General features: G+C 32.7%; 6 protein-coding genes across 6 annotated transcripts in view; 3 read left to right on the forward strand and 3 right to left on the reverse strand.

Moving 5' to 3' along the window:
• Window positions 1–3,791: 3,791 nt before the first annotated feature.
• On the forward strand, window positions 3,792–7,045 carry LOC133203368 (uncharacterized). Its single transcript, XM_061339160.1, has 6 exons — window positions 3,792–3,863; window positions 4,466–4,517; window positions 4,677–4,976; window positions 5,062–5,430; window positions 5,851–6,252; window positions 6,569–7,045. Exons 1-6 carry the CDS (start codon window positions 3,792–3,794, stop codon window positions 6,958–6,960), a joined length of 1,587 nt encoding a protein of 528 aa, XP_061195144.1. The 3' UTR covers window positions 6,961–7,045.
• A 6,310-nt stretch (window positions 7,046–13,355) lies between these two features.
• LOC133203315 (citramalyl-CoA lyase, mitochondrial-like) lies at window positions 13,356–23,937 on the forward strand. Its single transcript, XM_061339123.1, has 8 exons — window positions 13,356–13,417; window positions 15,665–15,766; window positions 16,407–16,576; window positions 16,944–17,132; window positions 17,867–18,065; window positions 19,726–19,839; window positions 21,034–21,212; window positions 22,054–23,937. The coding sequence occupies exons 2-8, from the start codon at window positions 15,703–15,705 to the stop codon at window positions 22,153–22,155; spliced, it is 1,017 nt and encodes a 338-aa protein (XP_061195107.1). The 5' UTR covers window positions 13,356–13,417; window positions 15,665–15,702; the 3' UTR covers window positions 22,156–23,937.
• On the reverse strand, window positions 23,806–25,453 carry LOC133203317 (uncharacterized). Its single transcript, XM_061339125.1, has one exon. The coding sequence runs from the start codon at window positions 25,451–25,453 to the stop codon at window positions 24,134–24,136; it is 1,320 nt and encodes a 439-aa protein (XP_061195109.1). The 3' UTR covers window positions 23,806–24,133.
• A 16,247-nt stretch (window positions 25,454–41,700) lies between these two features.
• On the reverse strand, window positions 41,701–44,223 carry LOC133203420 (uncharacterized). Its single transcript, XM_061339200.1, has 2 exons — window positions 44,079–44,223; window positions 41,701–43,175 (listed from the first exon to the last, which is right to left on the reverse strand). The coding sequence occupies exon 2, from the start codon at window positions 43,163–43,165 to the stop codon at window positions 41,852–41,854; it is 1,314 nt and encodes a 437-aa protein (XP_061195184.1). The 5' UTR covers window positions 43,166–43,175; window positions 44,079–44,223; the 3' UTR covers window positions 41,701–41,851.
• Window positions 44,224–55,279: 11,056 nt separating this feature from the next.
• On the reverse strand, window positions 55,280–58,021 carry LOC133203333 (uncharacterized). Its single transcript, XM_061339137.1, has 3 exons — window positions 57,841–58,021; window positions 57,661–57,717; window positions 55,280–56,667 (listed from the first exon to the last, which is right to left on the reverse strand). The coding sequence occupies exons 1-3, from the start codon at window positions 57,960–57,962 to the stop codon at window positions 55,338–55,340; spliced, it is 1,509 nt and encodes a 502-aa protein (XP_061195121.1). The 5' UTR covers window positions 57,963–58,021; the 3' UTR covers window positions 55,280–55,337.
• Window positions 58,022–61,406: 3,385 nt separating this feature from the next.
• The window catches only part of LOC133203369 (protein mono-ADP-ribosyltransferase PARP4-like), an 88,697-nt gene continuing 78,014 nt past the window's right edge, over window positions 61,407–72,089 (forward strand). The window contains exons 1-11 of the mRNA XM_061339161.1: window positions 61,407–61,411; window positions 65,095–65,261; window positions 65,541–65,739; window positions 67,320–67,468; window positions 67,697–67,837; window positions 67,954–68,118; window positions 68,382–68,519; window positions 69,579–69,746; window positions 70,607–70,755; window positions 71,644–71,778; window positions 71,990–72,088. Coding sequence (XP_061195145.1) covers window positions 65,124–65,261; window positions 65,541–65,739; window positions 67,320–67,468; window positions 67,697–67,837; window positions 67,954–68,118; window positions 68,382–68,519; window positions 69,579–69,746; window positions 70,607–70,755; window positions 71,644–71,778; window positions 71,990–72,088 — 1,481 coding nt within the window. The 5' untranslated portion in view covers window positions 61,407–61,411; window positions 65,095–65,123. The remainder of the gene's footprint in view (window positions 61,412–65,094; window positions 65,262–65,540; window positions 65,740–67,319; window positions 67,469–67,696; window positions 67,838–67,953; window positions 68,119–68,381; window positions 68,520–69,578; window positions 69,747–70,606; window positions 70,756–71,643; window positions 71,779–71,989; window position 72,089) is intronic.

Consider the following 72,089-nt stretch of genomic DNA (forward strand, 5'->3'; position numbering starts at 1 on the left):
AATATTAATTGATAAAAAAAAAAAAAAAAAAAAACAATTTATTGTTATTCAAAAAGAAAAAAAAATGACATTTCCTGTTTGGGGAATCTAGTATAGGGTTGTAATACTATTTTATACTTTGAAATTGTGTGTTATTTTTACATATATGTCGAACAGTGGAAATGCTGTTAATTATGAGTAAGATTCGTTTTTACCGATGTAAGGCAGCTAAATCAAATTTAATGTAAAAGCGCGAAATGTCGCGTTAATCCTTGTGTACTCTTGCATCCCGGATGCACTTTTTACGATATTTTATGATATTGTTATGATATTCAATGATTTTGACTGATAAATAAATTCAATTTAAAAGAGACATAAATCTCCCTTTATCTTTTTCCCGGCCTGTTGTTTATGTTAAATGACTGTCTCACATCTGTTTTTATTACATTAATCTCAATATAACTCAACAAGTACAAGTTTGTTTAATATTTTTGGACTGATTTAAAATGATTTTTAGCTTATTGATCCTTAACATATCATTACATATGTACTTTTCCATCATTGATCTGATATAGAGCAATGATTAAATTTTAATTTACTTTTAAACGATATTTTTCCGGAATTATTTTCTTTATTGTAGTCCATTTTTAACTTTTACTATACAACTCTGTGAGTCTGATTCTTATTGTCTGATTTGGGGGGGAGGGGGGTTCCTTATATTATATGTGCATCATTTGTTGTCACAGAAAATGCACTATGACCAGAAAAAATATTTTCTGAGCTTGGTATAACGTCAACAAAACATCAATTATTCAATTTGCAGAGCATAATGAAGAAACAAGAAAGAATGTTTTACACAAACTCTTGCAATAAATATACATCTGTAACGGACTTAAACAAAAACAACTTTCGTTAATCTATCGAATTATTTTGTTTTAGAAAAAGACGAATCTCTATAATTCAAAATTATATATGCAATATTATAATACAGATATTTTGTTCCATACGTTTTAGATCGTTGTGTATTAATAATCTAGACCTTTTCCTGATTATATTCTTCAGGGGCGAGGAAGGAGACATAGGGAAAATATTGGTATGATAGTTTTGATTATTCAATTAACTTTGAAGGTATCGTACATAATTTATGTATATTCTTGTGAATAAAGATAACGATTTTTATCTGGTATTTTTTCTTGTATTGTCATGTCATAAAACAAAATAAGTGCATTTAAAAAAAAAAATCTTGTTACCATTCATCAAAAAGTAATTTAAACAACCTTATTGGAATTTCGCAACTTACAGTATACAAACTACATTTATCATTTCAAAATAGACAAAAGTTGTATGAAGAAATAACATTGCTATGCAGTCGTTCGATTTCGATTTATAAAAAAAATATAAATATATTTATATTTAAAACACATTGTTTGTTATATACATGTCATCGTATGCTACATTGTTAACTTTTGAATTTATTGGAAAACTGACTATTAATATGTGCAAGTTATAATCGGTTTCATTTCAAATATTTTGAATTAAAAAAAGGAAACCGATGACAAAAAAGAAAAATATGTTTAGGTACATATATATATGTACCGATATCAATATGCCAATATGTAGGTTAGCTGCAGATCGCGAACTGTTATGGTTTTATATTTAAGTCTTTGACCATAACGCAAATATGGTGCAATTTACGTCGCAAGAATTTCTGCTCACTTTGGGGATGTATTTCGCCACTTTCCAGCATTTGGTCAATCAGCAACATTTCATATATTTTGTATGTATATCTTATCCACCTCCTAACCCTTTCTTGTCTCTACAGACCAATAGACTCTCTTGTTGTGAATTTGTTGTCAAATGGCATAAAAGTCACGACAAACGAGTTTATTAGTCTGTACAGACGACTAGAAAGGATAAGAAGATGGATAAAATATACAGATCGGTTATAGAATGTGTCTAGAATTACGGAATGAAAAGTAGTTGATTGACAAATGATGTAAAGAGGCGAAATACATCCTCAAGGTGCGCAGAAAATCCTGCGCCGTAAATTGCACCATATTTGCATTACGGGATCTGTAGCGTTATGGTCAAAAACTGAAATATAAAACCATAACGTTATAGGTCTGCAGCTATATGTATGTCTGACTCTTATACTATTTGGTTCTATATGTACGAGGGTTAATCAAAAAGTAACTGCTATAAACCTTAATTAAAGGAAGTCATCTGCAAAATTTGATATACTGATACCTTTATATATTTTTACTGTTGAAAAAAAATCCATTCAGTTATAAATAACACTTTTTGAAATTAGATTAAAATTAAATTAAATCAAAAGTAATTAATTAATTAATGATAAACGATACTTTTTTTATGTCTATCACTGCATAATAACAGCTGTATTTGCGTCTTTTGAAGTCACTTTTCGTCACTAATTTTCAATTCATCCAAAAATCTATCACATAACGTCTTGCTTTGAGTTGTTTCATCAAATTTATTTGAACTGTTCTGCTGTTGTTGTTATTTTACTGTTAGCAAGGCGATTCCCTCCAACTTCTTCCTAGCATCTTTTGACTCCCATTTACAAAGGAATTTATATAACTTTATTAATCATTGCAAAGGTTATTTTACCCTTTTTGTAGTGAAATGGTTCGTCTTCAAGTATAAGGGTTTAATAAGGTATTAGCCTTTTCAATATTTCATCGGAAAAAGAAGAGAGTGGGCGATGAGTTATTCCAGATACATGTACATGTATGACACTTACTTTTGAATCGAACTGTACAAGGGGACTACTATACATCAGAATGAATATAGAAATAAACTAACAATTCAAATAGTTTTTATAAAACAATTTGAAGCAAGATGCATTATAAGAAAATGGGTGTAAAGATTATTTAAAAGGCGTCAAAATTAGGATGTGTAAGAGATTGAGTAGATTTGTGGTTGATCTGAAAATGAATGCCGAAAAATAAATTCAAAAGATGTCTGTGACATTAGACATCACCTTAATTGTATTTATATTTTTAAAAAGTATTACATTTACTTACTGAAATTGTAGGCAAAAATTCAAACTGGATAGAGGTGAAATCTATCATTTGTTGATGGCATCCTATCATTTAAAATTTTAAAACAGTTGAGGCATAACTTTAGGACTAACTCTCGTACTTTAGTGATAACAAATGAGAAATGGTTAACGCCAATTTAAGCATAGAATGAGTGATATGCTAACCAAACTAGAATCTATATCTATATTTTACCAACGAGTTCTTCTCTTCAAGCTATGGACAAACCAAAACACAAGTTATTCAACATTTTATAATTAAAATAATGTTATCAGAAATTTAAGAGATTCGGCTCACAAATAAAAGGCATTTTACAGATAATTTAAATTTTGTCTTGTCTAATATAAGGACTGCCTCATGATTCCAAGGCCAGACCCTCTTACAGACATTATGGTGCCTAATTCATGATTTAATCTTCGTATCATATATATTTGGTATGATTTAAAGTTTTAATTTTTCACAGTTTATGAGATGAAATAAAGACCTCTTGGCAATTTGTGCCCTTTTATTTTCTTTGATCTACACAGTTTTTTGTAAGTTCCCTGAGTTTAGTGTTCTCTCCTAGGAAATATAAGTACAGAAAGGAAAGTTCTTCTCCGTTGTAAGAAGTAATTTTGATTTTTTATAAACGATTTATCTAATCAGATCAACCAAACAAAGGCAAATGATTGATCAGTAAGTGTCACGTGGTTAATGTGCTTGTTATATAGATGCGTTTACAGAAGTTTTAACGTATGCTGAGAATTGGTCGTCATGTTAACTGTCGATGTCGTTCTCACTCTGCGATTCTTTTCGCTGTTTCACAATTCTGGCCTCAATAACTTGGTATGTTATTTTCTTTCATGATCCCAAACGGGCGTCTCATTTTTAGTTTTATTTTTTTTTTCTCTACTTTATCTATATGTTAATTTTATTGTATGGTTTTCCTATATCTTTATAACATCCTTGTACTATTTATTTATTTACTATTACTAGTTGTCATTGATTTTTATCTATAACTTTGGGGGGGGGGGGGGGGTCTTTGTTATAATTACAGTAAGAATCCTGGATAATTTGATTTAATGCGGTAAATACTTTCGAATATAAATGTATTATTGATTGTGGCTTTTAGATTTGTTGTATCTAAGGAAAATTATGTCATTGATATCATCAATGAACATAATGTATGGGTATTCAACGAATAATACCTTTAAATAGCCTAAAATCGTATTGATCTAATAAAGTATCTTTACTTTCAGTGTAATTATATTATTTACTTTCATTCACTGATGCAAGAGTTGTTACTATCAACTTTCCGTCATTAATATACTGAAAATATAAGCACTTAGAAAGGCACAATCATGTTGTTTATGTATATAGAAAAATATCCATTATCATTTCATTTTCGACAGGGTGCAATGTATGGATTTTTTTTTCTTATTTTGTAGACGAACTATGTTACACCAAGAGCCTGCTATCTGGCAGATTCTAACGATTATCGTAAGTTCTTCCTTAATGTCAGTTTAGACAGAACTTCACAGAAGCAAGGTTTTCTATGAACAAACAACTTAAAACAACAAAAACCAAAGACATTTAGCCACGAAAACAATAACATGCAGGATTAATTCTTTATTTCTAAAGTCATACTTTCTCTTTCAGGTGTTCCTCAGCTTGAGTTACTCAACAAACAAGAAAGATGTGTCGTTAAATGCCAAAGATACCGAAACGCTATTATTCGCTACAATATACGACCCCGCTACTTTCCTATCGGAGGTATCAACTACAATGTTGTTTGTGATGGATGTGATGCGAATTTGCAAAGCCTCGTTGGTATTAAGGATCACTTTGAATATGTACGCGTCCAATGCCTAGGAAACGATGCAGACACTGGAATCTACGAAATGGAAGTATCCACAGAGTATGGAAAGGGATACTCTTCTGTATACATACAAGCAGAGCGTAAGGTTTTCTATGTTATCCTTGATTAATAACATTGTCTTGTCATTATTACTTCGTTTGATGATATGAAATTTATATCTTTCAGTAATGGAGGCATTCACGGGTAGGCTCAAGCAACCCTCCGGACCAGGTCAAATCTTGTTTGACAACATTGAGTTGAACGAGGGATACTCATATAATAAAAGCACTGGGATTTTCAAAGCCAAAAGGACTGGGTATTATTCCTTCTACATGATGGCTAGAACAGAGTCTGATCGTTATGTCACGATGGAACTTCGAAAGAATGGCGTCAGAGTGGGCTCCATAACCAATGACGTACTGCCTGACCACAGCTGGGAAGTTGAAGATGGAGCTAATGCTCTGGTTTTAGCCTTGAAGGAGGGAGATGAAATGACGGTTTATTCAAATGGAACTTTGCAGGAAGGCTCTACATTATCCTTGTTTTCACTGAGAAGTAAGTTTTAAAGACGCATTTTAGGGCTATTGGATAGTTGGTGGCATAGAAAATGATATTCAATATAATTCTACGTATCAATCCAAAGTTTAATACGACTGGTCTTCTTATTGAGATTTCTAGCTTTATTATTTGGTAAAAATAGTTACTTTTGTAATTAAATCCGCACGCAGTTTTTGTGGTCAACGGTTTATCAGGCACATACAGTATATTGTAATTCAATAAAAGAACTATGAAATACTGAGTACCTGTAAAGTAGGGAAATATGTACTAGTATACCTCACTGTTAGCATAAAAGTAACCATTTGGAATGTTTTTGTATCTGCTTCAGTTGTTTTATGTTATGTGGGTAAGACTTGAGAGTCCCCTACTACTGATACAGTGTAAGATCACTCTGTAACCAGTCTAACTTTCCTTCAGGTCTCATGGAGTCCCCTCAAGAAGTTCTTTATGCAACTGTCCCAGACGGTACAGTGATACAAGGTGGTCCGTGGGAACACATCGCTTATGATGACGTGCACATCAACACTGCCCAAACTTTCACAGCGAACACAAATTACACCGTGGCTAGCTCCGGGTATTACGTGGTCAGTATGACGACTTTTCTACTGGACTCAGCTATACACGCCTCTTATCTGGATGTCCGATTCAAGATGATTCACTACTCCACCTTATCTGTGTCCTCTCGAACCTCCAATTCATATACGTATATGGCCAGATATAATCAGGGTGACGTCATACAGAACCAATTCTTTACTTTCAACACGACACGGATGTCAAATGAAAGTTCTCTTGCACTGTTCAAGTATTTTGAACTGAATGGTAAGAAGTTTTTCCTTCTTTTAAGCTTGAATTGCTATTTTCTATTTTGAAATATTTGAGCAAGACATATTGTACATGTAAAAGGCTAAATAAGATGGGTTAATTCAATATGATGGATATGTTTATGCTATTTAAGCAAAATCCTTTTATCAATTGTAATGACTGGTTTTCATGTGATAAAAACAAATTAAAACTCTATAATTGATTTTTTTCTTTCCTTGATATAATCAAAATGAAATAAAATTATTGGTTTAAACATAATTCAAGTTTAATATTAACAGACTTCTTTATAACTTTTAATGTTTGTAATTTGCAGAAACCGATGTGACTGTAATTACAGTTAGACAAAAGCCATTTTATTTGGCCTGTGAACAAGAATTTTGTAATCCATTTGCCAATGGAGCCGTATATGAAAACTTGGGTTCCGATTTTGACCCCATTTCTGGAATCTTTACGGTGCCCCGTTTTGATGCGTACCTCATTTCAGTCAATTTGTTCGCGACCCAAGTGGACACAATATTTCAGATACTTGTCGACGGTGAAGTAACGGATACCATACACTGTGATGGACCAACAAATGATAACTTCACTAATGACAGCAAGCTAGTTCTTATTAAGCGTCTTAAAGAAGGTCGCACAATAGAGGTGAAAATGAAAGGCCGAGCTCTTTTCTACTCCATGCTGTCTATTTGGACTCTGACTGCCTGATCTGAAAACGTGGCCTGAAAGAATTCCAAACAGGGTTTTGAGTCGGATGAAGCTGATTTTTGTCAGGTTTTGTTCTTCTTGTATTATAATGCGCATTTTTTTCCTTTAAAATGCTATGGAAAGAAGAATACTGCGAGTTTTTAATCGAAAATTTTAATACAAAAGTTATCAATGGTAAATGGAAAATATATTATGAAATATGTTTATGTGCTTATCGTACGATTTTATTAAAAAATGTAAAAAAAAAATGTCTAAATAAAACACTTTATTATATTAATTTGTCGTTGAGTCAATAACCTCTCTCTCTCTCTCTCTCTCTCTTTCTCTCTCTCTCTGGAATAAGACGTACACTCGGCCCCAAAACCCACTCTATCAAAACTGTTCTGTTAAACTTATTCTAAATCATTGAACTCTCCTCAAAGAACAAAATAAGAAATATATGTATTAAAATAACAAGTTCAGTTTGTTTAATTCATGCTTTAGGGGGTTGGAAGCCATAATTTGGGAACAAATATATAGATAAAAATTGTTAAAAATCTTTTTAAGGCTATGATTAAAAATATGCATGCGAGCATTCTCAGAAATTTCTGAAACAAGTTTGTTCAAATCATGGTCCAAGGGGGTAGGATGGATTCGTCAAAGGAAAACGAAGTTTTACTTGGAAGTATGTGTAAGCCTGAAATTTCTTCTTTCAAGAACAGCGGGGTCAATATAAGTCGAAACTGGGAACCAAAGTTTTGCATTGGTATATGTAGGAAAGCAGTTCTAAAAAATTCAAGAACAGCTAGGCCAAAAACAAATTATTGTGGGGTATCCCCAGATGATGCGGATTCAAATTTACTGGGAACTTCAAACCATGATTTACCTGAGGCCACATTCAGAGAAATAACTGTAGACTATAAATGTACTGCTGGGTACAAGTCGCCCTGCCATTTGCTGCGACAGTACCTTTGAAGTTTTCTGATTAAATTAAACTTCATAAATGGAGAAAAATCTTCAGTGTGAATTCACATCTTTTTAATTCATGGTCCCTGCGGAAAAGGCTAAGATTGGAGATTTAAAAAAAATGTTTTCAAAATTCAAACTGGGGATACATAAAACATGTGGAACAGAATTTATTCAAAAATTTTTACATGAAAAAAAGAGGTCTCTTGCTGAAACCCTCAATTCAACATTTAGTTATATCTACGACGTTTTATGAATTAACAATATTCATTTTTCTTCCTTCGTTGATTATCGTCTTCCTTGTTTGTTTGGGTTTTTTTGGTTCGTTTGTTGTTTGACGTCCCTTTCGAGAATTTTTCTCTCATAAGGTGACGCCACCACTTGCCGATGGAGAGTTGCAAATTTTTGACCTATACTCGGCACTTCGGGCCATTGAGCAGTGGGGGATCTTTTTCGTGCCAGCACCTACTGCGACACGGAGCCTCGGTTTATACGGTCTCATCCGAAGGACCGGTCTCCACTTCCCACAGTGGGATTCGAACCGGCGACGTAAGGATCAACTCCTTACTCCTATACTCTAGAGCTAATGTCTGTTAAAAACTGATGAAATGATGGAGAGCCAAGAAATGCACAAGAATTATACAGTCTGAAGATGTAGATCAGTTTACTGTTTAAGGTTATTCCTAAAGACAGCAAAGCTTTTTGAAAAAGCTATACTTGATCGATGTTAAATATTCCACTGAGTCTGGCACATCATTTTCACATTTGGAAATTTTACTAGAAAAAGCCGTTAGTGATAACCTAAAAACAAAATTACAGGATAAACGTGATGATTTCAACTTTTCTATCGTCAACTCCCCCTATTCATGTAGCAGTATACCATTATTGCATACGAAATATAAAACGATCGTGGCAAGCTTTAGACAATTTGGTGAAACAAGAATATCTTCGGAAATACGATGCCCTTGTCAGGAAATACAGTCTATCGGTAAGTCAAATGCTGAGTGACGTTTTTCATACAAAATGTTAGACCATTATTTTTCCCATTGAATTGTCTACGGATTTTTCCGTTTTCCCGACCATGACAATGAGCACACGGCGGGTGTGACCGGTCTGCACGGGATGCTTACTCCTCCACTGCATTTGATCCCACCTAGCTATGATGTTTTTAGAGGTCCGTGTTTGCTCTGATACAAATTTGTATTCTTTTAATGGATTTTTGAGCTTGATTACTGTTCGTTATCGTCATATTTCATAAGGCATCAAGAGTATCTAAGCAACACAAAATCACATACTAGTATATTGATTTGGAAATAGTCCAAAGATTTTCAAGCGCGTATCCAGAGGGGGAAATCCCACTGGAATTTTCAGTTTATTGATTTCTTATAGTAAAGTAACCAAAATATGACACTGTGTGGCAACTCGGACTAATGGTAAAATGGTAAGGAGAGTCATATGACGTATATGAAGGAAATTTAAGCGAGTTACCACCCCCCACCCCCCACCCTTCCCACTTTTAATGAAATAGTTTATAGTCCTAGTAAAAAATTCCTATACCAGCGCATGATTTTAGTCTATACAAATTATGGACAATGGGACTCTTGTTGGGTTAAATTTTCCACATAATACATGAGAAGGGGAAAAAATCTTTGAAAATTTTCCAGAGCAGGAAGGGCAATAAAGTCATATTGATATTCAGCATCGCAATGTTGTGTGACTTTGACTTTGAGTTCGGAACCATGAAAAAAGTCATAATCCCTTGGGGCAAGTGTAACAGGTTTTGATATGAAATAAAATATGAGCCTATTAGAGAGTTCTGGACAAGACCTTTATGTGCATGGATGTCAATCAAAACCTTGGAATATTAAAAATATGACAAATGTAAAGGAGGGATTCTTCTCATACTTCTTATTTATGAAAATTAATGAAATTTTCATAGATTCAAGAAGACAATATCACGAAGTGATGGTATCAATTAATTAGATTAAATTTGATCTTTTTTATTTTAGAAGCAAGGTCAAGGTCATTATCTTTATCCTTGACATTAAGAATTTAAAAAAAAATACTGTTGCCAGTCATGTGATGCCTACTTCTATTTCAAAACATTAAAATATTTTCTTTTGCATAAAAAGATATTAACATATAGGGTCTATCAGTTCATACTACCAGACTGACATACATGATGATATAATTAAAGTAGATATATTGGCTAATCCGAAATTCCTCTATTTTTCTTTAATTTTTCGGGAATGTTAGTTATTATTATATGCTTCGTATATTGAAATTTTACTTATTTTCAAATATGGTAGAGTAGTGATATAAAGATACGAAATGATAAAAAAACAAAAAGTTTTGAGAGAGAAAAATAATTTTTACAGATTTTTGCTCCCATCTGTTCTAGATTAAAAGCTTTTAAAAGCTAACAAGATTGTAGTTTGTTTGGAGATTCAAATTGATTTGATATACATGTATTTTAAAACTTTAGTACATTGTTATTAATTTTAGATACTATTACACTAGAAAATTCTTTAAGTCTTTGATTAATGGTTAAAAAAAACTATTTTCATTGTACTGTGGTAATTTTGATAAACAGAAAAGGAGATATTTTCATGCGCCGCCGTTCTGCCAAAAATATAGTCCCTATCAAATTTCAAACTCAGTTTACTATTTCTATTTAAAGTTGTAAAGTTATGAGTAGAAAAGAAAATAATTATGATCTTTTAAATTCCTTATATCTAAATATATAAGACATATAAGCCATTATACTTTGAATGTTTCATTTAGTCAGAAGCCAGACACTAATCCTTCCATAAACATTGAAATAATATACGATGGTGATTGTCAAGGGAGAAAATTCCTTATACATTGTACATATAATTCAATTATATATTTCTCAGCAATTAAAGAATAATAAATATCCTGTCACAAAAGCTTTACAATAATTATTATTATAAAATTTATGAACATATTGATTAGTGTTGGGGAAATACATTGTATATTACATATGCAAAATTGCAGATTTGACATTCAACAGATACATGCATATACAGGATATAAGAGTAAATATTAATATTAGTAATATATATTTTTACTTACCAGAAGTTGAAGAAATACCAGTCTCAACAAAAGACTTTTGTTCAAAATTTCAAATATACAATACTGACCAATACTATACAATAGCTGACCAATTCCAACTCTGGACAAAGAATGTCCAGAAATCAAGAAACTTCTGGTTAACTTTTTTATTCCATGCAATTCCTAATACCACTTCAAGGATCAAGGATCGTGGTGAAGGGCTTGTGTGTTTCAATGACCCAGAGAGCTAAATGTATGCTAGCGGGAGCAAAAGCTTTTGGTAGGGATTCCCGGTGTGTTCCCATTTCGCCTTAACTGTGAAATATAGGTAAGAAAATGGTTCCCTTGTAAGACAGGAAATGGGTAGAGACAAAATGTGATTCACTGGTCCTCCAAGTTTGGGTTGGGCATAGGGCTGCATGACAACCCTATCCCGTAAATGATGTTACGGAAAGAAAAGCAACAGATAAAATTAATGTTTCAGCGTGCGACGGACCTTCTGAGTCAAGTGAAACTTTTATGAATGCTGGTGGCCAAAGACATGAGGATATTGGATAGTAGAGGACCTAAACACCACCAAGTCTAGGACACTGGGATGTAAGAACGGTGTACAAGACAGGCAAGCTGGCAACAGGTAACATCAGAGATGAGGAGATTCAGAGTGAGTGGGAGTAGATGCACTGCTTTGGGAGGATGACAACGACCTGAAAACGTTTTCTACTGGCATAGATGACAACCAGCACCACGAGGGATCTTAGAGACTTAGATATCGATATGCATCCACCAAAGAAGAGATGTTGGCTGTCATTAAGACTCTTAGGAACAAGTCACCAGGACAGGACAACCTTGATGCAGAACTGTTCAACGCGGACCCTGGGCCACCAGCCACCCATTCTACAACCGCAATGTTCACAGCTAAATGGTAGGGAGAGAAAATACGTGATGACTGTTCCAAAGGAATAATAGTAAAGGGGGGGGGCACAATGATTCCGCTCCTGGTGTTAAGAGAATACATTCGCTACTTTTCCTTGGGATGTTTTATTAAATGGATGTGATAGATTCAATGAAATTTAGATTAAAATGTGATTGAGAATGTATATTTATTACTTTTTCGTGATTTTATATACAAAATATCGTATATATATGCGCAGGTAACACTAAAGCAATGAATTTCCTAGTTATTTTATTTTCCTGTGTACATATAACCACAAAGTGGACTAGCTAGTCCGATTGGTAAGTTTTCCAGTATAATAAATTTCATTCATTTGTTTTACTTACTTGATTACTTTATTTTTTAATTTAATTTTAATTTTTAAACCATGAAACAATCTTTAATATTGTCATTATTATTTCTTTCACAAGTCATGCACTTGTATGTACTTGTACATTCCACTTCATAAACTGATAAGCATGATAAGTACAGAAAAATTTATGTACTGTGAAGCTAATAGTTCGCTTTCCATTCCTCTGATTAGTCAAAGACCAGTTGTATCATGATGAAAAAAATCGTGATGTTTTGTCAAAATTCTTCAAGATGTGCTATACGAATTCAAATAGTTGGCACCCAAACACTGAAATTCTCGAAACGTTTCGCGCCAAATTCATCCTACGACGGTTACGGAATCTGATGAAATTTATTTTCAGTATAGCTTGCATCTTTAAAAAAATACCTCTATTCAACTTTAATGTTCATTGCGTAATAATCTTTTTTTTAAATGCCGGCTTTTCTTATCGGCCAGTTTTTTATCTTTCTTAATTCATTTATCACTGTTTTTTTTTTTTTTTGTTTGTATTCTATAATTTTCCATTTGTATTCTATAATTTTTCATTTGTATTGTATATTTTTTTTTCATTTGTATTGTAAAACTTTTATTTGCATTCTATAATTTTCCATTTCTATTCTATAATTTTTTCATTTGTATTGTTTAATTTTTCATTTGTTTTGTATAATTTTTATTTGTATTCTATAAATTTCCATTTGTATTGTACAATTTTACAATACAAATGGAAAAGTATACAATACAAATGAGAAATTATACAATATAAATGGAAAATTATACAATACAAATAGAATATTATACAATACAAATTTAAAATTATAGAATAGAAATAAAAATATACAAATGGAGAATTATTGAATATAAATAAATATTTACAATGCAAATGAAAAAAATATAGAATACAAATGGAAAATTTTACAATACAAATGAATTCAAAATACAAATGGAAAAAAAAATCGAATATTGCGACGTTTGACATGCCATAGTTCTTGACAGGCAAGCTTACACATGTACTTCGTTCTACTTGGTATGGGGGCAAACAAACTCGACACCGTCTCTTATATATCGGAAACGAAAGAACAACACTAATCTTCATACCGAAAACGTTTGGATATACGAGTTGTCAACTAACCTCAAAAGTAAAGTTTATCTAATCGGTAAGTTGAATAAATATATCGTGATGTCTACATAATTGGATTAACGATATTAAAAGAATTGTTTGAATGTGGATCATTCCTCTAGATGACAATCCTACTAAGACGAACGCCATGCAAATGTTCTCATTTAACCCGAATTTACTTTAATCAGGTCATAATCTCTCAACTAGCTTTTTTGAATAGCTGAAGCTAATTTGCTTGTATTTCGAGCTTTAAAGCTAAATAAAGAGATTGTACCAGTCTTGTTTACCCAGAGGATATATTGATATCTTTTGACAAATTTTGATTGCAATAATATTTTATTTATTTTTCCGGTACCCAAATTTTCATCCTCACAATGTAAGGGTCCTGAGTCCGCTCATAGCTCACAGTACAGGTGGTCTTCAGCCATAAGTGAACTCTTGACGATCTTCTCACTCTATCCCCCCACTTTTATTCTTTTTTTTTTTGGGGGGGGGGGGGGTGGAATGGAGATTATCGGGACCCCTGACATTGTCATGATTGTGAGGATACTAAATTTTATGGTCAATAAAATTGAGCTAAAGTGTTGTAAAGAAGGGATACCTTTATTTATCGTAATGCCTACAGCGGATAACGTTATACATTTGATCAGAGATGTATACAATGGGAGTAAAAAGTTAAAACAATGCCTGTCATGTTATGTACATGATTGTATGTCTCTGATTTGATGTTTATCAATAATCAGTATTCAGCAGTCTAGACGAACTCTAAAAACGGCGTGAACTCCGAAAACGAAGTCTTTGGCTCCATCATGCATTGCGGCAAAATGGCGTCCGATGTAAACAAACGATGGATTGTCGTTCGCTTTCTCCAAATATACGGCTGCATAATGGCTGTATTTAGTGCATTGTGACTTTATTTTAATTTTTGTTGAATGGATAATTATATTTATTAAATTATTTTGTGGATATTGACTTATTTATTGCTTTAAATTCTTGCATAGTAGTAAATTGGATATACGACATCGAATTCAATACTGCCGGTAAGAATTATTTTCTTATTTGATTTATTGTCTCCTTGATTTAATTTTATGTTGTTCCTAAATATAGGTGCTTTTATTTGTTTTTGAAGACACCCAGCTTGTATTTATTTTAATTAGAAAATGCGTATTTCTCACCACGGAGGAGAGATATTCACAGGTTCATTTTTAGAAGACATGCTGTGACCTTAATTTCTAGAAGAGTGGTTTTTAAAGATTTCATATTGATAGCTAATAGTTTTAAAAATGTTTTTTAGAATAATATCTGTTCGTATGTGATAAAAAATCGGTAAATAACGATGGTAAGAACTTACGCGTTCAATTCAGATGTCGTACATAAATAAAAATACCGGAATGCTAATTTATGTGTAAAATTCAGTCAAGTTTTTAACAGTTACAATATATATTGTCCCATTTTGCATATATATCCCTTTTATTATGCATATTTACTTCTCAAACGAATCATTTTCTCTGTAATTGACCTGACTTCAAACGTCAACTTTGAAAGTAAATATCTCCTTTTTTGCAAATAAAATAAAAATTCTGACAAATACGATCTCTTCCGAAGTCTTTTATTTAGCATTTCTGAGTACTGGCATAATTGCCATGCTTTCCAAAACTTTGCACAGACAGTTTTTGTAGACCCATCATTTTTGCCGAAAAATCGCCATTTTTTTGTGCGTGTGCGCATGCGCGGACTCTATTTTCGGAGTCTTTTTCAGTCTCAATTTCTTACTTCCGGAAACGCTGTTTTTGGAGTTCGTCTAGACTGTTCAGAGACCTGATTTAAAAAAAAACAAAACAAAAAAAACAGTTTTTAATTGATGGCCTTGCTGTATCTTACCTCAGCTAAACTATTAAATGTAGAAAATTTAAAATGATACCAGGACCTACATGTATAATAGGTTACACACCACTTAGTGTAGGCATACTTTTTCTGTGTGGGATTTAGACTGTGTACAAAATCACAATTTTTCTGCAGAAATTTGTCACAGAGTGCTTTAAGTATGTTGAAGACATACATTGGCAATGAGAGAAATCCACATCATTTTCTACATGCGGATTAAACAGAAATTGATTCAGTGAAATTATGATCTTGTGGAAAAATGTACATATTTTACATTTTGTGAATTTTGCTACAGTGTCATATTATAAACAAAATTAGGAAACTTTATGTAAACATAACTTACTATAAAGCGAACTGCTAGAAAATTTTCTTACATAAAATCAGATATTTTTTTTATCAGGCTATATTAAGCCATTGAGCCTCTGTTCAAGCTGTATCATGAAGTCACTCCGTAGAATTCAGAATTGTCTACTACACATCAGAGGAACAAGGCAGACTCAAGGTGAGAGTTTGGAACATTTTCCTGTATGAGATTTGTATTAGATTTATAACCAGTATATAAAAGTCAGCATTATTCATATAGGCCAGGACATTTTAATCAAATGTGAAATGTATTTTAAGGGCCATTTATTCACTGGATTATCTCCATATAAAGAAGTTGACACTGGTTAGCTAGTGGATATAAGCTCACTTTCATTTTAATCTTCAAGCTAATCTTGACAAGCCAAGGGTTTTCAGTCAACTCTGCAGTTGCTCCCCCTAAAAAAACCCTTTGCTTATGAAAATGTGCTAACTCTGAAGCCAAATTCAATGTAAAAAAAGTAAATATTCATGACAAGCTTTAATACCTACATTATATAATGAGGGGGTTTTAACATGTGAAGTGACCAAGGCTTTTTTTTTTTGAGATTCACTTTAAATTTACCCAAATGTCTTAGCTGTATTCCAAAAATGATCCACCATCGTGCTGATCATGCCCCACAGGCATGTAAGGAATTGTTACTTTCAGGGCAATAAGTCTTAATGATTATTTAAATTCCAAAGTTTTGTTTTGAGGAGAGAATACTTATAAAATTTATTTACCTTTATAATGATATATATTAATTGATTATAAACCTTAATTTTGTTTATCATTTCCAAAGTTGCCAGAGTGTATGGAGGCCAAACAAATTCACAATCAAAGCCCTACACTCCCCGAAGGGCAGTGATGTATGTCCCGGGCAATGATCAGAAAAAAATTCAGAAAGTTACCTCCCTTGATTTGGACTGTGCAGTTCTGGATTGTGAAGATGGTGTGGCAGCTAATAAAAAGGTAAAATAATAAAAGAGTAAAGTATGACACAATGACATTGATATCTGTGAACCAGAGTTGTTATTTTTTATTTCTCACTGACAGTTTGTTGTGAATGACAATGGTATGCCATGGAGATTATCCAAATTTTATTTTAGAAAATTGCAATAGATCATTTATCTTAAAATGTATTTAAAGAAATTGTCATATAATATAACAATATGTAATTAATAAATATTTCAGTTTTTTATTCATAGGAAATAATAAACCAGTCTTCATGCATCATTATGACTAATCAACTAATAATAGTATAAAACATGGAACAGTGAAATTTTTTTATTGTTAAGAATTGTGAATATATACACTTTTTGCTTTATTGTACAATTAGGAGGAAGCCCGTTCCACAATAAGAGAAGCCCTTGACCAGTACGACTTTGGCCGCACTGAGTGTATTGTGCGTGTGAACTCAGTCACCAGTGGACTAATGGAGGGGGACTTGGTTGAAGTACTGAAGGCAAAGAGAATGCCCCATGCCCTAATGCTGCCCAAAGTGGAGCGACCCCAGGACATTGACATGGTACAAAGGTTCTGAATGTTTTCTGTTGATATTGAGTGAATTGACAATTTTGGGACAAATTAATACATTGTAGGTTATCCTACATACATGTAGATCATTCTTACATTAACAGTTCCTACTGGTATTCAGTATGTGATTTATATTTAGATATTAAATGTTTTGTACAAATTTATCAATACTTTAAATTTCCAGTAGTCAGTGGCATGTGTGTACATGTACTAGAGTTACACAGAAGCAATCTTAAAGGATGCTGTTCATTTCACATCAGATGATAGATCAAAGTGTTAGCATCAGAAAAGTCAGAGCATTTACAAAGTAGAGCAGTACATTTGATGAAGCATTTTCTGTCATAATTTGGTGAGGGTCATGTATGCCAGTAACACCCAAAAGTCCAGTCTTCATTGACACTGTCCTGAATTATAAGATTTAATTGATTATATTAAATAAAATGGTGTGAGATGCTCAATTTTGAGATGACATGTGTTGTGATGAGTTATGTCCTCTTTGATCTCTGTGTTGCAGTATAAAATGTAACTTGTGAGACCAATTTTTTTTCTTACAAGATTTAGCTAGTGTGATAAATTCTCAGAGGAATAGCTATTTCATAGACAGAATTTTTTTTTTTTACTGACTGGAAAGTATTCTTCCTATTCAATTTCTAATTTAGGACAATAACTTTGGCAGGGATATAAACATACATGTAGCATTGCTGATAAATCCATTCATTTTTTCAGTTCACCAAGCGACTGAAAGAAGCATTACAAGGGAGGTCACTCCAGACACGCCCCTTCCTGATAACGTATGTAGAGAGCGCCATGGGGTTGATGAATCTGAGGGACGTATTTAAGAAGACCGTTGATCTCCAGCTGAAGGAACAACTGTACGTACTGGATGGTGTTGTGTTCGGATCCGATGATTACTGTGCAGATATTGGTGAGTTTTGGACGGTGTTGTTTGGATTTGTTGATTACTGTGCAGATATTGGTGAGTTTTGGACGGTGTTGTGTTTGGATCTGATGATTACTGTGTAGATATTGGTGAGTCTTGGACGGTGTTGTGTTCGGATCTGATGATTTCTGTGCAGATATTGGTGAGTTTTGGATTGTATTGTGTTCGGATCTGATGATTTCTGTGCAGATATTGGTGAGTTTTGGATGGTGTTGTGTTTGGATCTGATGATTACTATGGAGATATTGGTGAGTTTTGGACTGTGTTGGGTTCGGATCTGATGATTACTGTGTAGATATTGGTGAGTTTTGGACGGTGTTGTGTTCGGATCTGATGATTACTGTGCAGATATTGGTGAGTTTTGGACGGTGTTGTGTTTGGATCTGATGAATACTGTGTAGATATTGGTGAGTTTTGGACGGTGTTGTGTTCGGATCTGATGATTACTGTGTAGATATTGGTGAGTTTTGGACGGTGTTGTGTTCGGATCTGATGATTACTGTGGAGATATTGGTGAGTTTTGGACGGTGTTGTGTTAGGATCTGATGATTACTATGGAGATATTGGTGAGTTTTGGACTGTGTTGGGTTCGGATCTGATGATTACTGTGTAGATATTGGTGAGTTTTGGACGGTGTTGTTTTAGGATCTGATGATTACTGTGGAGATATTGGAAAGTTTTGGACGGTGTTGTGTTCGGATCTGATGATTATTGCGTAGATATTGGTGAGTTTTGGACGGTATTGTGTTCGGATGTGATGATTATTGCGTAGATATTGGTGAGTTTTGGACGGTGTTGTGTTTGGACCTGATGATTACTGTGGAGATATTGGAAAGTTTTGGACGGTATTGTGTTTGGATCTGATGATTACTGTGTAGATATTGGTGAGTTTTGGACGGTGTTGTGTTCAGATCTGATGATTATTGCGTAGATATTGGTGAGTTTTGGACGGTGTTGTGTTCGGATCTGATGATTATTGCGTAGATATTGGTGAGTTTTGGACGATGTTGTGTTCGGATCTGATGATTATTGCGTAGAGTATTGGTGAGTTTTGGACGGTGTTGTGTTTGGATCTGATGATTATTGCGTAGATATTGGTGAGTTTTGGACGGTGTTGTGTTCGGATCTGATGATTACTGTGTATATATCGGTGAGTTTTATTCTATCAGGAGACAAAATCTGAGAAGAATTTTTTCGAACTTATTCCAAGTAAAAATTACTCAAAGAAGAATGGGAGCTTAATTAAATTTCCACTCCTCTACAAAATTAAGGAAGACTACCCTACATCCACTTAGTTAAATGTGAACAAACATTTGTGGGAGGGAAGGGTTCAATGTAAAGGATATATACTGGAAAGACCAAGCAACATAACAGGCATCATTGGAAAGGGTTCTGTTTTTTTTAATCATGGCACTCTCTGTATCAGGGACACAGTGGGAGCATTAGTTATTAATATTCAAGAATGATTTCATTACAATTACAATTGATTTACTTTAATTACACTAAAAATTCAAACAGATTATATTTTTGTGACTGTAAATTAAGAAAAGGTACATGCATAAACACATATCAATTTTAAGTATAATTTGATATTTATATATTAATGAATTGGTCTTTAAAATTTTGTATTTATTTCATATTTCAGGAGCCACAAGAACAACTGATGCTAAGGAATTACTGTATGCAAGGCAGAAAATAGTCACATGTGCTAAGGCCTTCAAACTACAAGCCATTGACATGGTACATATTGATTTAAAAGGTCTGTTTTTATATAATGCATTACACAACAATTCCATTTATAAGCTGTTATACATCAAGAATTAAGGTTGCAGGATTTTACACACTGTGCATTCATGAGAATTTCATTTGACCGATTTTCACATGAAATGCATTTGGAAAGTAAAATTCACCTGACAGAGTCTACTCACCTTTTGAGCTCTTGAATAAATTTTTTTAGAATTTAATGAGAAATTTATTGTCCCCCACTTTTGCAAATGCAAGGGGCTTTTAAAATTCATTCTTCCATCTGTCCATCTGACAGTCTGTCACATTAGCCTTGGTCATAATTATTAAAGGAGAAAAGATATGGCTTTTGTATATCATATGATCATTAACTGTGACAAGACCTTTACGAATAAAATGCAGTGTTTGACCTTATCACCTTTACCTAGATGTTTGACCAACTTTTTTCAAAAACTGCATATGTACCTATGTTAATAACTTTTGAATGAGAAAAGATAGGCTTTTCATATTTCAGATGTACAATATGTACATGTATATTGCCTGTATCAGGTCTTTTCTTAATTTATTCTAAATTTTGCCACTTGACCTTAAAGTCTGATCTACTTTTCTAAACTTTTAACATATGCATTGATAATAGCTTCTAAACTAAATGATAGAAGATTGGGATTTCATGTTCCAAAATGTACATTACCTTAAAATTTGAAACCCCCTTTTAAGTGGTAATTTTTATTCCTATGACCTTGACCTTCAAATTTTTCTTACTTTCTGTAAAAGAGACAGGGTTTTCACATTTTTACAATTGATTTACCTGAAAGACATATCCCCATATTAGTCCATGGTAATTTTTGGCCCCAAGGCCTTTAAGTTTCACTTTGACATATTTAAAAAAAATTCAAATTGGCTCTAACTTTAGCAACTAAAGGGATAGGGCTTTCATATTAATATGCAATATGTCAAATCATTGCACCCTGATTAATATGACCCAGAAAGGGGGGAGGGGGACCACAATTCTCTGAATTTGTTTGTTTCCATTTTAAATGATTGTTTTAGTATGAAATTTACATAAGACAAATTTGGCAGTCGATCTTTAAGATTTGGTGATTGAAATAGGATGGAAGGATTAAATATAATAAAATATGATAAACAGTCTGATTCTCTTACTTAAAAAAAACGGGTATGATAATAATATTTAGTTTCTTTAAATTAACAGACTTAGAAGGAATTGAGAAGCAATCCCTGGAAGGAGCAAGGATGGGTTTCACAGGAAAGCAGGTCATTCACCCCTCCCATGTCCCCATTGTCCAGAGAGCCTTCTCCCCTACAGAAGATCAAGTGGCATGGGCCACAGAGCTTGTGGAGGCATTCAGTAAACATACAGAATCGGGAAAGGTAAGGGTAGATACTACTGTACATTCCTAAATATCTGCGAAGAATTAATCATCATATAATTTTGGGAGAAGCAGCACTCGTGAAATAAAATTACTTTTATATTTCTGGTGCTTGAATTCACAAAACGCTTTTGACCAACCATCCACTGGCAAATCATTGTTTTCGCAAGTAGATGTGCAAGAGCCATTTTGTTATATTAAGTACTCACATAAAAAAGGAATCTATACCGTAAATACTCACCTATAAGTCGGTCGGCATATAAGTTGGTTGAATTTTTTAAGCTTAAATTAGAAGGATTGACCCACTAAAATAACAGTCTTTTTATAACTCGCGTATAAGTCGGATAAAGAGTTTCAGACCAAAGTTCAACTCCCAAAAAACCGACTTATAGGCGAGTATATACGGTACTTTTGTGAAAAATACAAGATCTATCACATGTAGTCTAGCTAATGGTGGAGGATTTATTATTGAGATGCAAAACTTGGAAATTTGTTGAAAAAATATTTAATGCAGAGAATGAAATAGCTGATGTTGAAGAAAAAAGGGTTTTAATTATCATTGTTCATCAATAAACAGTAAACTGAACACACATTGGCATTGTTTTAATGAAAAGAATTTGATCACACACATGTAACTTTTGGGGGTTTTTTTTAAAGAAAAACAAGTATAAATTAAAATATGTGGATTCTTACATAATAAAAAGGCTCTTTAAACAACATACAGTAAATTCTGAGGAAAAATGTAAATATAATCATTTTTATGTTATAATGAAAGATTACACACTCTGTATGTATGTTTTTGTGATCTTTAACAATGCCTTCAAAATGGGTTTTTTTTTCAGGGTGCTTTTACATTCAGAGGAAAGATGATAGACATGCCATCTGTCTTGCAAGCTAAAAATATTTTACAACTATCAGCTAATATTGGATCTAAGTCACCCTGACATGTGATTAGTTTAAAACAGCTGTGGCTTTTGATTAACCCTGAAGTACCATATCAGCAATTAACTGCTTTCAGATAGATCGTCATCTGCTGTGATGCCCAGTTTACCACGAATGAAAAAATTGACAATTTTCTTTAATTATCATTTGATTGGTCATCTTGCACATACACATTATTTGTATGAACACATACATATAATTTGTGTATGTTAATTAACATGTAGCAGATTATTTTTGAACATTTTTAAAATAACATGTACAGTCAAACTTTATTACCCCAAACTTGATGGGGCCAAGGGAAAAAAAACTTTAACATATCCATGGACTCAAGATTTTGAGATAACAATACATTTTTGAAAAAGTGTTTGGGAATTCAGAGTCACTACAACATGAGTAATATCCATGGTATTCAATAGAATGTCAGCTGGAACAAGTGGCGAGATTATTAAATGTCAGACTGAAGTAGACTATAGTGATATTAATCAACCTTTTCTGTCAATCAGCAAGATTTCTTAAACACCCATGTAGATGTTAAGGTGAACCATGTTTAAAAAAAAAACAATGCTCTATTTTTGCATAATAATAGTCCACATTTCAACATGGACAAAGAGAAGTTTTAGACAGAGACTTTGGTCATTGGGGTTGGTAGAGGTGTATACATGTAATATACTCAGCTGGTTCTGTATTGGATTCTCTTATTTTACATGTACATAATTATATCCATATATAATACTCTGATGTTTGAAAGAACATTTTTAGTCTTTTTCAAATTGATCAATTCTAAGGACAAGGAACATGATAAAGAGAAGTACTTATTTTAAAAATAATTCTCTGAGTCTATTGACATACATTTTACATGTGCTTACAGTCATTTAATAATGTTAGAGTAAAATCTTCCCTCCCTTTTTTGATTGAAAAATGCATATTCATATATTTCTTCAGTTCTGGGTGGTATAGCAAACAATTGTTGACAGATACATATATATAGCATATGTACTTTATGGTTATGAATTGTGAAGAATTCTTTTTACTCTAGTGCTAGAAATTATAAATCACTATTGTTAAGATATCCTAAATATGGCAACAATGTCTGTTAAAGTGTATTATGGACATGTTTATAATGTATACATGTATTAAACATTCTGTTTTGTAATGGACATGCATGTTCTCGATGTACAGTGTATGCCTTCATTGATCCACTGATATGTACATAGTTTACATGTATTACTATAATGAAGGTTCAAAAACCGTATTAAGGGCTTTTTGGACTCTTTCTTGTGGATAAGTCTCTTTAGAACACAGATAAAACCATGTACTTGTTTAAATGAGTGATAGCATAGGAAAAGGTCAAACAAAGCCCAAGAATGTATTCATTTTTATTTTTGTTGATTTTTTAACTGATATTATTTACATCAATTTTAATGAACATCATACATATTTTATACGAAAATCATAGATTCTTCATGTACTTTCTATGTTTTCTAAAACAAACAATCATTGAAATTCTTGAGAAATGAAGACAGTTGTAATATTAACCTTCTTGTGACCTCTGTGTATTCTGAAGAACAAATGATCTAGACATCATTCATTGTTTTACGATTATTAACTAAAAACAAAATCATGCTTTACTATTTATGTCAGATAAGGACCTAAAATTGGTTCTTTTACCCTTTTCTCCTCTTCCTTTTATACAGTGCTACATGTAACATTAATCATTTCTATGATTTTGATGTATGATGAAAAATGGTTCTGAAATACTTGCAAATATAAGAGGGAAAGGTAAATATGCATTGACTTAGTTGTCTATTTACATACTGTTTAGTTGTCTGAGAAAAACTATGTTGCAACAAATGAAATGTTTAAAAAAAAGAGAATACGATTAAAGAAAAAATAAACACCATTGAACATTCAAAACCCTACATTTCCCAGTTTTTGAAGATTTTTTTTTTTTTAATTTCTGTACAATACACTATATATTCACTATATATCAAGAATTTCCCACAATCCCTTTTCCTTAATGTCTCTTAGATCATATGTGCCCTTCACGGTTCCATCGGGTGTGGAACTCATAAATATGAAATAGCATGGCCACTGAAGGGGAGACATAAGGTATTGAGGTATACCACTCGTTCCCTCTAACTTGATGACCTTCCATTGACCTTCAGGACCAGGTTGTCCCGATACAGACCAGCACCACCCGAACTTACGATCTACGTACACATAATATGAGGGCCACTTTTTCGATCTTATGTAAAATATGTTGTCCAGATTTCGATTTTCTACCACCTCCAAATTAAATTCACAGGCGTCGGATTTTTTATTGGTTCCACGAATAGACCCGCCAAATGTTGATGACATCTCCATTTTCCAATCAGGCCAATTGGACGACCGAATCAAGTGAGTATGTGCACAGAACAATTTGTCCTGACCTATGCATGGAATCCGGATTTGTTTTATTCGAAGGAGGTGTAGAAAATGTTCATTTTCTGATGGGTTGAATATGGTTAAAAACACAGCTTTTTCGAATTTGGATTCTGTAACAAACTTCACTATCTCTAGGTCAGACTTCTCGCTTTCAGTAATCATGGCCTGAACGCCTTTAGCACTAGACTGATCATAACCTCTGCGATTTTTGATGGAGAACAACTGCCATAACACCAGTGATCGCAGTATCGCAAGCCTAGAATACAAATTTATGTACGCTGCTGCTCTGTAAGCAGATTTAATATCCGAGTACAAGAGCTCTTCTGTTTTCGCCCTTAATTTACCAAGAAACCTCACAGCATCATTTGTAGGAAACTTATCCTCCAAATGGTTAATTATACTCTTGGGGGCATCTTCCTCAATACTATTCAGATAGGCATTGGTATTGTAAAACAAATCTTCTAAACCCACAGCCTCCGCTTTTAATTCTGAATCCTGAAAGCGCTCAATGGCAGCATAGGCACTGTCCTTATCTGCTGACGGAACAGTCGTTTTCATAGCGTTTCCAACTTGTAAAAACAAATTTGACAATACTGAAAACGTAGTTCCAAGCGTTGCAGGTATGGGATGAATCGCAGCTATCTTGGAAGCAAAGTTAATTGCGAAGGAAAGTTTGTTAAACACGTCCCCACTGTCTGAATTAACACATTTCTTTAACTCTTTGATGGCCTGCTTCACCTCTCTTGATTTCTTAGGACCGGCGAAAACTGTGCATAATTCCAGGAAGACGTTTTCTGCTGCTCTAGCGTCCAGTCCCAGTTTTTTGAAACATTCTGTTAACTTTCGTTCGGAACGAGAATCCTCCCTAGAAGCCATTGTTGCCTGGAAAGCAAAGATGGAAAACATATTGAATTGTCATTGTATATTTCACTTTATTTCAAGCATGTCTTCATGTGTATACGTGCATGTATGTTATACTTTTTTATATAACGCATATAATTAATATATTTGATAGAGTTAGTGTAACCAAGAAGCACAAGAAAACTTATTTTAAAAAATCAGTTAGTGCATACTATTGCCGCCCTGTATATAATTTTGCTGTGGACAATACAGTGTACATGTCGGTTTCCTGACATTATCGGTAATTGGCGGGATTTTCCTTATGTACATCAAATTAAGTCAAACAGATACCTTATTTTTTATAAAACCGATTGAATCGTCTACAGTTTAATTATGTATCACGAGCATCTCAGAAATCTTTCATGTATTTTTTTTTTAACTTAAGACGGTCTATGAAAATACAGCATGAAGGCAAGTGTCGACTTCATAAAATTACATGTATATGTAGTAGTGAACTTCATCATCACTATCTTCATTTTTAATGAAAGTTTTTAGAATTCGTAATGTTTGTTTGACCCAAAATGTTTCCAAATGTATTCTTGGCAGCGAAAATACACTGTATATGCAGGGCTATGCAATACTGTAGCAACAGTACATCATCTTTCCTGAAACCGATACATCATTTTTAAAATAAAGCTTGTATTATTCCTTATTTATTTATTTATTGGGGAAATTTACCCATGTATGTAATAAAAGTAGATAAAAAACATTAAAGTTGCAAGATAAATAACTTACATGAAGGGACTTCCTGATTTGGAAACACTGTATATTTCATCACTTATTTAAAAAAATATATTTCCTGTTTGTTAAATAATATTTATATATTCTAACAAGAGGCCCAAGGGCCTTAACGGTCACCTGAGTATAATACAACAATTTAGATGATCCATAGAATATAAAATAAACTGATAGATGAAGCTTTGTTGCCCAAAAGCAAGAGAAATAGGATGGTCAGAATCAATGAAATAATTAGTCTAGTATTCAGTACCAACTCATACATTAAATTCTAATTTATCCCCCATTTAGCACTATCACCATGCAGACTATTAACAAACTACATGTATTAGTTCTTCTGTACTACTTTTAACCCCATATTGTGACCTCTCACATTGGCCTCTCTTGGTCTTTGAAGAACATTTAATAAGTTAATTTTGTCTCATTTTTATTTATTTATCATTTACAAGTCTACCTGATCATTAAAACTATGAAAGTACTTTTTGTATTGTTCAATAATTTTTTTTTTTTTTTTTTTTTTTTTTTTTTTTTTTTTGCATTATTCTCTTATTCTATTAACTTTCAAATACATTATTTACCGTGATTAATTATCAAAGGTGAATGGCAAAGGGGAATAACTTCTCTCAGTTGAATACAAATTAATAGAGCCCTGACTAGGACCAGAATGCCTAGACAAATGGTCCTGATGTTCAAAAATCTGGTAAAAATATCCTTGCTTATTAGAATTTTAATTCTGTTTGCCTTCGATATGCCAAGGAGCAGAGAAGATTTTTAAAGAAATAATGCATTTTCACTACAGATTCAGCACATCCCTACCTTAACACTAAAACCCATGTCCCAGGGTCATGAAATTCATAAATTTGGTAGAGGTTCCCTCATCATCATAACTATGCACTTAGTTGAAGATTTTCAAAGCATTAACACATTTTTATTTTTATCACTTTATTAATAAATATAGCCCCCCGAGAAACACCAAAACCTGAAGACCACAAGTTTTAAAATTTTGTAAGAAGCACAATTGTTCATTATAACTATGCACTTTAATTATCAGCTCATCGCTAAGGAGCAGACAGGATTATTTAACAGAAGTAATGCATTTTCAGTATATTATCAATAGAGTCCCACCCTTACACCAGAACATCTGACTTAGAGGCCATGATTCATGAAGAAGCACTCTTTTTCATCATAACTACAGACTTAGTTTACTCTATAACCAGGAGCAAAAAAGAAGATTTTCAAAGAATTGATGCTTTTTCAATATATAATCAATAAAGCCCCCTCCCCAACCCTGGGGCCATGAATTTCACAATTTTGGAAAAAGCATCCTTGTGCATCATAAGCATGCATTTAGTTTGTTTAAATAATACCCAGGAGCAGAGAAGAAGATTTTCAAAGAATTAATGCATTTTTACTATATAATCAATAGAGCCCGCCCTAACACCAGAACCCCTGAACCTGGGGCCATGAATTTCACAATTTTGGAAAGGGCATCATTGCTTATAATAACCATGCACTTAGTTTGTTTAAATAATACCCAGAAGAGAAGAAGATTTTCAAAGGAATAATGCACTTTCACTATATGATCTATATAGCCCCGCCCTAGCACCAGAACCCCTGACCCTGGGGCCATGAATTTCACAATTTAGGTAGAGGGCTTAATGCTTACTACAATCATGCCAACAGTTTGACTGCTTGATGTCCAGGAGTAAAGAAGATTTTTAAAGATTGCATCAATTTTGGTGGTTTTAGCCCCACCCCTAGGGCCCCAGGGGGACAGGGACCACGAAATTCACAATTTTTGTTCCCCTTCACCCAAAGATGCTATATGCAAAAATTGGTTGAAATTGGTTGAGCGGTTCTAGAGAAGAAGTTGAAAATGTTCAAAAGTTAATGCACGACGGACGACGCACGACAACAGACAAAAACGGATAGCAATAGGTCACTGAGTGACTAAGGTGACCTAAAAATTGTAATATTTAACGATTTCCTCAAATTCTGACAGTGCAGCAAATTTATCTATTATGCCTGCCACATAAGTAATATATAAGTTTAGAGCCTTGACCCGTTATCAGAAATGTGTTTGATGTTGAAGTTACAATTATATACTGAAAGGGGGGAAAGGGCAGGGTAAACGTTTGAAGTGATAAAATGTTATTTTTTTAGCATTGTTGGTAACATTTATACCCGTCTTTAATCAACTAGAAAAAATACAGAAAGAAAACCAAAGGAATAAGGAGGAATTTCATCACAAAACTTTCAGATATACATGTAGATTTTAAAGATTGCTCTACTTTCCTCAATATTTCAGGACATCCAACAATTATTGCAAAGTGTAGAGACTCACCTCTGCTATATGAGGGCCAGTAAAGATCGATGGACAAGAATTTGAGGATGCAAAAACATTTACATACCTTGGAGGAAAAGCCAAATACCAATTTACTAGGCTTAGGAAAATCTGGAGCACATCAAATTTTTTTTTCTATTTAAACAAAAGTTACCGGTAATTAAGTTATTTAAATGCTTGGTCATGTCAGTTCTCATGTATGGAAGTGAGACATAAAACACGACGGAGCTAGACAAAAAGAAGATTGACGCCTTCCGGAATAGATGTCCGAGAAAATCCTGAGAGCGAGATGCCCAAAGAAAAAAAACAATTGAAAAACTCCATCATGAAACAAAAACAACAAAAGCAAATGAAGATATAGCTCTCAGGAAATGGAATTGGATTCGATATATACTAAGAATAGAAAACGCCATTATTAATTCGTACCACTGCACTGACATGGTACATGTACTCAGAAGGAAGGAGGAAAGTAGGCCGGCCGAAAACAACAGATCAAGAACAATTGTAGCTGAGGTGGAATAGTGGTCATCAGCGAGGTCAGCAGCCAAAGACGGAGGCAGGTGGAGGAAGTGTACTGGGGCCTTTTATGTCAATAGATTATAGGCAGAATAGGATAGGTGATGTGAAGTTAATCAACATGTAACTTTAATCTCGTTTAATTCTGACTGCTAACTTATAAGGCACTGAAACTCATCTGTCACAACCTTCTTTCTCCTCGGCAAGGAGTTCATCGGAGCATTTAATATATTTCTCATAGGGATACTATTTAATCCTTCCGACAAGTCCGCCCTTCGTTGGTCCGACGCCTTCAAGCCCAGTAGTTAGTCCCATTTAGGTTCGATTGGAGAAAAAAGAAGGACTTTACGGCGCGGACAGTCGAGTAGGTTCATGTGGTTGATTGCTAGAAAGACTAGACAAACTCTAGCTACAATGGGCCAGGGATTATTAAGTTAAAAAATTAAGAAAACGTTGCACGCGTGCACTAGTGAGAGGAACGCCGACGCAAAGTTACGAGTTCACAAACCAATATAGAGAAATTTACAGATTTCTTTCAGTTTTGGGGTGAATGTAGAGATTATGATTAACAGCTGTTTTAAAAACAGTTTCAATGAGAACGAGGAGGCGATTCCACACGTAACACGATGAATAGTCCAATTTTTACCTTGCGTTGTTATGCTAACCGTCGTTGTAAGGGTTTGTGAAAAAATCCCTATAGTCCCTCTCTTACGCCAAAAAATACGTTCTATGGTGAAAAAATTGACAACAAACTGCACAGCAAATTTGTTGTTGCCTTTTTTATTACTTGGGAAATGCAATTCGATGGTTTTGCCTACATTCCTTATGTCATATGAGGGCATGAAAATCACTATATCCGTTTTTATTAACCCAAAAATGCTATATAATAAAATTGCTTGTTACTGATGTAACAGGAATAAAATACTAGTATGGAGATAATGAACAGTTATCAACTCGTTTAGCAGCTTAGAGCTGGGTTTGATAGCTAGGTATGAAAAAGCAAGTACTATATATGAACTTCTTCTTTCGCTTTTTAATAAGTGGAACAGGGAACTTTTTCTTTTGCTTTTAAATAAGTGGAACAGTGAACTTTCTTTTTGGCTTTGAATATCATCATGCATGTGGATTAAAAGACATTTAATGAAAAAAAAAACTATTGACTTTTTACAAAATAATCTTCACAGTCAATTAAGGTATGTAACTTTGGAACTCCACAATGTCAAAATCACAATTTAAAACCTGACATTGTAAAAATGGCACAAACCTGATTTGAATACTCATGCTTCACAAAACACAGTCAATTTAAATATCCTTGTTTATATCTCAGTATCATTTTCAAGGAGGTATCTAATAATAAAACTGTGCCTTATGCACTTAAGGAGGCTGGGGGTCAACAAATTAATCACAAATTAACCACCAGATTTAACTTAATTTTTTAGATATGATATCTTAAGCTGTCAACTATCATTTGGCAAAGAAAAATTTCAAAAATTTTAGTTTTAAAATTTGATCATTTTCTATATCTTCATATGGAGCTCTTCTTCTAAAGGAGATCAATATAGTCTAAAAATGGCCACAACCCCCCAGCCTCTTTAATAATTCAGAGTTGAAATCCGTAAAGGCTTCCATAACTGCACGTCAATCTATTTATATCCGTTATGGCAACGATTTTTTTTATCAATGCTATAACAAAACATACGCCTTGTTCACAATCTAGTATCATAATTTACCTTCAAAGTACGTGTAACGATCAGAATTTCAGGATTTTTTTTTATGCTGAAACTTCTCTGTTGATTAAAATTTCCTGTCCAGAGTTAAGTTATCTGATCTGGTCACATTACTAGCCATGTTTGTTTACTGGATACGATAGCCTGACGTGTATATAATCGACAGGATCACACAGTTAATAACGAAAATATATTTAAATTATTCTTTTGTATCGGTATTTTTCTGTTTAATTGAACTATTGTTTAATGAAGTGAAATTAAGGCAGCAGCAGTGCCCTTTATTAATTTTTCATAAAAAATTTTCAATTTGTCACAGCAAATTAATTATTCCAATTAATAATTTTTGTTTTTACATTTTTTATTCGATACTGTATACTTATTCGATACTTTAGAGCATTTTCTGAGAGCAATCTTTTTTTTAAAAGCGAGACAGACTACTGCAAATAAATTGATATTACGGTACATAATAATAATAGAAATGCTTTAGAATATCTAATAAGTCTAGAGTATCGAATAAGTTTGGAAACTCAATACATTTTTTGTTATAACAAATTATCAATTTCTTCTAACAAATACTGTGGAATCATTGAATTTCTTGGTGGCTCAATATTTGTGGATTTTGTGGGTATCCTGTATCCACGAATTAACATCGTCAACGAATTAATAACTTGGGTTTCAAGATTCATTTTCCTTTTTTTAGATATGAATGTATGCACAAAATTAAGTTCCCTCAAACCTGTAAAATTCAGGCAATCCACGAATATTGGCCCCCACACTGCTTTGATGATTCAATAACTAGTAATTAATGAAAAAAAAAAACTATTGTGAAAAACCTCATTGTCATTTATTTCAGGTTCGCTGGGATATATCAAGTCGACATATCACTGCTCATTGATAAAAGTTCGGGGTTTGTTATGTTTATATGTACTTTATAGTAATGAAATGTGAACAGATTCTTGTGCTAGACATAAAATAACATTCTAAACACTCAAAATGAATTTGAATAACTATATTTATACTGAATACCAAAACTGCATAAAAATCCTTACAAAGATGCATGGCGAGTTCAAGTTAATGTTTGATCAAGCCTTTCATTCCTCACTTAAATATTAACAGCAGTGAAGGAAAAACTGGAGTACTGTACATGTACTACAACATTCTAGTAGATCTGGTATTAATCAGATTAACTTGGAAACTCTAAGGAACTTTTAGAAAATTTTAAATCACAAAAAATTACCTAAATCTATAAAGCATCAAAATATAATACTTTATAAAACCATTCCCCATGATAAGTTAGAGTCCAGGCTTTCTGACATCAAAGACGGCTGCTTTTTCAATAAGAATGGAACTCGTAAATTTACATACCTTGCCAGTGGTCATTTGCAAAATTGTTTTGTTGAACAAATTCTCTGATTGCTCACAAATGTATTCTGAAGTTGATATTAAAAAGATGCTTCAATTTCTATATGACCATGTTGTTTAGAGATCAAGTCCTCCGACAATCTGCTTAAATTCCCATAGGTATAAATTGCGTTTAGTTTCATGCATTAGATCTATTTTTGTATTCATATAAAGCAGAATTGTCAAATAACTTCTGAATAAAAAGGACGTCGTTTGCCATGATTTTGAACATTTTCGACATTTAGTTATATCGACTAGTTTTATCACACAACAATATTTATTTCGATTCCTACATTGATTCAACTGAACTCAAAACAAAAGACACTACGAAGTCTGACACATATGTTACATGTTTAAACATTTTAATAGTGAAAGACTAACATCAATACTCATGATAAACCTTATGACGTCAACATTTCTATTGTCAATTGCAACTTCCCTCATTTATGTAACAATATACCGTTATCACCTGCATCTAGAGTATGTCGATCTCCCAGTTGATTTGATTCACAAGAACAGGTTACATTTACGAACAATTTCTAAAAAGAAGCAAGTTTATGATAAAAGGATACCAACACTTTCGTTTAAAGTCAACATTTCGCTAATGCAATAGTCGATACAATGACTTTCTTATCCAATACATTATATATTTTACAAACGTTTTGAAAGATCATTATTTTGAGGCTGAATCGTTTACAGGTTTTCCCGTTTCTACGATCACGACAAGGAGATAGCACGGTAAATGTGACCCGTCAATATTCAACAGGGGATGGTTACTTCTCCCAAGCACCTAGACCCAACATCTGAAGATATTAGAGATACGTGTTTATTCTGCTCCCAATTTTTATTGTTCCAGTTGACTTTTAAGCTTAATTCACTGTTTGCTATATATGTTCAATTTTCTTGATGTCCTAAAAATTAATACAATGTCTGTTTAAGAGACTTACCGTCTAAGTTCGTCTAAGTAAATCATATACGCAAGTTTTAAACAATTTATTTTGCAATGGACAAACATGTTTTTGGTTATCATCAATTAATTCACAACACTGAAATATGTATTAGGCCTAAAAAAAAAATATGTGTTTCGGGTAACCCGACCTAACCTATAAAAATGCGCCGATCCTAACTTTTTTTTCGATGTCCGTATTTATCCAATTAAAATTCCTATTATTTCTATGTAAAATCCGTTTTTATCAGAATATTTTTTCTCATTCCTAAGAAACGTTTTTAAAAAGCTTAGGTTTACAGTGAACATTAACGATATTTAAATCAACATGCAAGCGTTTTTATGACGGTTCCGACACATGGAATGGGAAATCTTTTGGATAATATAATTTGACACTGATATTTCTGTAATTTAAAAGTTTTGTGATATAGCTCGTTCCGATTACGTGTCCGACCCTCATGGGGCACCGTGTAATTCATGGACTGGAGGCTTGGAGTGGAGTTATGGAGTGGAGTTTGGAGTGGAGTTTGGAGTCAAATTTTGGAGTCTGATTTTTTTAATATGATTTTTGCTAATTAGAACAAAATTCTTTAGGTGACAACTCTCTAGTCTTATTATATTCCCATGTTGCTATAAAGCACCAGCTATTGCAACGTTTAACATAACTCCTGTTACTAAAATTAGGTTACGAGTATCTTGTTGAATCACCTTAAAATCTGCTCAAAAACAGACAAATTTAATGTTTCTTGCTACTTTTTTAGATGGTGTCATTCATGCCTGTTTGATACTCCGTAATCCTTTTAAGGTATTTTTCAGCTCCTTTGGCCTGAAATTTTCCGATTGTTTAAGCAAATATATTCTTTCTTGCAATACCCCCAAAATAAGAGTTACTGAATGTGAGCTTTACATTGATCAATCTTGGTATAAATATCTGATCAGATTTAATTTGTCTTACTGATGTATAGAATAAAGATACAAAATTCTTTAGGTGACAACTCTTTAAAATTAGTTTTATTATATTCCCATGTTGCTATCAAAAGTGATGCGTGTGTTCTTTGGAAAAGTGTAGATGAACATTTTAGTTTATATTTCTGTATTTAAAACTAGAAATATTTTCATAGGACATGAATGCCCCGTCCAGTGTATATTAGTAATGCAACATGAAAATTTGTTTTAGTGTATGAAGTTTGAAGCGAATATCTGGAATAGTTTCTTTAAAATTGAAATCTAAAAATTGGATATATATGATAAATTTTCACCAAATTATGTATAAGTGCATAAGCTTACATAAAAATACCTTAAATGTTTTTTATAAAACTAAGCAAAATGCAAATTAAAGAAAAATGAGGTCAAGATTACAGGAAAGCCTAAGGTTAAAAGATTTCATGAAGTTGAATATCCCTCACTAATAAGTATCAGCATATTAATTTTGATAAACATATCTTGAATGGATTATTTAAAACTGAGGTAAACACTGATTTAAGAAAAGTGAGGTCAAGGTCAAGGTGAAAAAAATGTTGATGCAGTTGATAGCTCTCATCAGTATGTATTAGCGTATAAAGTTTGATGAAAATATCTTGAATTCTTTATTTAAAATTGAGCTGAACATTATTTATTAGAAAAGTGAGGTCAAGGTCAAAAGAAAGGTCAAAGTAAAAAAAAAATGTTAACATCAGTATGTATCAGCGTATGAAGTTTGATTACACTATCCTGAATGGTTTCCTTAAAACTGAGCTAAACACTAATTTAAGAAAAGTAGGTCAAGGTCAAAGGAAAGGTCAAAGTCAAAAAATGCTTACAGAATTGAAAAGCTCTCATCAATACCTATCAACATATGAAGCTTTATAAAAATTATCTTGAAAAATATCTTTGAAACTGAACTTTGAACTGAGCTAAATGCAAAGCTTGACGGAAGGAAAGAAGGACGGAAGACAGACATGACAAACTCAATATGCCCCAGCCATATTCATGGCGGGGCATAAAAATATTATGAAGTAGACTAGTGGTATGCTTTTTAAAATGTTTATTTGAATTATTAAAAAATATCAATTTTGACGATTTTTCATAATAATCATTAATCAAATTTCTTAGTAATATTAATTAGAGCTTTTTTCACAACCAAATTTATAGGGATGCGCGATTTTATCGATATACCGGTATATCGCAATTTTTTATTGCGTGATACGTATCGTGATACGGAGACTAAAATACCGGTATTTTGTACATAACTATAAATTCCGGAAATTATTCATTTATTTGTTCAAACTATTGAATGACAATTACAGGAATGTAAAAAATGTTGAAAACAGTTAAACAAAGGCATCAAAAACATGCTTTATATTAAATAAATGAAAATTTAAAAAGTAAAGTTATGTTTTTACGAGATATTTTTAAGAAATGTTATGGAAATTCATTTGAAATTGTTGTAAAAATTGCGTGTAAAAATATCACGATTTATCGTGATATTTTTGGGAAAAAATCGTGATATATCACGATACGAAAATTTTGCCGATACCCATCCCTACAAATTTATACTTATGAAAGACATTGTATCAGTCATATTTGAAAGCTTATGTTCTAGGATTTGAGATAATAACAAATATTCATTTAAGATATTGATTGTTAGAACAAGTCAGTCGAAGATGACATTATCTATTACCTAAATCTCAGGATTGATATTATTATATTAATGTTAAATTTTATTTAGACAGATTAATCTTCTGCTCCAACTCTTGAAGTTAAATCTTTTTCCTCGAAAAATGAATTACCGGGTACCCATAATTATTGTACTTAAGTTTAATGAATAGCATACTGATGTGAATAAATGGGTCTGTTATAATTGCCTAACACTGCCTACATGCTCTTGTACAAACAACTCTTGACAGATTATGTGGGACATACAGTGGCTGCATCAAATTCCCGCAAATTCTTTCAGATAAGGTCGTGGGTATTAATTTCACTCTCATTGTCAAAAAGTGTGTTATCTAAAACAGTGACAGTTTATTCTATGTTTTAATCAAATTTAACTGTTACATAAATAATGATCACAATAGCTTTCAACACATAATTGGAAGGTGATAAAACCCTTTGAACTAAATTGTAGCTTTCTGTCACATCTTTGTTATGTCTGCTAAAACTTTTATAGGTTTTTGACCACACAGCTGAACATAATGTAGGTTAATATATTGTTACAAGGTTGTTTGTAGAATAAGATTGATGATATTTCTCTCTATATAATCTACTGTAGATTTGAAACCATCAATTTTGTATCTTAAAATGTGAATTTAAAAAAAGATTATCAATAATTGACATACATTTACTTAAATAATTAAATAATATTATGATACTGTTATATGAATACAATACAATAATGGTGACTCACAATTTTTATCAATTAAGAAGTTAATGGGAAGGAATGCACTGTTATGCTAGTTAAGGGATGATAATATTTATATAAACTCCTAAAGAATGCAATAATTTTAATGCATGCATGCTGTTCAAGTTAATTCAACACTAGATCACATACTCCAAAATTAAATGGTCATCGTTCAAAGTTTAATCAGCATCTCTGAAACTGGGTGTGAGGATTCTGTCTTTTCTCTATGAGCCAGTGTAAGTCTGGGTATGTGTAAAACACGAAATGAGAAACAAGAAACGAGAAACAACAGAATTAAAAAAAAACAATGACCTAAAAATGTCAACTAAGGGGCAGCTTTTGCCTTGATTTCATTTTGTTAGAAAACAAGTGCTGAGTGAAATCAAAACATATAACTTAGGACAGATTTATCACTGATCCGGCACTGCTAACCCATAAAGTCATGACAGATTTAATTAAATATCAACAGCTGAAAGGTACACAATTAACTGGTAAGACAGATTCCTTCAAATTATTTTCTGATTTTTACATTATCAAAGTATAAACAAAAAGTTATATATATACATGTATTTATAAATAATTATTTATAAATGAGATATTTATATTTTTGTTAAATATGTAGTAAGGAAAGCTATTATAACATTGACAATAAATTTCACCAATAATATTACCAATAATATTACCAGAACTACTAAATCACAAAGAACAAAACATTAATAATGTCTTTTTTAATCTTTTTTTTTTTTTAAAGTATTAGAAGATTACCGGTAAATGATTAGTCCCAGTTTGTATAAAATTGTATCATTTGATCACAACATTATTATTTTAAGCAAAAACTGAGTAAGCATTTCTTTCAGGTAATAGTATTGTAGTAATTAAATCTGTCAACATTTTAAATTTTGTGTGTGTGAGATAGTTGTGCGGGTCGATGATAAATCTGACTTAAGTTAGATATTTCATTTCACTCTGCATCTGTTATCTTTCAAAATGAAATCAAAAGCACAATTTAGCTGCCCCCAACCCCCTTTGTTGACATTTTAAGGTCATTAGGTGTTTTATGCTGAATCTGACATTCCATTGTTTCTCGTTTTCACTATCAATCAGAAAACTGAAAATTTATTCAACGTTTAAAAAAGATAAACTGGAGTAAAAACAACACATTGCTTTCACTTGAAGTGTGATACGACCCATATTTGATTTGTTGTTTTTGAGGGTGAGGGAGTCATCCGAGTGAGGAATAGGGAGAGATATTAGTATGATAATTGCTATATCGCTGAAGTAAGGGAGTGAGTGAACCCTTTAGTACACCATATAAAAGTGGTATAAAGTGTGAAACTTATTTTAAAACTGATTATAATTTTTTTTAATTTAGCATGGAAGGTAATGAATAGGTGAGTGTATATACTGATACTTATAAATTGCTTTAAACACTGAACCTAGTAGCTCTTGACAGGTTTTAACACGTCAAATTAAACTGTATTAAAATAATCAGTAAGACCGACTATATCTGTTGATTAATAATATTCAACAGTTTCCAAATATTTTTGAAGAACAGGGGTTATCTTGTCAGTATCATGTCTGTCTATTCAATACTGATGTAATTTTCTAAAGTTACAAATACTTACTTAAGTACTTACTTACTTAAGTTTCAGAAACTTAGAAATTTTGATTAAGTCATAGTACCTATGAATTGTCAATCTGTTTAGTACAAGACAAGAAACAGCAAACAAATGTACAAAAAAAATTAATTTAAAAGACTTTCATAATAATGCAATTTCCTGAACATCTTTTTCCATTCATGTTTTAAAAAAAAAATATTAGACTCCAAAATTTGACTCCAAAATTTGACTCCAAACTCCACTCCATAACTCCACTCCATGCCTCCAGTCCATGAATTACACGGTGCCCCCTCATGGACAGTCATGGTTTCGTAATCGTACTACGCATGTCTAAGCCAACGTGTATACAAACACAAAGGTGAAAGTGAACTAAACTTGTTTACGCACAGGTGTGTGGTAAACAATGATAGCTGTCAAAAGAGAGCAAAAGGCTTAATAGATATTTGTGCCAATTAGATTTTTTCGGACATACAAATAGGACGAATAATGAATAAGTACATTAGTAAAAGCCATTTTCTATCTTTCTAAAAGATTTTTTTCTTAAAAATCACAGATTTTGATAACTGTGTAAAATATTTTAGATCGCTTTTTTCTTCGAAGAAAAACTTATTGTTTTGGAAAGAACCCACAAACGCAGGGACAAGCTGCAGTGTAAACAATAACTAGTCGCAAAATGTTGAAATCAATAAAATTATTTTTTTTTCAAATCTGTACAAAAATTTATAAGAGATTCTGGTAGATTCGGTTAATTATTACAACCTAACACTAAAACTCTGGTTAGTTAGATATCATGTAAAGAATGTATGTTTAAAACAAACATGTTTGTATATTAAAGTTTTTTTTTCTATAGACATTGACAGTTGTAGCCATTTACATGTATGGTGAGAACATCGTAAGTTGCTAGAACTTGTGTTCAAACCATTTGTACATTATTTATGCAATAAAATATGTTCAAACAAACAAACAAAAAACTAGATAATTAACATTCACACAATTACAGCCTTCTTTGAAGATCAAAAAACCTTCACTGGTAAAAATACAATTGCTTCAAATTTACAATTATGAATTGTATAATTAAATAAAGATGATATTGTTCTGAATTCAAACTGCATCCGAAATGTAAATATATAACTAAAACCATCTTAATCAGTTAATGATTAAGAACATGTGATTTGTGTTAAAAGGAAAATTTTCCCTTGTAGAAGAGACATTTAATAAAAGAATTTTAAATTATCCATTAACTGTTATCTTTTTGATTCAGAACGAAACCACTCAGGTCATAAACACAAGGGTCGAACACATATTTGAAACTTAACCACTCATATTTGCTGAAATGAAGAGAAAATTAAAAGGATATGAAACTATAAAATTTAGTTGTCTGATGTTTTTCAAACATGTTGGAGTGAAATACAATAGAGAATAATATTCTCATGATTTTCTATCTATATTTCAGTGGTCATACATTAAAAAAAATCCAAAAAAAAAATTTCCCTACCTACCTACCCTAATTTTTTCATCAGTGTTACCCGAAACACACAATTTTTTTTAGGGCTTATACTGTCAGGAAACAGCAAGATATATTTAGTTAAGGAAGCCCTAAATCCAATGAAAAACATAGGTAATCAGACATTACAGAGCTCACCTCAACGAATGTTGTCTTTTTATGTAAGGCAAAGTCCCACACTAAACTAATAATCTAGGAGTGTGCATTCCTAGATGCAACATTTATGCAATTTTGGTCTGATAGGGCTTGCAGTTACTTGGGAATAGACTTATCTGAAAACTTAAAACTAGTCACTCATCCAGAAAATGTTAGTCAAATCCAGCATCCGAAGCAAGTTTTGAGATTGTTCGTCCCTTGATGCATCATCCATGCAAGTTTGGTTCAGATAAGCCTTATACATGTAGTTACTTGGGTATGAGATCTGCTCCAAAAACCTTAACCTGGTTACTCATCCGGAAAATGTAGGTCAGATCCAGCATCCGAAGCAAGTCCAGTAGTGTGAATCCTTATAGATGTATCATCCATGCAAGTTTGGTCAATATAGGGTTTATAGTTACTTGGAAATGAGATCTGCTCCAAAAACTTTAACCTGGTCACTCATCCGGAAAATATAGGTCAGATCCAGCATCCGAAGCAAGTCCAGTAGTGTGCATCCTTAGATGTATCATCCATGCAAGTTTAGTCAATATAGGGCTTATAGTTACTTGGAAATGAGATTTGCTCCAAAAACTTTAACCTGGTTACTCATCCAGAAAATATAGGTCAGATCAAGCATCCGAAGCAAGTCCAGTAGTGTGAATCCTTAGATGTATCATCCATGCAAGTTTGGTCAATATGGGGTTTATACATGTAGTTACTTGGAAATGACATCTGCTCTAAAAGCTTTAACCTGGTCACTCATTCGGAAAATATAGGTCAGATCCACCATCCGAAGCAGGTCCAGTAGTGTGCATCTTTAGATGTATCATCCATGCAAGTTTAGTCAATATAGGGCTTATAGTTACTTGGATATGAGATCTGCTCCAAAAACTTTAACCTGGTCACTCATCTGAAAAATATAGGTCAGATCCAGCATTCGAGGCAAGTCCAGTAGTGTGGATCCTTAGATGTATCATCCATGCAAGTTTGATCAATATAGTGCTTATAGTTACATGTACTTGGAAATGCATGAGATCTACTCCAAAAACCTTAACCTAGTCACTCATCTGGAAAATGTAGGTCAGATCCAGCATCCGAAGCAAGTTCAGTGGTGTGCATCCTTAGATGTATCATCCATGCAAGTTTGGTCAATATATGGCTTTTAGTAACTCGGAAATGAGACCTGCTCCAAAAACTTTAACCTGCTCCAAAAACTTTAACCTGCTCCAAAAACATTAACCTGGTCATTCTTTAGCATATATTGCAGCATCTGAAACCTTGACTGGTACAATGAAACACACTAGAAGCATCCTCCATGCATCTCTGACTAATATAGGCCATAGAAGTACTTGAAAAGAAAACTCCTCCAAAAACCTTAACCTGGGACGCCGACACCGACGCTGAGGGTATTACATAAGCTCCCCCAACTTCGTTGAGGTGAGCTAAAAATGTACCGTATAAATATATGCATATGGAGTATATCTAGTTCATTTTCACCATAGTGCACCAAACATTTTTCTCTAAGACAAGAAAGTATTTGTTTATAGAAATCATTCTTGTTTAGATACTTTGGAAAAATAATTGCAAATAACGTATTTGAATACCTTATTTTGGTCTTATATAATATTTTTTATAATCTACTTCAAATTGTGTTTTAACTGTAGATTGCTGTTTATCTATTTCACATCAAAAGACAGATCATTCTAAACACATAAAATTACAAAGGAATAAGATTTCTTCAGTGCACACTGTTTAGAGCTTCCTCAATAAAATGAGGTTTGATTGCAAGTCATCGCATATTAAAAGTTCAAAATTACGCTGAGAATTTCATTATATTTTATTTTCTTATTTTATTAATATTAACCATGTTAACATAAACTTTATATTATACTTATAATGTTACATTAAAATGGATATTTTAATATTTAAGTTGCTCAAGAAAAAAGTGTAATGGTTACAAAAAGTGTGGAGTGTACTTCTCTAAAAAGCCAAAAAAAATTGATTGAACAAGCAAAACTCTACGCTGTTCAGGTTTTTGTGTTGTCTATTTTAACGTCTCGGTCGTAAGCTATATATCAAGAATTTCCCACAATCCCTGTTCCTTTATGACCTTTAGATCAGTCGAGCCCCTCACGTATCCTCTTGGTGTTGAAGTCATGTATATAAAATAGCATGGGCACTGAAGAGGGGAAATAAGGTATTGAGGCATGCCGCTATCTGCTTCTAGCTTGATGACCTTCCATTGTCCTTCAGGACCAGGTCGCTTTGAGACAGACCAACAAAACCCAAATTTAGGACCAAAGTAGATGTAACTCGAGGGCTTCCTTTTCGATCTAATGTAAAATATGTTGTCAAGATTTCGGGATTTTACTGGCTCCAAATTTAATTCACAGGCGTCAGATCTTTTATTGCTTCCACCAATAGGCCCGCCATGTTTTGATATTTCCATTTTCCATGTTGGCCAATTGGACGAACGAATCAAATGAGTTTGTGTAAAGAACTGTTTATCCTGACCTAAACATGGAATCCGAATTTGGTTTACTCGAAGAAGATGAAGGAAATGTTCATTTTCTGATGGGTTGAAAATAGTCAAAAATACAGCTTTTTCAAATTTTGATTCAGTAACAAATTTCACCACTTCGAGGTCTGACTTATAACTTTCGTTGATCATGGCGTGAACGCCTTGGGTACTGGACTGATCAGAACCACTGCAATATTTAATGACGAACAATTGCCATAAAACCAATGATCGGAGTACTGCAAGTCTAGAATACAAATTTATATACGCTGATGCTCTTCGGGCGGATTTTATACCCGAATGCAGAACTTCTTCTATTTTCGCCATTAATTTACCAAGAAACCTCACAGCATCATTTGTTGGGTATTTATCCTCTAATCTGTTTACCAGACTCTTAGGGGCATTTGATTTTATGCAACTTAGATAGGCATTTGTATTGAAAAACAGTTTTTCTAAACCTTTGGCATCCGCTCTTAATTCTGAATCCTGATAGCGTTCAATAGCAGCATAGGCATCGTCCTTAGCTGCTTTTGGAACAGTCGTTTTCATTGTGTTTCCAAGTTGTAAAAATAAATTTGACAAAACAGAGAATGTAGTGGTAAGTCCTGCAGTTGAAGGAGAAACCCTAGCTACCTTAGAAGCAATACTAATTGCAATGGCAAGTTTGTGAAATACATCTCCATAGTCGAAAGTCATATTTTGCAGCTCTTTGATGGTGTCTGTGACCTCTATCGATTTCTTTGAATCGGAGAAAACCATGCATAATTCTACTTGGAAAATCTCTGCTTCTGTAGCATTCAGTCCCAGTTTTTGGAAGCATTCTATTAACTTCTGGTGGGAACGAGAGTCCTTCACAGAAGCCATTTTGTAATACCTGGTAAGAAAAGATAACACTAGTTGTACAATGATTTTATTATAAATCAAGTAATTTGAAAAATTATCAAAAATGTGATTGATACATGTCCTTTGCGTGTGACCTTAAGTGTGCTTCATAAAGAAAGATTATATAGCCTTGATTGGTCATCAGAAAACTTAAATATTCCTCATTCAATTAATTTCCCTAAAAGTTAATTTGTATGTGATACATCTATTTCCCTAATTCATGAAAATTTGTGCCATTGAACAAGCACAAAGATTTAAAACAGATGTACAGTAAAACTCGTTCAGTACGAACATTGATCTAGCAAATCTACAGAATGATATTATGATACATCTTATTTGTAATTTTTTTTTAATTTTTTAATCGCCGGAAAATATCAATTATAATTTCATTTTAAATCCAAAGTATAATTCTTCTTTCGCTTTCACATTTCGTTACTGGAAATTGAAGGCGGTCGATCGTAACATTGATTCATAAAAAATCTGTAAACCAAACCCTGGTGTATTGAATTTGACATCTAAATCATAATAAAGTTAATCATCACGGTTTACATGTATACCTATCATTTTGAAGAAGTTGTGTTCATGTCACATGAATTGTGGCATATATACATTAAGAGTTCAAAAGATTGCAACATTTTCAATGGATATATATATATATATATATATATATATATATATATATATATATATATATATATATATATATATATATATATATATATATATATATATATATATATGTATATATATAAGCTTCTAGCTTCTATAAATCATTATATAAGCTATCGAAATTTTTCATTTACATAAATATATATAATATTATTTGTTTAGATACAGATTCAACGTCATATAAATCAGAAAATATCACATACACAAGTCAAGTGTCATACTTCACCTTCAAGATGGTGTGCCTGGATTTCTGAAGTGTATTGATAACCGTATCAATCCCTGCCAGCCATGTTTGTTTACTGGTAAACACAACGATACGGCTGTGTGTGCGAAATTGACAGTAGAACACTGTGATATGATACGGATTTACTTTGTTTTAATATTGTTAGGGTTTCCACTGTTCACTTGGTTATCCCATGTGCTATTTATAACAATGTTTAGCTCAGGTATCATTGTGTATGGTGGCATATTTCTGCCACCACTTGTCAAATGTTTGTCAGTAAGAATACTCGAGATTTTCAGTGAATGTAAACACACCATCTTTGTAATCATTCAGACCTTCGTACACCAGTATTAGATTAATAATTATTGTAACATACAATATTAATTGGATCCTCACATTATAAGTCACGGGGCGAGTTTAAATTCTTTGTCTAATACTTGTAGTTTCTTAAACTTTCAAATTTTAATATAATTATCTAAGACATATCTATCCAGACTATTTTTTGTTGAAAATAAAGTGAAAATTTGATAGAATGTGACCTTGGGTTAAGCATAAGGGAATAGGACACTAAAAATGAATTTAATTAACAAATAAGTGCGTACAGGTTAATTTTTCCGACAACAGATACTAGTATTACGTGTATTATTGTATGATTAAAAAATTCCTTGCTGTCTGATTTGCTGAGATTTAAAAATTGTAGTAAATATACTACGTTATGTTCACCAACACGTGACCATCCAAGAATTTTTCTCCTACATGGGACTAAAAATAGATCAGGAAATTCCAAATTGATATAAATAGTTTGGCACCGTGTAATTCATGGACTGGAGGCATGGAATGGAGTTATGTAGAGGAGTTTGGAGTCAAATTTTGGAGTCTAAGATTTTTTTTAAAACATGAATGGAAAAAGATGTTCAAGAAATTGCATTAGTATGAAAGTATTCTTTTTTGTACATTTGTTTGCTGTTTCTTGTCTTGTAACTAAACAGATTGACAATTCATAGGTACAATGACTTAATTAAAATTTGTAAGTTTCTGAAACTTAAGTAAGTATTTGTAACTTTAAAAATTACACCAGTATTGAATAAACAGACATGATACTGACAAGATAACCCCTGTTCTTTAAAAATATCTGGAAACTGTTGAATATAATTAGTCAACAGATATAGTCGGTCTTACTGATTGTTTTAATATAGTTTAATTCGACGTGTTAACAAACCTGTCAAGAGCTATTAGGTTCAGTGTTTAAAGCAATTTATAAGAACTCTTTTTTTTTAAGTATATACACTCACCTATTCATTACCTCCCATGTTAAATCAAAAAAAAAAAAAAAGAAAAAGAAATTATAATCAGTTTTAAAATAAGTTTCACACTTTATACCACTATTATATGGTGTACTAAAAGGTTCACTCACTCCCTTACTTCAGCGACATAGCAATTACCATACTAATCTCTCCCTTTTCCTTGGGTTGTCACTCCCTCACCCTCAAAAACAACAAATCAACTATGGGTCATATCACACTTCAAGTGAAAACAATGTGTTAATTGTTTTTACTCCAGTTTATCTTTATTAAACATTGAATAAATTGTCAGTTTTCTAATTGATAGTGAAAGCTGTGTAAGACGGCACCGTGTAATTCATGGACTGGAGGCATGGAATGGAGTTATGGAGTGGAGTTTGGAGTGGAGTTTGGAGTCAAATTTTGGAGTCTAATATTTTTTTTTAAACATGGATGGAAAAAGATGTTCAGGAAATTGCATTAGTATGAAAGTCTTTAATTCTTTTTTGAACATTTGTTTGCTGTTTCATGTCTTGTAACTAAACAGATTGACAATTCATAGGTACAGTGTACTATGACTTAATTAAAATTTGTAAGTTTCTGAAACTTAAGTAAGTAAGTTACGTACTTAAATAAGTATTTGTAACTTTAGAAAATTACATCAGTATTGAATAGACAGACATGATACTGACCAGATAACCTCTGTTCTTTAAAAATATTTGGAAACTGTTGAATATAATTAATCAACAGATATAGTCGGTCTTACTGATTGTTTAAATACAGTTTAATTCGACGTGTTAACAAACCTATCAAGAGCTATTAGGTTCAGTGTTTAAAGCAATTTATAAGTATCAGTATATACACTCACCTATTCATTACTTTCCATGTTAAATCCAAAAAAAAAAGAAAAAAAGAAATCAGTTTTAAAATAAGTTTCACACTTTATACCACTATTATATGGTGTACTAAAAGGTTCACTCACTCCCTTACTTCAGCGACATAGCAATTACCATACTAATCTCTCTCCCTTTTCCTTGGGTTGTCACTCCCTCACCCTCAAAATCAACAAATCAACTATATGGGTCATATCACACTTCAAGTGAAAGCAATTTGTTAATTGTTTTTAGTCCAGTTTATCTTTATTAAACATTGAATAAATTGTCAGTTTTCTATTTGTTAGAGAAAGCTATGTAAGACTACACTGGCTTATAGAGAAAAGCCAGAATCCTCACACCCAGTTTCAGAGATGCTGATTAAACTGTGAACGATGACCATTAATTTTGGAGTATGTGATCGAGTGTTGAATTAACTTGAACAGCATACATGCATTAAAATCATTGCATTCTTTAGGAGTTTATATAAATATTATCATCCCTTAACTAGCATCACAGTGCATTCCTTCCCATTAACTTCTAAATTGATAAAAATTGTGAGTCACCAATGTATTGTATTCATAATACAGTATCATAATATTATTTAATTAATTAAGTAAATGTATGTGAATTATTGATAATCTTTTTTTTAAATTCACATTTTAAGATACAAAATTGATGGTTTCAAATCTACAGTATTTTATATAGAGAGAAAAATCATCAATCTTATTCTACAAACAACCTGCCTTGTAACAATATATTAACCTACATTGTTCAGCTGTGTGGTCAAAAACCTATAAAAGTTTTAACAGACATAACAAAGATATGACAGAAAGCTAAAATTTAGTTCAAAGGGTTTTATCACCTTCCAATTATGTGTTGAAAGCTATGGTGATCATTATTTATGTAACAGTTAAATTTGATTAAAACATAGAATAAACTGTCACTGTTTTAGATAACAGACTTTTTGACAATGAGAGTGAAATTAATACCCACGACCTTATCTGAAAGAATTTGCGGGAATTTGGTGCAGCCACTGTATGTCCCACGTAATCTGTCAAGAGGTATTTATACAAGAGGATGCAGGCAGTGTTAGGCAATTGTAACAGACCAATTTATTCACATCAGTATGCAGTACAATAATTATGGGTAATTCATTTTCGAGGAAAAAGATTTAACTTCAAGAGGTGGACCAGAAGATTAATCTGTCTAAATAAAAATTAACATTAATATAATATCAATCCTGAGATTTAGGTAATAGATAATGTGATCTTGACTGACTTGTTCTAACAATCAATATCTTAAATGAATATTTGTTATTATCTCAAATCCTAGAACATAAGCTTTCAAATATGACTGATACAATGTCTTTCATAAGTATAAATTTGGTTGTGAAAAAAGCTCTAACTGATATTACTAAGAAATTTGATTAATGATTATTATGAAAAATCGTCAAAATTGATATTTTTTAATAATTCAAAAATTTAAAAAGGCATACCACTAGTTTACTTCATAATATTTTTTATGCCCCGCCATGAATATGGCCGGGGCATATAGAGTTTGTCATGTCTGTCTTCCGTCCTTCTTTCCTTCCTTCAGGCTTTGCATTTAGCTCAGTTCAAAGCTCAGTTTCAAAGATATTTTTCAAGATTTTTTTTTTTATAAAACTTCATATGTTGATAGGTATTGGTGAGAGCTTTTCAACTGTGTAAACATTTTTTGACTTTGACCTTTTCTTTGACCTTGACCTACTTTTCTTAAATTAGTGTTTAGCTCAGTTTTAAAGAAACCATTCAAGATAGTGTAATCAAACTTCATACGCTGATACATACTGATTTTTTTTTTACCTTGACCTTTCTTTTGACCTTGACCTCACTTTTCTTATAAATAATGTTCAACTCAATTTTAAATAAAGAATTCAAGACATTTTCATCAAACTTCATATGCTAATACATACTGATGAGAGCTATGAACTGCATCAACATTTTTTCACCTTGATCACTTTTCTTAAATCAGTGTTTACCTCAGTTTTAAATAAACCATTCAAGATATGTTTATCAAACTTAATATGCTGATACTTATTAGTGAGGGTTATTCAACTGTATGAAATCTTTTAACCTTAAGCTTTCCTGTGACCTTGACCTCACTTTTCTTTAATTTGCATTTTGCTTAGTTTAAAAAAATTAAGATATTTTTATGTAAGCTTACGCACTTATGCATAATTTGGTGAGAAGTTATCATCTATATCCAATTTTTTTTAGATTTCAATTTCAATTTTAAAGAAACTATTCAAGATATTCGCTTCAAACTTCATACACTAATACAAATTTTCATGTTGCATTACTAATATACACTGGGCGGGGCATTCATCTCCTATGGAAATATTTCTAGTTTTAAATTACAAAAATATAAACTAAAATGTTCATCTACACTTTTCCAAGGAACACACGCATCACTTCTAATAGCAATATGGGAATATAATAAAACTAAAGAGTTGTCACCTGAAGAATGTTGTATCTGTATTCTATACATCAGTAAGACAAATTAAATCTGATATTTATACCAAGATTGATCAATGTAAAGCTCACATTCAGTAACTCTTATTTTGGGGGTATTGCAAGAAAGAATATATTTGCTTAAACAATCGGAAAATCTCAGGCCAAAGGAGCAGAAAAATACCTTAAAATGGATTACGGAGTATCAAACAGGCATGAATGACACCATCTAAAAAAGTAGCAAGAAACATTTATTTGTCTGTTTTTGAGCAGATTTTAAGGTGATTCAACAAGATACTCGTAACCTAATTTTAGTAACAGGAGTTACGTTAAATGTTGCAATAGCTGGTGCTTTAAAGCAACATGGGAATATAATAAGACTACAGAGTTGTCACCTGAAGAATTTTGTTCTAAATAGCAAAAATCAATTTTAAAAAAATCAGACTCCAAAATTTGACTCCAAACTCCACTCCAAACTCCACTCCATAACTCCACTCCATGCTTCCAGTCCATGAATTACACGGTGCCGTGTAAGACTACACTGGCTCGTAGAGAAAAGCCAGAATCCTCACACCCAGTTTCATAGATGCTGACTAAACTTTGAACGATGATCATTTAATTTTGGAGTATGTGATCTAGTGTGAATTAACTTGAACAGCATGCATACATTAAAATTATTGCATTCTTTAGGAGTTTATATAAATATTATCATACCTTAAGTAGCATCACAGTGCATTCCTTCCCATTAACTTCTAAAAAAAATTGTGAGTCACCAATGTATTGTAATTTATCTTACAGTATCATAATATTATTTAATTATTTAAGTAAATGTACATGCATTATTGATAATCTTTTTTTTAATTCACATTTTAAGATACAAAATTGATGGTTTCAAATCTACAGTAAATTATATAGAGAGCAAAATCATCAATCTTATTCTACAAACAACCTTGTAACAATTATTATATTAACCTACATTGTTCAGCTGTGTGGTCAAAAACCTATAAAAGTTTTAGCAGACATAACAAAGATGTGACAGAGAGCTAAAATTTAGTTCAAATGGTTTTATCACCTTCCAATTATGTGTTGAAAGCTATGGTGATCATTATCTATGCAACAGTTAAATTTGATTAAAACATAGAATAAACGGTCACTGTTATAGAGAACACACTTTCTGACAATGAGAGTGAAATTAATACCCACGACCTTATCTGAAAGAATTTGCGGGAATTTGGTGCAGCCACTGTATGTCCCACTTAATTTGTCAAGAGTTATTTATACAAGAGCATGCAGGTAGTGTTAAGCAATTATAATAGACCCATTTATTCACATCAGTATGCTATTCATTAAAGTACAAATTCATTTTCGAGGAAAAAGATTTAAGTTCAAGAGTTGGACCAGAAGATTTATCTGTTTAAATAAAAATTAACATTAATATAATATCAATCCTGAGATTAAGGTAATAGATAATGTGATCTTTGACTGACTTGTTCTAACATTCAATATCTTAAATGAATATTTGTTATTATCTCAAATCCTAGAACATAAGCTTTCAAATATGATTGATACAATTTCTTTCATAAGTATAAATTTGGTTGTGAAAAAAAAGATCTAATTGATATTACTAAGAAATTTGATTAATGATTATTATGAAAAATCGTCAAAATTGATATTTTTTAATAATTCAAATAAATATTTTTAAAAAAGGATACCACTAGTCTACTTCATAATATTTTTATGCCCCGCCATGAATATGGCTCGGGCATATAGAGTTTGTCATGTCTGTCTTCCGTCCTTCTTTCCTTCCGTCAAGCTTGTATTTAGCTCAGTTCAGAGCTCAGTTTCAGAGATATTTTTTCAAGATATTTTTTATAAAACTTCATATTTTGATAGGTATTGGTGAAAGCTTTTAAATTGTGTAAACAATTCGTGACTTTGATCTTTCCTTTGAACTTGACCTTTTCTTAAATTAGTGTTTAGCTCAGTTTTAAAAAAACCATTCACTTCATACGCTGATACATACTGAGGTTAACATTTTCTGAACTTGACTTTTCTTTTGACCTTGACCTCACTATTCTAATAAATAATGTTCAGCTCAATTTTAAATAAAGAATTTAAGATATTTTCATCAAACTTCATCTGCTAATACATACTGATGAGCGCTATCAACTGCATCAACATTTTTCACCTTGACTGACCTTGACCTCACTTTTCTTAAATCAGTGTTTACCTCAGTTTTAAATAAACCATTCAAGATATGTTTATCAAACTTTATATGCTGATACTTACTAGTGAGGGCTATTCAACTGCATGAAATCTTTTAACCTTGCACTTTCCTGTGAACTTGACCTCACCTTTCTTTAATTTGCATTTTGCTTAGTCTTAAAAACATTTAAGATATTTTTATGAAAGTTTATGCACTTATACATAATTTGGTGAAAATTTATCATCTATATCCAATTTTTTCAGATTTCAATTTTAAAGAAACTATAGAAGTTTCTTTAAGAAAGAAGATATTCTCTTCAAACTTCATACACTAATACAAATTTTCATGTTGCATTACTAGTATACACTAGACGGGGCATTCATGTCCTATGGAAATACTTCTAGTTTTAAATTACTGAAATATAAACTAAAATGTTCATCTACACTTTTCCAAGGAACACACGCATCACTTCTAACAGCAACACGGGAATATAATGAAACTAAAGAGTTGTCACCTGAAGAATTTTATATCTTTATTCTATACATCAGTAGGGCAGATTAAATCTCATATTTATACCAAGATTGATCAATGTAAAGCTCACATTCAGTAACTCTTATTTTGGGGGTATTGCAAGAAATAATATATTTGCTTAAACAATCGGAAAATTTCAGGCCAAAGGAGCAGAAAAATACCTTAAAATGGATTACGGAGTATCAAACGGGCATGATTGACACCATCTAAAAAAGTAGAAAGAAACATCATTTGTCTGTTTTTGAGCAGATTTTAAGGTGATTCAACAATATACTCGTAATCTAATTTTAGTAACAGGAGTTATGTTAAACGTTGCAATAGCTGATGCTTTATAGCAACATGGGAATATAATAAGACTACAGAGTTGTCACCTGAAGAATTTTGTTCTAAATAGCAAAAATCAAATTTAAAAAAAAACAGACTCCAAAATTTGACTCCAAACTCCACTCCAGACTCCACTCCATTACTCCACTCCATGCCTCCAGTCCATAAATTACACGATGCCAAATAGTTTTTGAAAATCTTACGTCCACAGACTGTAGGGGGCATGGGATTGCCCCCTACTCACACATTTTTTGCTAAATGTAAATTTTTAAATTGATTTTAATTCAGTAAGAAATTATTCACTAAAGTCGTATTGTCCTTCCCTTTAAATAGACCCAAACATCCCCCCTCACCCAGAAATTCTCCTCTGTTTGGGTTGGGGGGGGGGGAGGGGGGCAAAGATTTTTTTTTTTTTTTTTTTTGAGGTAAGTTGTCATTTTATTTTTTTTTATAATGACCTCATTCAAAATCAATCCTTTGTGTCCAACTTTTATTTTTCTTCATCGCAACTATATAAAATAATTTAAAAATCAAAATTAATACAACTGGCTAGTAATCCAGCTTCTCTCTTTGCGTTTGGCTAGGACTTCAGCAAATGTGACTAATAAAATAGCATGTATTGCATGCTGAACAAGTTTGTATCTTTTAATCTTTAAATCATATAATAGAACAATTGTAAAAACAACAATAATTATGTAATATCAATCTTATTTTTGCATTCTCCCAAAATCTATCCCATGCTGAAATTCAAAATAAAAACCTGAAAATTGAAATCCCAGCTAAAATAATTAGTATTTGCTCTTATTTTACCTTGTGACAAATTATTTTGAATCTTTAAAAGATAAAAATACGAGAGGATATGATTAAAGTCAACTGAATTAATGAGAGAATAAACATGCACGGTAATTATCTCTCCGGAGTGAATCAGTGAAACAGAGAATTCACAACTTCCATATATAGCCAAGACGACAATTCATTGACACTATAAACATGATAAAGATTAAAAAAAATTGTCGTCCTTATTTTTTCCAGAAAGCAAAATTCGGAAGTCATAAAGTGATAACATTTTATTCAATTTTTCAGAGCAATCCATTGCATGTAATTTAGTACTGAACAATAATATATGTCAACGTAAACTGATATGCGTATGAGCCTGTTAAAAATAATAATTTCAAAAAATATACATAGAGAATAATACATACCCTTTTCCATATCTCATTCTGTACCAGCCCGCTACACAATATCATGATATTGGTCAAGAGCTGATGTAGAATATGATGTGGAAAATGGTACATGTATGTTTTATTGTGTTTATTACATACTACATGTATTAAAATAAGCAAGCATCAACTTGAGAAAATACTAATAACCCCCCACCCCACCCCCTGGAATTCGCGAATCTTGACTGCATAGGTCAAATATGAGCAAACGTCAAAGATCTCTGTCATCAAAAATCTTATTCGTGATAAGAAAAGAACACTTTCTGTGGCCTTCAACTCGACATTTAGATATATCGACTCGGTGGTATTTTTTATCTCAAGCTCACCGGGATATATCGTATCGACATAAGAATGGAAATATCCATTGTTAATTGACAATACGTCGTCGATATATCTAAATGTCGAGTTGAAGGCCATAGCAAGTGTTTTTCTTCTTTTCACGTATAAGATTTTGGACAAATTCTGCTTCATATGAATACAAAAAAAGGTCTGCTAATAACAGGGCGCAATTGGTACCCATGGGAATTCCAATAGATTGTTGGAAGACATGGTCTCTAAAAACCACATATGTATTGTCAATCAGAAACTCAAGCATCTTTTTAATGTCAACTTCAGACATATGTTGAAAACACTAAAGTGAAATATATCTATTCGTGATCTTAATTGCCTTCTGAAATGTTAGACATGTTTTGTTTTTTTTAATTTAGTTTTAAAGGTCATTGAAAGTTGCATCTCCTTTCAGTACACAGACTTTATTTATCTTGTTTCAAACTGATTTTGTCAAGAACAAAAACAAGCAACTTGTCTCTTTTTAAAAAGTTGTAGAACCTTTTCATAAGTAAAACTAAACAAAAAACGTAGAGGTGAGATTAAGAATACTAAGTTTTATGACATTCATGTAAAAATATGGATTTCTTGGTCAGAGGACAGAGATCTTTGACGTTTGCTCATATTTGACCTATGCAATAAAAAATTCGCCGATCCTTGTAAATATGAGAAGCCCGTTAAGACTGTTTGAAATCATATTTTCAAATCTCCGTGATTTTGCAAGATTGAACAGGAGTTTTGATTGCAATTTACGGGAGTGATTTGAAGGTTTGAAATAATCATTATGTAATCTATGCTGTAATACGAAGAAGCGAAAATAGTTATTTTTTCAAATTTACTGTAAAATCACAATTTTCTAGGGCTCAGATTTTCTTGATGTAAGGAAAAATTACTGATTCAAGGGGATTTGATTTCGTGTTTAAAGGGGAACCACTATACTGTTTTACAAAATTTTAACATTCCGTGGTGGATATGAATTCGTGCGTCTAAACCCCTGTGAAAATTAATGATTCTGGAGTCATTTTTGTATTTTTAAAATTGTTATTACACGTAACTCGACAGCATTCTTCATACGTTAACGAAATATAAAACCTGTTTTCAAAAAATGCATAACTTCTATCCTTCTTGTTCTTTACTTATGATGGTTTCTGACTAACAAAATCAAGATACATGTACCATTTGTTTATCAAAGAGAGGGGTTCGTGATTTTTTAATATTATTTTCCTTGATTTTGTACATTTTTTTCAAAAATGCTGCAGTGTACTTGATTTATCCACAATGCAATCACGCACCTAGAAGACTATAGTAGGTATGACACAGTATATAGTTATAAAATGTTTTATTATTGCTCAAAGTAACGTCATATCGCACATACTACTACTACTAAAACTTCATTTAAGGAGGGTGATTCATTCACTTTTCTCACTTGGGGTCCTCTAAATGAATCACAATTTTACATAATAATAAATAACGAACTTTCTAAAGTTGTATTTTAAGCTATATTAGCAATTCCTTTACTATACTACATGTGTGTATTTACATGTAGATTGTATACAGTCAGAATACAGGTTTAAAAGTTCCAAAAATTTTAAGTTGATCGTTGGTCTATTATGAATTTTCTTGTTTTTAATTAAACATTTTGCAGTGTTGTACACACTAATAATGTAAATGTAAACTGTTTCACAATACCTAATTCAAAAGATATCAACAGATTGATACAACACATGTTGCAAAAAAGCTGGTAGACCAGGCATGACATCAGTAGCACAACTTGAATCGTCAGAGGGCTCTAATTTGTGATCAATTATAATAAATCTGTACGCTCATTGTGTTACAATTCAAACATCCTTAATATATCTTTAAAATTAAATTTAACCAATAAACCAGACGAAATCATATAATTGATAATTTAAAAAAATTAGATACATTTAATAATGAAAGCGATAATGTCATCAAACCTTTTTTAAATAAAGTTTTTTCATAATAAACGCACTTTCAGATATTTTTTTATCTTTCGCTATCCACATCAATTACTTGCCATACTCCCTTCGAACGTATTTCCTGTAAATCATATGCTCCTCTCACATGCCCCGTTGGGCTAGAAGTCATGTAAATAAAAAAGCAAGGCCGGCTCATGGGTGACATTACATAATAAGGCAATTTATCTTCAATGAACCTGATAATTTTCCATTTTCCTTCTGGACCAGGTAGGCCTTCTACGGATCCACAATATCCTAATTTTCCACTCTCCATAATCATGTAATAGGTAGGATACTTGACGGACCTGATATGAAAAATGTTATCAATTTCTCGTTCTTTAACTGGTTCAAATAGAAACTTACAAGCTCTTTTTCGTAAATTTTTCTCTCCCCAAATTGATCCTTGTCTATCCCATCCAAACTTTATGTGCCATTCAGGCCATTTTGCTGGGCGAATAAGATGCATTTTAGAGCAAAAGGTATCATTTTCATCTAACCGAATAGGGTTTATGGATTTCACACTCAAGAAATGCTGAAAGTGTCTAAGTTCTGTCGGATTGAAGATGGTCAAGAACACAGCTTTCTCGAAACTGGATTTCGTAATGTATTCCACCATTTCGCAATCTGTCTTGTCGGCTTCCTTAATAACGGCGTAAACACCATTGGTGCTAGCGTGGTCAATGTTACTACGTTTCTTTATTGCATACAGTTGCCATAAAACTAATGTTCTCAAAATTGCCAGGCGTGAGTAGAGATCTATGTAGGCAACAGCACGACTTACAGATTTTATGTCTTGTTTTGTCATAAGATTTTCTATCTTTGCCTTTAGTTTTCCCAGAAACTCTACACCTTTATAAATCGGAACTCTGTCCTGAAGAGTCTTTATTTCTTCGTCATTTGCCTCATTATGAATCCCCTTTAAGTATGCGTGTGTTGTGTAGAACAGATCTTCAAGCCCACATGCTTCTGACGTAATCTCTGAATCTTGAAATCGCTCAAATGGTGCATATGTTTCATCTTCTTGGATTTTTTCGGCATTCACTCTCATCTGATCTCCGACAATTTGAAAAATACTTGTTATCGTTCCAAGGGTTTTAGCCACAGATTCAGCCACCGGTACATTCTCTGCGATTTTCTTGGAACATTGGCATACCTTCGCTAGTTTGGAGAAGATATCTTCCTCTACTTCTTCTTCAACACACTTGTGTAATTCAGATATAGTGTTGCCTATTTCTTTTGAATTTTTAGGACTTTTAAATACCTTGCTTAACTCTTTTTCAATGTTTTCTTCGTCAAGTTTTATCTTTTGAAGAGATATGTCGTCATCCACAGTATAATTACCACTACTAACCGCCATGCTATATAACAAAAAATATAACAGCCTATAAGTTCAGATACTGAATAGTGAAAAACATGTTCCGACATTCAATAATTGGCCAATTGGCTACAATGCTCACTTGGGAAATATTGACCCTGCTATTCTTTAAAAAAAAGATTTCCCTTTTTACTATCATGAAATATTTGAAACCCATACTGTTACATCACCCAGAACCGGGTGGTTTCTAATTTAATTTTTAATTTAAATGCGGACAAGAATGGGAAGCGATCAAGTGGAAAACAATTGATAATATCATTTAGTCTTGCTGCTCTAAAAGCGAGATCGGAAAACCCTCATCAGCCACAGTTGACTGTGTTTCTATTTTATTCCTCTTGAAATATCGGCAAAAGTATATGACCTTTCTTCTGATACATGAAATATGAAGATAACAATATTAATCAAGCTCAAAAGTCCATTGAAGCAATACAAATTGGGAGCAGAGCAAACACAGACTTCTAAAATAACAGAGATGGGATCACGTGCCATGGAAGAGACTGGTCACAGCCGACGTATGCTCCTTGTCAGGATCAGGCAAACGGAAATATCCGTAGACAATTTAGTGTGTAAATAAGGGTCTAACAGTTACATGCTGTATAAAAAAACTGATATCAACGTATTTGTCAATAGCTTGCATCCTAATCATTTTTTTATAATGTGATCGAAATTAAACTAGACTGATCAGATACTAGTCCAATTCAATTTGCGATTTATCTTTCTTCTGAATACGCTGAAAATGAATCATAAATTTATATTCGAATATTAGGTGATCGCATGAATATTCGAATATTCGTGACATCCCTAATTTATAGGCATCTACACATTGTACATGTACCATATCAGGAACCATGTTCAAGAGGAACAGAAATGTGTTCGGGTTAATAACATCCAAAAGAATCCTAATGAATTTTCACACTTTAATGAAATAAGTTATCAAAATGATTTATAATACACTTTTTGAATTTTGATATCATACCTGGACATTTTTTGTAGATTCTCGTCATATTCTTCTTTTGCATCAAGGACTGTGAACCTGGAAGTAAATAGTATCGATAGGAACCTAAGGAATGTTTACGATTAATAACGCAGACATAATCACGTTATAAAAGCAAATTTGAAATGCACAAGTATCAAGTTTACATGCAAGTTTAAATACCCTCCTGAGGAAAAGTTCCAACAATCAGTTTCTGTCGCAGTTGAGCTGTCATTATTAGCCACAGAACTATTACAAATTGATTTCCCAGTTTCTTCATCATCAATATTGCCCTCCTTCTCCATATTTGAAATAATTTATCTTTTAGGTCGTTGTTCTCATCCTTTCTATTGTTGGAAAATATTTAATTTGTATGGCATTCAGACACTCGATACTCGATTTTTTTTCCCTGATCATAAATTTATGATAATGTTATATAAGTCGTTAAAAATCTTCTCTGATAATAAATATCGCAAAAGAAACTGATATATCCTATGTAAAAAAAATATCGTTATTTCAAAAATAAACACAGACATAGCTTACATCTACTCCATATCTTGACCCAGTTCTGTTTGATATTGCAGTTTGGAACACAAAAGCTTTTTATATGCTTCAGAGGTTTTGATACAATACAAAAGGTGTGTTTTATTGCATTTAAAGACATGCATTTGATATATTGCAGTCCAGAAAAAACGTTTATAAGGGTGTGTTTTATTGCATTTAAAGACATGCATTTAATATATTGCAGTCTAGAAAAACGTTTATATAGGTGCGTGTATTGATTTAACGATAGAATTTTCGAATTTTAACCATATCAGGATATCAGAATATTAAAGGAGCTGGGTCAAAAAAAAAAAAAAAAATTCCAAACAAGGAACATTGATACGGTACACGTATACTTTATATCTCTCAATTTGTTAGTTATTTTCAAATCATTTCTATTCATATAATCATATACAACTGAACTCGTATGTAGCGTTGAAAATACCGCATAACGGGTATATATTTTCTGCGGTTGGAAATTTTTTCGATTTGACCCCTGAAAGTTATCAAATTAATTTCTACGTTTTCAATTTCTGCGGATGTATTTTACGGCAAAAAAGTATGGAGGGGATAAAAACACCAAATTCTAAGGATTGACATGTTTACGTTTTATAAATTCATTTAAAGACGTATTGATCAACGGTGCATGAGAACTGGTATACTTAACTCTGCTATCTTTCATGTAGTCTTCGTAAACTATTTACAAGGTTTTTTTTTTTTTGTTTTTTAATCTCATACATGCGTAAGACTAATTTTTTAAAGAGGTTTTGAAATAACATAAAATCAGGTCGAATGATCTGCCATTTATTTAAAACAATTAACACACTCATTAACAATAAAGTTTATTTAACAATAAATGTTTTACACTACTTCTTTTAAATAACCTATTAACAGGGACGTATACAATGTGTATAGGTCCCTGCTATTAATAATTAAGCATATCACTGACTGTGCTTGGGATGATTTGTTTACGTAAACACGGACATGACCTTCGAGTGCATAGTCAGCACATTGTCGTAATATGCTGAGAGTAATATTTGCATGGTTGTGCCCCCCCCCCCCCCCGAAAAAAAAATTAAACTGTAATACATGTGGCTTCACACGGCCTGTTGTGTCTTCATAAATGAAAAAAAAATTACCAAGCCCTACAACTTAGTCCGAAAAAAGTGACCAGATATAGATATTATACAATTATTGCTGCTTTTTGAGGTCAATATGATGATTTAGATACCTGAGGAGTACAATATTCACCGAGCCCGAAGGGCGAGGTGAATATTGTACTTCGAAGGTGTCTAAATCATCGTATTGGCCTCAAAAAACAGCAATAACTGTTTTATTATATGATTATCTATTTTTGGTCCAATGTTAAATAAATAATTCCTTATATTGACCTGGAAATAATTCCTTACATTGACCTGGAAGGTCACGTGCAGGTCAATATAACGTAGTATTTTTTCTAACATTGTTGGATCTCAGCCAATCAGAGAGATGGGAATTATTCAATCATATAATACTGCTTGATATTTTTGATTTTATTGAAATTAAAATAAATTTTAATATTGATCGCTTAGTATTTTAGGTACATATAATTTGTGACATTACCTACCAAATTTCTATCAAGTACATATATAACCTCGACCTTTTTAAGCAAATTTATTTTACATTTAGGGAAAACGTAAAATTAGGACTTAATTAAGTTAGTGGTCTTACCTTAATTAAAAGTCAAAATTTAATATAATATTTTTATAATTATTCATGAATATCAGCCTCTGGAGCTATATGAATGACATTCTATGGTCTGTTTAATTTTTTTGTCAGCAATGCCATCACTAATCGTCGCTAAATTTAATTAACTGTGTGACAAGTTTAGCGTTTATTGTAAATCGCTTCTCTCCCTTGTTGCGTGACGTCATAAGAGACAACGAGAAAATAGAAAATACACAATATATTGCCGTTTATGGAACATATTGTTGGCGAGATGGTGCTATGTGCGCTATTAATTGTACCAATAAATCGGGGCAGGACCTTAGTATATATTTATTTCCTAAGGACCTGAAATTGAGGAAAATATGAACATTAAAATTGAAAAGAGGTGGTTTTGAACCCAAACTACATGCGAAGCTTTCTGAGCGACATTTTTACATGAATCAGTTTACGGTTTAAAAATGACTCACGAAGTTCTTGGTTTTATATCAAAATTTATATTGTATATTAGTTTGTCAGTTTGGGTATTTATAGCCGCAATACTGTTAGGAGGGAAAGGTTTTTCGGCTTTTCGTTACTACACAAGATGGAAGAATAAATTAATTTATCTGTTCTTCCCGAGGCGCTGATATACCCATCCGACAAATCTGTGATAAACGAGATATCTGTAGAGTATAGGGAACATGGGGAATGAGAAAGGAAATACCATTTGCATGTTTTTTTGTTTTTTTGTTTGTTTTTTTGTTGTTTTTTTTTTCATTTTGTACATCAATGTTTTTCTCTTTCAGATAAATGAAAAAAAAATTGCTTAGCATGGTGAAAGAATCAATATCCAAGGGGTGGGGGGTGGAAGTGGGGGTGTTGGCGCAGACTGAATATGGGGGAGATAATTGACGAGCCAAAAAGATGCTTAATAAAGTTTGACAATCAAAAAAAAAAAAAAAAAAAAAATCCAAACTCTAAAGACCTAAAAGGGGTGGGTGGAAGTTGTCTTTCTGACTAAAAAAAAATGGATATTGAAGTGTGGGAGATTGAATGAACTATAACAAAACGAGGAGGGGGTTTGTTACCAGCCTTTCATGAAAATTTCCATTTTTAATTAACGAGGGATTCTTGTCTGCTTTCTGACTACATGAAATATTCAAAGTATATTTGCTTATATGTTTTATATATGTATTTAGATGTAAGAGATTTAAAAGATCATATTTTTCTTTCCTCATCACAATTGTACAACTTTAAATAGAAATTATAGTAACTGAGTTTGAAATCTAGCAGGGACTATATTTTTGGCGGAATGGCGGCGTATGAAAATATCTTCTTTTCTGCCTCTCAAAATAATTATTAGAACTATGAATTTAGTTATATTTTTTACACAATCAAAGACTTGGAAAATTTTTAAATGTAAGTTAAATTAATAATAAGGGACTTAAGTTTTAAAATATATCAAATAAATATGATTTTTCAAACAAACTACAATTATGTTAGCTTTTAAAAGCTTCCAATCTAAGTTCATATTTGAGCCAAAAATCCGTAAAAAGTGTTTTTTTCTCCCTTAGTAAACGGTCAAAACTTTTTGTTTTTATATCATTTTGTATCTTTATGTGACAACTTTACCATATGTTAAAATAAGAAAAATTTAAATATAGGAAGGATATAAAAATAACTAAAATATCTTAAAATTTAAAAAAAAAATAGAGAAAATTCGGATTAGCCAATATCCATTTTAGTTAAATTATTTATGTCAATTTGGTAATAGCGTCTTATAGACCCTATATGGTAATATCTCTTTATGCAAAAAGAAAAACATTTAATTTATTGAAATAGAAGTAGGCACCGCATGATTGGCAACAGTAATTTTTTTATTCTTAATGTCCAGGGAAAAGGTACTGACCTTGACCTGACCTTGCCTCTAATATAAAACGGTCAAACTTAATCTAACTGATACCATCACTTAGTGATACTGTCTTCTTGATTCTGTGAAAATTTCATTGATTTTCAAATATAAGAAATAAGTGTTCTTATGAGAAGAATCCCTCCTTTACATTACTTCTAGTAAAAGGTAAGAAAATAATTCTTTGAAAAAGTCAGGGGAGCACCCCCTCCCCAATACTTCGTGTCTGTAAAGCATTTTCATCGGATATTATACAGACTTGGTGATTTTATTTCTTGTTAGAATATATAGTAAAATATCCGTCTCAGAAATGACTTACTCATGAATGTGTTCATTTACCTCCAGTTGTCGTTTTTCTAGAATACATTCATTGTAAATTGTTTCCAAAATATATTTATTCGAACAGTTTAGGTAGGGGGTATATACTTTTTTATTAAAAAGAAAAATAAGTAACGTCAGGTGCTGTGCATTATTCTGAAATATTGAGAGCTTGGGTAAAAGGGATTAAATTGTGATCCTAATTTTAGAATAACATCTTTAATATTATCGGTTTCTGATGTTGATTGTCTCTTATATTGTCTCACAAAAACATGATTGTGTTTTAATTTTGTTCTAGTTAGCACTAGTATAATTTTACTTCGAAATCTACGTAATTGCTGATTATAAGACTACTTCTTTTGTTTATCACAGATAAAACTATTTCTTTTGAGCAACATATTTTCATTTATCAGTTTATTTTGAGCCCATTATAATTATTTCTGCATGTGGATGAATTACATGTAATGAACTTAAAACAGCAAAAGATAACCTTTGATAATTTTTATTTTTGATTTTTTTTTTAAAATTAAGTCAATATAAACTCGATATGGAAATAGATATAAACATCTTAGTATTTATATAAAATATAATTATATGTAGTATATATAGCGCGAAACGTCCCAGCGCGAAAGGTCTTTTGGGGCGAATGGTCTTGGTGCGAACCGTCAAATGGAGCGAAACGTCCTATTACCCGGTGGGTGCTCTACCAAGTGAGCTATCCAGGCTGATATCCACGGCCCAAACCATTACATAACATTACCGACCAAACTGACTTAATTCAATTTTATAATTTTCAATCAGATAAACTTGTTCCCTTTTAAACAACCTGTCATAGGCGGTTTTGTTTGGGGGGCTCAAAACGCCAGGGTACAAATTCAGGACGAGATGAAAATTCAAAAGAAGTTCCGATTGTTTTCGGAAAGCCTTGTACTTTTATATAAACAAGAAATCAATGAGGAAATATCCGTAAATAAACATTGACTAAATACATGTAACCGACAACTTGTCACACGACTTGTGTTCTAGCCTATGTAAGTATAGCAGTTTGCACGATTTTTGCAAAACCTTGTTTCTGCTGACAGTCCCTTTGACGAGTGCAAAAGTATTTTCTTCTGAAACCCCGTAAGTATAACACGGTCATGGAAACTTAATCTGTATACACCTGTAAAGCTGTATGCTTTACTTCCTTTTTCGACTGTTTACGTCGTCTTTATCATTTGCACGGGTATATGCACAAAACAATAGCACTGTTCTTTTAAAGCTATTTCGTAAGAGATGGGGAATACCCCTTCCAATTTTTGAAGAAGAAAAAAAAAACTAGGACCTTTACCAGTTTACATTTTTTTTGCGCTTTTTATATGCAGACATTTACGAGGTAAATCTTTTCACTTTTATTTATTATATGCTTGATGACAACCGTCATTGAATAATGTTTTTGTTTATTTATATTTATTTTTTTTTAATTTTAGACTCACAATCTAAGTGCTTTTGAAACACTGTACTTTTTGTAATTTGTAATACTGAAAAATAGGAATCGGTATTAACGGAACTAGCTGCAGATCTGTAGCTCACTGGTCTGAAAAAATTGGAATGGGCAACTATAAGTGAACTAGAAAGCTACAGGTCCATCCATGATTGAATAAAAAAAAAAAGGACATATAAAATGAGCACACTTGGGGAGTAATATCTCCTGATGTTTAAACTGTCACCTCAAAATATTTAATACCAAGCTTACATGTTCCTGTCAATCCCGACAAAATTTTTGGCTACTTCTAAGATAAAATGTACATTCATCTCAGCCCTAGCCCAAGCATGCCTTAGTGGGCATGAGATTGACAATAAAAATTTTGGCATATTTATAGCTGCCATTTTTGAATGGATGTATACCGTCAACAACCAAATTTTTACTGCTGTTTGTGCCAATGTAATTTTGTGGTTAACACCAACTTGTATTCAATTTAGTGAACTGACATGCTGACAAAGTAATTGCTTATGGGGATGTAAATTTGTGGAAAAGGATTAACCATAAAATCCATGAATATTGGTACTCAGGAACAATGACTGAGCAAATCAATAGTACCTTCATTGATAAGTGAATCAGATGTGTCTCAATTGAAAAAATTGGTAAAAATGAAATGACTAAGTGCTAATAAAGAGTCATTGAAAGGGGGGTTGGGGATGCTGCATCTACATTAAGTGAATAATAGTGTGTCCAAGTACCTGTAGATTTTCTCTGCAGGGATGTCTTGCTCGTTCTCTATAGTACCATGGATGGACAGTCTATTGTTGTATAGCGTCAGTAAACAGCTTGTACAATGTCACAAAATGTATGGTGGCTGAAATTTTTTGAAATATATAACCAGTGGCTGCTACATGTAAATTTTTAAATCACCAGAAATCTTCTTTATAATTACTATGCTTAATAATTACTCGTAATACTCTCAGGGTATTTTAGGGGTCATAGAAGGCCTGTATTCTGCCCCATTCCCAAGGTAAAAAGTATGTGTTTTTCCCAATTTCATAAAAGAAAATTACCAAAACACAATTGAAACAAACAAAAATGGTAAAAAGGATTCCAAAATCAGTAACTTGTATATCAGGAGTGGTGTTCAAATAAAATGTAAAAGGCATACTCCAAAAACTGATTGACTGAATGTGAATTAAGTCAATAAATTCTTTGCAAATGAAAAAAATCCCAACCTTTTATTTGAATTTATTTAGAAAATGTTAAATATGATATTTTCCCTAATTTCAACCAAGTGTCACTATTTTTCCCAAATGGAAAGACCAAGGCCCTTGATTTTAAGACCTAAGAAAAAACCCTGATACTGTAGCAATAAGATTGCATTTTAGATGCACTTTGCACAAGTCTGTCAAAAATTTATTTATTAATTATTTCTTCTAAACAATTTTGTAAGAAATTTGGTTTTAAGAAATTGTAACACTGAAAAAATGACATCAAAGTTTTGTCTTTATCACAGTTGAGGTGGGCGTGTTTACACTGATCATCATGACAACAGAGGGAGTGTTTGCTGGTTGTCAGGTAGTCCTTGACCTCAGCACCAGTGTAGGTTTCAAGAAGAAACAGGAAGTCAGGAAAACCATCACAAACAATGGTGGAATTATCTCGTACATTGTCACAAAAAAGGTAAGAAGCATATTTTTATAATTATTTAAATTAAAATTATTTTTTGCAAGGTTAAAATATCTACACTTGTAAAAGTGTTGAAGTGGTGTACAAAATTGACTGTTTTAAATGAAGCAGAAAGGTTTAAAAGTTTTTAAAATTCTCAAAAAGTACATGCATGTATTTTGCATATGGATTGGGTCATTAAGTGGCCCCATTTATAGACAACTGAGAGCCCTGATGAAGGGCCGCTATAAGCTAATAAGATTTACGCATTCTTAATGCCGACTTTTCTTACAGAGTACCCATGTTGTGCTCAATGATCCAGAGAAAGCTGATGTCAGCTACAAATGTAAAATGGCTGAGAAGTTCCGAATCCCCGTGGTGTCCCTCGATTTTATTTTTGACTGTGTTGACCAGGGGAAGCAACTCAACACTGACAATTATCTCCTAGTGGGTAAAACGAAGGCCCAGGAATTCAGCAGCGGCAAAATTATGGGTAAGGATGAGAAAAAATAAAAATAGAATCTCAACAGCTGTTTGAGACTTTCTGCAGTATAAGGAAGGTTGGTCGGCCATTGTTTGGCTTTACATCACTTTGAGAATGCTGAGTCATCATTAATTAATTGTTGGTTGAGAGCTGCAAATTTAGACCTATACATAGCATTTAATTATGAGGAAGGAATTCAAATAGGGAAGTTGTACAAAGACTGAAATGCTTTTAGAATTATATTTTTTGTGTCAGGTTCTTTCTTGTTCTAATTATTTATTCAAGAACAAGTTCATTGATGATTATGAAAGTCAATCTGTTATGACATTTTAATTGATGATTAGTGCATTGCACATTAACAACATAAGCAACATTTACATAAACTTAAACATTTTTGATACATCTGTAAAGAACTTTTAAAAAACAAAGGTTATTGATTAGATGTTTATTTTACAAAATGAATTTTAATTTCTATATCAATGAATTAATTTCAAATTGGTAAAAAAAAAAAGGATAACATCCATTTCGCAGCTAGGTTAAGGACTCCCACATATACGTCAGCCTATGCAGAGGTTTGGTAAAGTTATTATGACGTCACGTTAAAACAATACAAATGAATCTCGATGAATAAATACCATATTTTCATTTTAAAACACACTAAATACTTTCGTTTATCATAAATATTATAAAGATAAATGGATGTGCAACCTATCTTGCCATAATAGCACTTAGCGTATATAGAATGAAAGCATGAAGCTTGATCTCGCTGTACTTACTGAGATGACGTCATTTCTTAGTTTGACACGCAATTTCTCTGTACTTGAGGCGTGGATCAAGCTTTTATTGTAGCTTGTAGAAATAAAAATAAATACGAAACACGTGTAGTCAGACCAAAAGAGAGAAATATTCTGAAGTATATTAATCCACATTTTATTGTCAAATTAAATTGATAATGTGTAGACTTTATATAAAGCCGTAGGGAGCACATTTGTACAGTAACGTGCTAGAATGACATGTCCAGCCCCTCGAAAATATCAAAAGTTCAACGATATCCGCTTCACTATAAATTCTGAATTTTTAAACACGTATAGCTATTATTCCTGCTATTCTGAAAAGTGCTGGGAGCTGGTTTGCATTGTTGATTTATTCCGTAATGTAACATTATTCCAATGCGAATTACATTTTTGACTGGAGTTTATAGAAAGACGGCTAAATTTTAAACAATTCCCGAGCATGAGGAAGTTGCTCCCGGCACTTTTCGTGTTAAGGAATTTGTCTCAAAGAAAACAGAACAAATCTTATAGCCGAAAAATGCCCGTATATTGTTGAACTTTTATGACCTTTGTAGTAGTACATATATGTTCTAATTTTAAAACTGTCACGTGACAAACAGCTGATGTAAGCGATGTCGCTTTGGCTGAACTCAGCAGAGTCCCGATATATACAAGTGCAAACACCACAAATCACATTTATCAAAACTAATGCTGTTAAAAAAAATATTAGAATTGTATTCATTTTCCCTGAATATATTAAGGCGTATATTTCATGGGCGTCCTTAACCTAGCTGCGTTTTTTTTCTTTTTGAAAAGCTGGGAAATCTGGACCTAAACCTGAGGGGAAAAAGAAGAAAACGGTGTCTAGTTTTAATCCGAAGTCGGTGAGAGTTTGGCAGGAGAGGGATAAGAACATGCCCCAGTTTGATGACGGAAGTGAATTGGCCAAATTTGCCATGCTTCAGGTCGGTTATATACTATCGATCATGTCTTTGGTTAAAAAAAATTCCACTGTTGAATATTTTTATGGTACATTTAGCAAATTTTTAACAAGTACTAAACTGCAAAAAATTGAAAGATCTTTATATGTTTCTGATCATGTTTGATTGATACCAGAGAATTATTATTTTTAGACAAATTGATCAAAATTGTGAATAATCTAGGATCCTTACAGATATTTATCTGTTTTACAGAAATATGACAAGAAAACACAAATAACACAGTTCTGTGTGTTAGAGATTCATGCATCCAGAAGAGTTATTGCCCTTGACAACAAGGAACAGTCCCCTAGGTTCTGTATTTGCTCTCACCTTGGCAGTGTGCAGGAAGTACAGGTGTGTTACATATGAAATAAATGAACATATTGAATGTGACAAAATATTACATTTGAATTTGGCCAATGGGAGACTTTTGGGTACATATATAATCATGTATTTTCTTAATTTTCAAGGACAAGCCAGGTAGTGGCACTAGAGAGTTCCGTTTTGTACAGACATCGGAGGAAGCCCTGAGTGTGTTTAGTGCCCTCTATAAACAGATGACAGAGTCCCCTAATGGCATGACCATCTGTCGGAAACCCCCATGTCAGAATATAGGATCAAAGAAATTCCAAAAGGTAGAGGGAAACAGGAGATATTGATACAGTATACAATATATCTTTTAACTTTATAGATTGTTACATCATTCCTAACCATATGATCATGTCATTTTACAAAAATATGAAATACAGCTGACCTTATACATGTATGTAGTTGTGAAAATATCAAGCAAACAATTATTACTTTGAGAATGAATTTATTCAGAGTACTATTATGATTTCTAGTGTAAACTATGTGGTAAATTGAATCTTTGAATTAATTTTTCTTCCATAACATTCAGATGATGGTGGAGTATGGTATGGAGGATACAGAGTTATCTACCCCTGTGAAGGAGTTGATGCATCACATCTGGCAGGAAGCTGGGGGCGAGATAGAGGAAATCTTAAGTAGCCCACTACAGTCACTGAAACTGGACCAGGTCAGTAGGTTAGGTCACTGCTATACAGTTACTGAAACTGGACCAGGTTAGTAGGTCACTTCAGTCACTGAAACTGGACCAGGTCAGTAGGTCACTACAGTCACTGAAACTGGACCAGGTCAGTAGGTCACTACAATAAATGAAACTGGATGAGGTCAGTAGGTCACTACAGTCACTGAAACTGGACCAGGACAGTAGGTCACTACAATAAATGAAACTGGACCAGGTCAATAGGTCACTACAGTCACTGAAACTGGACCAGGTCAGTAGGTCACTACAAATGAAACTGGACTAGGTCAGTAGGTCACTACAGTCACTGAAACTGGACCAGGTCATTAGGTCACTACAATAAATGAAACTGGACCAGGTCAATAGGTCACTACAGTCACTGAAACTGGACCAGTTCAGTAGGTCACTACAATAAATGAAACTGGACCAGGTCAGTAGGTCACTACAATAAATGAATCTGGACCAGGTAATTGGTCACTTCAGCCACTGAAATGGTATCAGGACAATATGTCACAGCAGTCACTGAAAATGGAATCAGGTGAATAGTTGCTACAATATTGACACTGGACCTGGTCAATACACTCTCTGAAAATGAATAAGGTCAATAGGCCACTACAGTTGGTGAAACTGGACCAGGTCAAGAGGTCACTAAAGTTACAAGAAATGGACCAAGTAAGTGAGTCATACAGTCACCAGGAGGTTAGGTCACTATAGTCACTGGACCAGGTCAGTAGGTCACTACAGTCACTGGACCAGGTCAGTAGGTCACTACAGTCACGGGATCATGTCAGTAGGTACCATAAGTACTGAAACTGGACCACACCATTAGCTCCATACAGTCACTGAAACTGTGACAATAGATTTAGTGGTTATTTAATAGTACTCAGTTTCTGTAGTCTTGCAACAATTAGTCAAATATCACTTGACAAAGCAACAGATATTGTCATAAAGTAAATCTGACATCCCTATTTCTAATTTGAAAATGTTAGGTTAACTTTTCAAGAAATTCCACAGACCAGTTAAATGAAAAATAAATGACGTTCATTGTAGGTGGAGAAGGCGACGGCCATTTTGTCAGAGATGAAGGAACACCAATCAGATGAGAGTAAGCTACAGAGTCTGTTTACAGAATTCTACTCCACCCTCCCCCACAATCCCCAGCACAAGACAATGACCTTCACCATGTCGTGGCTGGCCAGAAAACTGGACCTTTGTCAGGTACAATTTTTAATTCAAATTTAATGCTTGTTCTTGATATGGAATTTCATTGTTCCAATATTCTGACGTGGAAGTTATCGATGATTTTATTCAATATGTAAGAAAAAGACAACCATTTACTGTAGAAATTACTTCTGGATGCATGTTGTGAATTGATATGAAACTGATTTGCAGGAAATTTTAAGTATAAAAAATTGCATGGTATTCAGTTTACTTGTATATTTTTTAAAGCTGACTTTTATGTTATTTAGGAACATTACCTATTTCATTAAATTTATAGGCCAAGATTTAATATATAGATAGTATTAGAAACTCACAATAAAACAAGCTAGACATGCAGGGATGCCTGCTAAAGTTTTTAGTCTTGCTAAAAAAGATCTTCTAGCCCGAGAAAATAACAGTGATCATGAGACTGGGACCAGGACATCATAACTTTGATCCCAAATCAATTGACTGATGAATTTTGCCCCATGGCTTGTTATCCCCTTGCACTGGGGGGGGGGGGGTATAGTTATGCAATTGTTTGTTTGTTTGTGGGTATGTAATGTCCAGTGCAAAAATGGAAGTGACGTAATTTGTATCAAGATCGATGTTGAATGCTGCCTTGATTTATGGATATGCTCTTTGCAAGGGGATGCTCCACTTTGCAGTATCCTTGTTATACCTTGCTACAGGTGCTATCAGTTGATTAAAGAGTGGCTTTTTAAAAAGTGTACATGTATTTTGAATATTGGAAATTTTAAAACATCCAGCCTGGCATTGATAAATGCAAAAGTGTTCATCTATGGCAGTGCGTCTCGGGTTGTTAGATGCACTGTTATTCACACACTGATTTAGATGAATGAATTTTTGTCTTTTAGCTGATTAAGGATGTGGTGTCAGTAAGTGAAGGCACAGACTGGTCTACGCGGGGGAACACGGAGGCCCAGTATAAAGCCCTCCGATGTCAGATATCACACGTCTCCGGGGGTCTCCCAACACCAGTCAAAAATGTCCTCAATCTGAAAGAGTAAGTACAAACCTGTGATATAAGTCAGATACAAGTATGCTGTTGAGTCTGATAAAGACAGTCAAACATGTCTTTAATACATGTATTAAAGAGTTATATTAGAGGGGCTGCATGGTTTCCTGTAACAATAACTAATTACTGGTTAGCTTTGAAAAACAAAAATATCATTCCATATATAATAAACAACATCTAATTTCCTTTGATATAAACTTTTATCCTTGAATAGTAATAAGAAAGTATCAAAAAGTAACCTAAAAAAATACCAATTACATGTACATGGATAAAGAATTTTGTGGGAATATGTTGAGTATCTAAAGCAGTTAAAAAAAAAAAAACATAATGTGCCATTACAAAGCACATTTTTAGAGTATTGGATAAATTGTGGCTGTTATATTGCATTCTGAAAATAGAGCTCAGGGATAATAATAGAACAACCAATAAAGTGAAATAATGTTTTTATAATCAAGAGCTTTCATTGAATCAACCAACAATCAACTGATTTTGGATTATAAGATTAGAACAACACTACTAGGGAATTCATATTCAGTTGCATGAGTATGAATTATCAGATCCCAGATATCAATTATACCTGATGCTCTGCATGCCTAGGAAATAATGGATATCTTAATATGAAAGTTTAAGAACTCACAGAAATTAACTTTTAAATTTAGAAAATGTATAGAATTCAGATATCACTTGTACACTGGCTTAGTGGTCTGTCCTAGCTGAACAGAATATCAAAGGAAGTTAAAACATATCATGTTCAGATTTGATAAACACAGGGGCCTAATACATAAAGATATTGTTATCCATGGTGAATAGGGGCTGATTTGTTGTACAGAAAACATCTTCATATTTCATGTACGTATTGCTTTCTCTTTATTTCAGTGAAGATAAGTTGAATGTTCAGAATGTTTACGCCGTTCATCGTCCTGGAGAAAGTGAGGTGTTCCGGTCAGATTTGGATCATAGACTTCTCTTTCATGCATCCAATGTGGAGAATTTTGTTGGAATTCTATCCAGGTAATGAATGCTAGGCATTACCTTTGATGCCAATTGATGCATTTTCATTTGTGTAATGTTGATGTATAACATCATTGTGATTGATAGACATGGGATAGAGTGAGTCTGCCTGCCATTGATAAAATCATTCTAGATCTTTATTTTGCTTTATCAACAATTTAAACTTAAAAATGAGCCCAGTTATTGACTTTCTTGAATGGATGTTTAACAGAGGTCTCTTGATGCCAAAGATCGTTGTCGATGACTACGGAGGGAAGAGAACAGACCCAGGAATGCTGGGAAATGGAATTTATTTTGCCAGTTCTGCCAGG

The sequence above is a fragment of the Saccostrea echinata genome, unplaced genomic scaffold (assembly GCF_033153115.1).
Source record: "Saccostrea echinata isolate AGI-Se365-2 ecotype Australia unplaced genomic scaffold, CSIRO_AGI_Sech_v1 ptg000050l, whole genome shotgun sequence".
In the NCBI taxonomy this organism is placed as follows: Eukaryota; Metazoa; Mollusca; class Bivalvia; order Ostreida; family Ostreidae; genus Saccostrea; species Saccostrea echinata.

What these genes read in the sequence shown, in the direction of transcription:
- LOC133203368 (XM_061339160.1), top strand. Translation starts at nt 3,792, where the DNA reads ATGTTAACTGTCGATGTCGTTCTCACTCTGCGATTCTTTTCGCTGTTT. An exon ending in ATTCTGGCCTCAATAACTTG is followed by an intron (nt 3,864 to 4,465) that starts GTATGTTATTTT and finishes CTTATTTTGTAG; the next exon opens with ACGAACTATGTTACACCAAG. An exon ending in TGTATACATACAAGCAGAGC is followed by an intron (nt 4,977 to 5,061) that starts GTAAGGTTTTCT and finishes TATATCTTTCAG; the next exon opens with TAATGGAGGCATTCACGGGT.
- LOC133203420 (XM_061339200.1), bottom strand. Translation starts at nt 43,165, where the DNA reads ATGGCTTCTGTGAAGGACTCTCGTTCCCACCAGAAGTTAATAGAATGC.
- LOC133203333 (XM_061339137.1), bottom strand. Translation starts at nt 57,962, where the DNA reads ATGGAGAAGGAGGGCAATATTGATGATGAAGAAACTGGGAAATCAATT. An exon ending in TGGAACTTTTCCTCAGGAGG is followed by an intron (nt 57,718 to 57,840) that starts GTATTTAAACTT and finishes ATTTACTTCCAG; the next exon opens with GTTCACAGTCCTTGATGCAA. An exon ending in AATCTACAAAAAATGTCCAG is followed by an intron (nt 56,668 to 57,660) that starts GTATGATATCAA and finishes TTTGTTATATAG; the next exon opens with CATGGCGGTTAGTAGTGGTA.
- LOC133203315 (XM_061339123.1), top strand. Translation starts at nt 15,703, where the DNA reads ATGAAGTCACTCCGTAGAATTCAGAATTGTCTACTACACATCAGAGGA. An exon ending in GTGTGGCAGCTAATAAAAAG is followed by an intron (nt 16,577 to 16,943) that starts GTAAAATAATAA and finishes TTGTACAATTAG; the next exon opens with GAGGAAGCCCGTTCCACAAT. An exon ending in GGTACATATTGATTTAAAAG is followed by an intron (nt 19,840 to 21,033) that starts GTCTGTTTTTAT and finishes TTAAATTAACAG; the next exon opens with ACTTAGAAGGAATTGAGAAG.
- LOC133203317 (XM_061339125.1), bottom strand. Translation starts at nt 25,453, where the DNA reads ATGGCTTCTAGGGAGGATTCTCGTTCCGAACGAAAGTTAACAGAATGT.